Source organism: Protopterus annectens, chromosome 6.part0 (assembly GCF_019279795.1).
Source record: "Protopterus annectens isolate FY-2018-M chromosome 6.part0, PAN1.0, whole genome shotgun sequence".
Lineage (NCBI taxonomy): Eukaryota > Metazoa > Chordata > Ceratodontiformes > Protopteridae > Protopterus > Protopterus annectens.
This window is the reverse complement of record NC_056737.1, coordinates 1,238,613,062-1,238,685,150: the sequence shown is the minus strand read 5'-3', so window position 1 is coordinate 1,238,685,150 and position 72,089 is coordinate 1,238,613,062.

Below are 72,089 nucleotides of genomic sequence, written 5' to 3'. Positions count from 1 at the left end.
TTTATCTATCAATGCATATGTATATGTGTATCTATATCTATATTCTATATCATGTATCTATCTATCTTTTATATATATATATATATATATATATATATATATATATATATATATATATATATATATATAAATGCAGACAGATATCTATCTATCTATCTATCTATCTATCTATCTATCTATCTATCTATCTATCTATCTATCTATCTATATATTTCAACTCTGGATGTCCAAGCTTTTTTAAAATCAGTTTGGTGCTATCATATTTTAGCTGTCTCATGCATGCAGTCCTTCTCACACCTAGGGAGCAACAGCCACAGATAAGCTTTTCTTCAGTTATAAAATTTCTCATATAACTTTCAGCATAAAGCAGCAAACATGGATTAATGCAAGTTCCTCTACATTATAAAATATGTTTCTCCTCATCATTTTATGCTAAATGGGATTTGTCAACAGAAGCTAGTCTCGTTCTTTTTTATCGTAACATGTAAACATCAAGGCTGCTAACCTAGTCAGAAAGGGACAAGATGACATATTATATGTCAATATCTGCCAGCTTATATGAAAAAAGGTACTAGTGTTTCATCTTTGTGGCTCCAGAATTCTCATGACTTTTTACTTTTTGAAATCTTTACGGGTACTTTCAGACCAATAAACCAAGTCCGTACAGCTTCTTGCAACTATGAGTATAGTTTGACAAACAACGGGTAAACCATGGCATACAAATTCATTATAAATTTTACATTGTCACAAAAGGTTAATAAAAAAATAATAAAGAACAATTTGTTTTCTTGCAAATAATTTTTGATAATCAAAACTGGGAAACCTATCGGCAGTAGGCTGTTGTTCAACTGCAGTGTGGTAACTTGACAACTAAACACTCCGGATCTGTTAATAAATACATTTTCTTCACACAAGGGGTAACAGATTACCAAGCATCAAACAGATCAATTCAGCTGAATGACTACAAGTGAGCTAGCAAAGGAAATACATGTGCTCATAGTGATGTATGCTTATTAAATACGTTCCTATGCAATTAAGGGTTTCTTATGAAATAGTTTTATTACATGTACTGCACATCAGTATTAAAAATAAATTAAGTATAAAATGGAAGCAATTAATCTGGGGAAGGAAGAAGCACAAAAGTTTGATGCACACTTTTAAAAAGTCTGGCTATTTCATAGCTGTAGAGGAATAAAGGTGGCGCCAGCCTAGAAGCTGGTATATACATCTGAAAAGCATGGCTATACCTCAACCTGCAACCGACACAAATGTATTCATTAATAACTCCAAAGTGCTTAGTTGTCATGATATCACACTGTAGTTGAACAATAGCCTGTTGCTATTAGCTTTCCCAGTTTTGATTATCAGAAATTAATTACATCAAAACAAAATGGTCTTTATTATTTTTTTATTAAATTTTTATGACAATATGTAATGGAATCTATGAGGAAATCTTCCCTTTGACTGAGAAGGGCAAATCCTATGCCTCAGGTCATCATTTCTCCTGATATAGCAGAAGAATTATAAAACTCCATAGTCCAGCATTTATTTCAGAACACTCCAACTAGTCATTTCTACTTCTGAGAAGAGAATACATTTTTTACAAACACAGTGAGAAGAATATTTCAAAAAATAATGTATACCGTCTTTTAAAATATTTTATTACTTACTTTTTAAAATGATATTATTGGATAACATTTAACAAATGCAACAGCTAATTCACCAGATTATGTTAGTATACAATTTAATGATGTGTAAAACATAGCTGTAGAAAGATACAAAAGAGGTTTCTTAATAAGAGAGTGAAATTAAACTTTTTTACAAGACTGCATTGTTTAACGTTTAAAGTACAATTGTTCATAATATAAGCCATGGAATAACTACCTGAATAGCTTGGATTCTAACATTATAAATTATGATATCAAGAAATCTATTAGACTATACCACAAACAGTTTGACTTTGTGAAGGGTAGATACTGTTTATTGAATCTGGTAAACTTAAGAGTTACGGAGGTTGTAGACAGTGGCCAAATAGTACATGTAGCATATCTTGATCTGGCCAAGTCTTTCAACAACATTCTCCATGCTGAGATAATACGGAAGTGAAACAGTACAAACGTCAACCCATGTCATGCAAAATAGAAAACAAACTGGCCAAAGACAGAACCCATTCTGTGTGAATTGCAGGCCCCTCACCAGAAAATATAAAAGTGAACAGTGACGTCCCTCAGGGTTTGCTACTGGAACCTCTCTTTTTTGGCATTTACTTCATAGATCTCTAAGTAGAGAGCTGAGACCTCTAGCTAACAAAGATTCCAGATCACTGCAAACGGATGATTGTTGTTAAGTCATCCTCTTATACCTAAACCCTCCTGAATGAATTATCCCGAGTAATGTGTGTATTAAAAACGGGATCATACTAAATGCTGAAAAGTGCAGGGTTATCACTTTTGGTAAACAACCATTCTCCTCATACTGCATAAAAATACACCACTACTAAAAGAAAAATAGTCACAGACCTTAGAAACTGGGTTGATACATTTATATGGATTCTATTGGACGATGCAGTGGTGCAGTGATAGCATTGTCACCTAAAAGCAAGATGATTTCTGGTTTGATTCTTGGCTGGATTGCCTTCTGTGCAGAGTCTGCATATCCTCCCTGCGTTCATGTGGGTTTCCTCCTGGTGCTCCAGTTACCTCCCATGTTCAAAGGCTTGTGTCTGAAGCATTTCTCCCTGGGCCTCTGATGAAAATTGGCTATATTCCAAGTCGGACTTTCTCAGTTAAACAAAAATATATATATCTTTTGAGCATCATGTGACAACTTTGTCAGGAAATCCTTTTATTTAGCACAGCTGTTTGCCAAAGGGATATCATCACAGTCTAAACAGGTACTCACTCCCTTATATTCAGCATTAATCAGACCAGTTATGAAGTACATACTCCTTTTGTAGGTATTTCACTAAATATACAAAACAATTATAAAGACCACAAAAGTTTCTAATGAAAAAACACAGTCACAGGCCTAAAGATCCTGAGCTACCAAGAAAGGCTGGAAGGTCAGTCCCTTTATGCAGTGTCTTATAGACTACAGAGAGTAGATATATATCTCACGTACAATGTCATCAGAGATCCAGTTGTTCTGGACCTTCTTTATACACATTGAGTCCAATATTTTCACCAGTACTAGAACCACGGATGAAAATCATTACCAACTGATAAATAACACATGGTGGAGGGGCAGTTTTGTAACCAAACACCTTCCAAATCTCTTGGCTAAAGTTCCCTTTCATGTAAAAGTGGGAATGATTAGTATGGCCAAAGAGGTGCAGCATAAAGAAGGAAACTGACAATTTGTGAATGGTCATCAGAACTAGTAGTCTTGTAATATCTATGAAATCTATAAAATCACTGCATATACCTATGCAGTTAAAAATCCTGCAGGGGGATTAGTTGTGAGCCAAGATGCAGTTCTCTCAGCCGTTTACAATGCACTTCATCCTAGAAACACATGCACCCCCTTTATTTCTGCTTGAGACAGTGCTACTTTGGTAATTTAAACAGTCTGCAAGCACCCACTATTTTCTTGGAGATAGAGTAGCTAGTTATGGTGTTGTACAGTAGGACACATAAAACATGGCGTAGATAGCTCAAGTTTGGGAAACAAAACATGACTAGTTATCTGCAATAATCAACCAAATGTTGGAAGATGCCATGGAGATTAAGCAGCTCACCACCAAAAACTTGGAAGATATCCAGGCATTAGCAGATAAAGCTGAATTCCTTCACTCAGCTACAACCCTTAACTCTACTGAAACCAGGCATTACAAAACAGATCTGACATACATGAAAAGTAGTTACAGTTACTGCACGATGGTATAAATGACTTGGAAAATCCACCATCTCAGAAATAATGTGTGCTTGTTGGGTCTCAAAAAAAAGAACAAAATGCAAAAATCCTATGGAGTTTTTAGAAAAGGCATCTTTTTAAGGCACTGGGGATCCAGGAACCTATTTCAATTGAAAGGGACAATCTGTTGGTTAAAAATAAACCTGCAGCTGTTTCAGTTGCTGAATTACACAGAAAAAGAAATACTACTTAAAATGGCAAAAGATGGGAAAACTTTCCTACTTTTGTGACTAAAGGTTCATCTAGTGCAGGACTTATCAAAATGATTGCTGGAAAAAAGGAGGATCTTCACTCAAGCTACTTCTTTGCTCAATAGCACAGGTTGGGAGGATGGCCTAATGGTTAAGGTGCTTGCTTTGCAAACACAAGGTGCAGGTTTTAAGTTGCACAAGGGATAGTTGGCTAGGCTTAAAATGGCTTGCAATGGCAGTTAGCCTAGTACTAATCTATGAACCTATATTGTTAAGTTCTTTAACTGTCCAGCAACCGTGATTACCAAAGTACGGCATAATAAAGCTTCTTTTGAGTTACCAGATAAGGTACTGCTTTTTCTGTAAAAGCAATTTCCAACCGATTATAATGGTATTGCAATCCTTTCATGAAGCTAAGCTGGATAAAAGGGTAAAGGACTAGATTATTCCATCCAAGGCACTTCTGCAGCATACAAAGAAGACCAAATTCCCTGGGAAGTTCACTGCCATCCCAGCAAGCAGCGGTCAGCTGAATAACAGTCCATCTAGTGGAGACTATTTCCCTAAAGAAGTTTGTACCCCTGAATACATAGCGTGTAAAGGTGGGGGCATGCCTTGTGTTTTCAGTTCAGTAAGCAACAAATTTGTACCTCTTCAGGCAGATTTTGAGGATGACTGATCTCGGCAAATCCTCACCCATCTCTCTGGAATCTAATATGGCACAGTAGCAGACTAATAAACAGGTAGGTGAGGATGTGAACAAGTCTTTGCATCACTTCTTCACCTCTTTGTCACAGGGGCACTACATTCTTCTGGTATAGTTATGGGCCCTTTTGGGGGTGAGAGAGAGGTGAGGTTTGCACTGAACCTGTCTGCCAGGATGTTGGCTATATTGGTCGGTTCAGTGTATTTTGTGCCATTCTGCACTAACTCCGAACAGATCTGAGAATTGCCACTTAGATTCTTGACATAGCTAAAGAATGTCTTGTGATTATCTTTGGAGTCCATGGCAATTTTTCTTTCGAAGCTAGCCTTGGATGATTTTATGAGGGAATGTAGTTTCTTACTGATACTGATCAGGGAAGTCTTCCCTTCTTGGGATTTTACTCTTTTCTGTACTAGTTTCCTCCTCCTATTGTATAGCTTGTTTATGGCCGGGGTCAACTAGACTGGTTTCCTTTTCTTGGAGGAGTGAGTCTTGGTTTTGTTTGGAATAGCATGATTCATGCATTCTTGTAGGTGCCCATAGAGTGCATTATTAAAGGATTTTGCAGCTTGGACAGTATTATCCTTTAGCATGGGGGCTTTGAAACTTCCCACTTCAGTCTTAAGTAATGTGAAGTTTGCTTTTGAAAAGTTTTTCATGGTGGTTTCTTTGACCGGGGGTGGTGGCAGAATGTGAATATCTAGAGTGATTAGTTTATCATCAGATCTAACCAGCAAGGGGTTGACCTCCGGTGTGGAACACCGGTCGCCCATGTTAGTGATGACCAGGTCCAATATGTTGTCACCTCTGGTGAGGGTGTTGATCAGTTGATCCAGGGTGTTTGAGTTTATAAATTCTAGGAAATGTTGGGCAAGGGAGTTTGTACTTGAGTAGTTCTCCCAGTTAATGTTTGGGTAATTGAAATCACCCAACAGGGTGTTGGGTAGGACCTTTATGTTTCACAGTGTTTCCAGGAATGCGGAGTGGGGGTCCTGGGACATGGTCGGTGATCTGTAGCAAGCTATAATTTGAATAGCAGTTTTGCCCATTGTTAGTTGCACATGGATGATCTCTGAAGCATCGTGCTGTGACACTAACCTGGAGGTGTGGGTATCCTTGATGAATATGGATACTTCCTCGCCTTTTGTATTTTGGTCGGGGTTTTGTGGCCGAAATGTATGGTATGAGTTGTAGCCTGGTAGTGCTAGGGTGCTCTATGGAGCCTTAAACCAGGTTTCTGTTACTGAACATATATCGATTTTCTCCATACTGAGGAGTGCCTCAAGTGCGAGAATTTTGAGGTTTAGACTTCTGGCATTGCGTTGCATTACCCTCAGTTTTTTGTTACTTGTGCTATTTATGGTGGTAGCTTTGTCTTTTGAGCCTTGCCTAAAAAAGGCACTATGCGGGTGGCAAGTGCCTTGGCCAGTATTTGAAAGCCTAAGGGTGACAGGTGCAAGCCGTCTCTAGTGAAGCAGCATGGCTTGTCGAGCATGTCATCCCAGGCTGACAGACACTGGATCCCTTTTGAATGATACCAGAAGCTTAGCCAGTTGTTGAAATTGATAATTTTTTTCTCTATACCGTGGTATCATTCTTGGTGAGAGCAGGATGCTACTTAGGGTCAAATCGGCCTGGGCTATGTGATCAGAGAGCTCCTACACATCTCTTTTCATGTAGTCCAGGGAGGTACAGCTCAGGTCATTCACACCAACATGGACAATGACAGAGTCATATTTGTACTTGCTCTGGAATGACCTGAGTGCTTGCATTATGTGGCGGATCCTGGCATCTGACAGGCAGCTAACAGTAACCTTCTCCTTGTTCAGCCTAGTGAGTGGGATGTCAGTGTGCCTGACTATGGAGACCTATTACTAGTGTGTTGGGTATGTTATTTTGCCTTAAGGGCTGTGATTGTGTGGCACACTGGTTTTGTGAAGTATGTGTTTCATGGTTTGCATTGGGGGATGGAGGTTGCTTGGATGTCTGCTTTGGAGGTCTCTGTTGCTTCTGCAGATTTTTATTTAGAGCCTCTGAGTATGTTTTCATGTATTGATGTGTGTTTTTTGCCGATGTTGGTTTCATAGGTCTATGTGAGACTGGTGGTGTGATGCAAGTAATTCCCTTCTCCTCTTGACTGCCTGATCCTGGCTTGAACTGAGAGAGCTTAGCCTCCAGTTTGGCTGCATAATTGCATCTCTTGCATGTATTAGTGTTTTGTGGAAGGAGGAGAGGGTTGTCTGTGTACATGAGGCAACTGTAACATTGCCTCAAAATACACAGATTAACCATTTGGACCGGAGAGTACACCTGAAACTGCCCTTTGGACATGCCTGGATAGGTACAGTGAACTGTTTTACTGACTGGCTGGTAAGGTCGAATAGAAAGCCTTGTCCTTCTCTACAGTATGGGGGGGGGTCTAGTGCTAAGGTTTATTAGTGCTTGCTATGAGTTTTGAGCAAGTGCCGGTATGAGAAGTGAATCGTTTGAGTGCTTAAGTTGAAAGTTTGTCTAGTTCTAAGAGAAAAATTGAAGAGTATACTATGTGGAGCCGGGAATAGTTATACCCTAGCTAATCGGCGCTGCCCAGTGCGCAAAACTGCGCAAATGCGGGTTTTATAGCAGGGAAATGAAAGAGATAGAAATTAGCCCAAAATGGCCAATAAACTACTAATTTCTGGGCTGAAACCACCCCTCCAGGGACAGATAAGCTGCTCAAAGCTCCCTCTCTCACAGTGAACAGAGAAACTTTCTTCTATTCAAGTAAGGTATGGGCAACAGAAAATTGTAACACAGCCCTGAATTCAGCAATAACCTAATAATTGGACAATACTAGCTTAGAAATGCGGGAAAACAAGTATAATTTTTTTGTTTGTTTTTTTTTTCCAGAAAATAAAGCAGATACAATCAAAAAACACTTTAAATGCACAGAAATGGCTATTACACTTGAGTGTGTAGCCTACAACAGTTAAACAGCTAATTTAAACACAGGCAGTAAAATAAGTACAATATGTAGCTGAAACAAGTTTTTTAAATCACAGAAACTCTATAAAATCAGCGTTTTAGGTGGAATTAGCTAAAGGCAGCAAGAAAATGCAGAAAAATGATACTTAATTACTCCAAAGTCTCTCTTTTGTCTCTCTGCTGCTGTAGAACTCTGCAGCAGGGATGTCGGGAGGCATACGCACTGTACTGATTTCAGTACAACTTCTTTAGAAGAGGGGGTAGTTTTATTTAAAAAAAAGTACATTTTTTTTTCTTTTTTAAACAGTGTTGACTCCTTTAAGGAACATAGCAGCCAGTCAGAATTGAGCTAACATCATGTCCGGCTGGCTGCAAGTGGGAAATGTGCAGTAGTGAGTGAGTGGAAGACAATCACAAATGGATTATCACTGCGAATGGGAAATGTGAAGTTGTAGTGAGTGGAAAGCAAGCACAAATGGATTATCATTGTGGTGATCACAAACAGATTATCAGATAAGGTGTGTGTGTGTGCAAATGCCCCCCAAATAATACATCTGCTGCTTATAGGTGTGCAGGTTCAAACCCTGTACCTTTGCTTTAGAGTAAGAAGAGCCTAAAGTCCCTAACCACCACCATTTCTGAACTTTGTTCAGATTTATTTTTTCTAACAGTTGTGAGCTATGGTGAGAAGTGAGAACTGAAGTTGTATTTCCCCCATTATTGTTTTTGCTTTTGTTGTTTGTCCAGGTTTTTTGTGCTAAGGTGTGAAGTGAGAACTGAATTTGTATTCCCTCATTATTGGCTTTTTTTGTCTAGGTTTTTTGTGCTAAGAGGTTGAGAGCTATCTAAATGACAACCATTAAGTTTCAGTCTTCCTGTCTTTCAAACTGCTGACTTAGCATAGTGGTATGTTTCACTGACCCTAGTGCATAGGGTGCTGTGTTCAAGACATACATGGTGATAACACAGCAGTTTATTCTAGCAACTTTCCAAAATTATACAAGCAATGTTTAAAATGTGTCCCTTTTTTTTGGGCTTTTGTCCCCCCCCCCCCAATAAATGTTGGGTTTTTCCATATTTCTTGTGCTGCAACGTTCAGAGATACAGCTGAGTGTCGACATTTTACTAGGAGCTGAGATCTGCAGGGAAACTAAAGTTTAGTGCTGCTTATGCTAGGTCAACTTGTCCTGTTAATAGCACAACAGGTAGTGTACTTGCTTTTGATGCAGAAGGCTGTGGGTTCTTCTTCCACAGTAGGTAGATGCATTGTTGATACTGTACTGTGCTGTAAAGTGGGGTGGGTGCTATAGTCCGTTTTGGTGAAGATATCTAGTAGTAACTATGAACCTGTTATCAGTTTGCCATCCATTCCCTATTGCAATATTACTAGCGTATCATTGGTTTTAATGCAACATAGGCAATTTATTCCTCAAGGGTAACAGGCACTTTATTTGTAGATGAAGCCATAAAATATAAAGTTGTTTGCTAGCAGCAGCCTCTTCATTAGTTACAGATTTCTTTAATGTGGAATTATGTAGATCGCTTTTACTAGTTCAGAGATTGTACATATTTACTGATACTGGTGGACTGTAGAAGTTTGAGTAGACTTTTATGATGGAAATGTTATGAATTGGGCTGTTTTGTTATTATTGGTGCATGCATTTTGTTTCATTGTATACTAGAAAAATGTTCAAAACAATACATTTAAAATGCTCTCTAACAACTATACTGTATTGTACAAGGAATATAATTTAATACAATCAGGAAGGTGTATCAAAGAACACGTGTATGTTTCATGTGCAAGGGGCCTATGATTTGAAAACAGCCCAAAGTTAATCTTTATCTGCCACTGGCAAAATGTATTTTCTTTGAATGTGGGTTTCAATGCTGTTTCAATGAATGTGAGTTTCAAGGGCAGAGAAGTTTTAATGCTAAGTCTAGTTTCATTGTGAAACTGCATTGCTTTGTTTAGCAGATTTTTATTGGTGTTCGTGCTGTAAAATGCAAAATAAAACTTTTCTGGCAAATCATTTAGGAATGAAGTCACTAAATAATGACCAACATTAAGTTTCACACGTCATAATCTTCAGAAAAATGCATGCTAAAGCAAGACCTGATATTCTATCTACTGTTTTAAGTTTATACAAGATCAATTTTTAGTACTGTTTGTATGTTCCCCCAATATATTTGGCCTTGTCCAGATTTCCTGCATTAAGAGGTTGAGAGGTATGTGCAAATAAATTGCTTTATAGAATTAGGAATATTCAAACCTCTCAACTGTCCCCAATTTTGGCTCAAAATGTTGCTCTCCCCCTAATAATCTCTCCGCAAAATAGCAATTTTGGAAGAAAACGTGGAGGGTTTACTATTATAAATAACTGTAATGATCAGAGTTATACATTACTTTTATTTCAGAAATGCATGTAGATTCTCTAATTTTGTCAGCTGCTCAAGTTAACAGTGCTCATATTAAAATGGTATCCCTTCTTTGACAGGTTCCCAGCTGTATTGTCTGGCAATTGTATATTTTTGCATCACATTTTTGGTCCGTTTTTCATAAAATTGTGGTTTTCTGGCAAATTAGTGGTAAATCATTAAAGACTGAAGTTAGAAAATAATGGCAGACATTTGAGTTTCAGATTTCATACCTTTCAGAAAATTTGTACTAATGCAAGACCTACTACTATTCTATTATCTTTCTAAGTTTATAAGAGCAATATTTAAAAAAATGTCCTTATTTTTGGGCCTTTGCCTCAATTTTATTTATGAGTTTGTTGCTCTAAGAGGTTGAGAGGTATTTGTGTGTGTGTGTGTGTGTGTGTGTGTGTGTGTGTGTGTGTGTGTGTGTGTGTGTGTGAGGTAGGTAAGTAGCATACCTCTCAACTGTCCAAATTTTGCAGAATGTCCAGATTTTTGCCCCATATTTTTTGTCTGTTCCTCATAAATTTTGTGATTTTCTAGAAAATCATTGAAGGCTGAAGTTGCTAAATAATGACAGACATTTGAGTTTCAGACTTCATGTCCTTTAGAAAAATTCATACTAGCAGAAATCCTGTTATTCTAGCAACTTTCTCATACTAGCACAAATCCTGTTATTCTAGCAACTTTCTAAGTTCACAAGAGCATTATTTAATATCTGTCCCTGTTTAATTTAGGCCTTGTCCATATTTCTTGCATTAAGAGGTAGGTAGGCATGTGTGTGTGAATGAAACACCCTAGTTAGGGGTAGCAGGTGGTTAGTAAATTACACAAGCTCAAAACCTGTACCTTAGTTACAGAAAGCAAAAGCATGAATCTTCTACCCCAACTACCATGTTGCATTTTTCAAAGAACTGACTTTCAGGTTCATTTTCAATTCAAGGAACTGAGTTTGAGTGAATCTATATTATATTACTGAAGAGGCATTACAGCGAATGCCTCGTCATCGACACTAAAAGAGCGAACTGTGAATTATGAGAATGACCGTAGCTTGGCTGGGGAGGGGGGTAGCAGTTTGAGAGCTGTGAGCACAAATTTGAAAATCCTAGCTACACCCCTGCTCTGCAGGGCACCAGGCAGGAGCTTGCTGAGCTGTATACTAGCACAAAAACCTTGCAAATGCAGGTTTTATAGCAGGGAAATGAAAGAGAAAGAAATTTGCTCAAAATGGCCAATAAACTACTTATTTTTGGACTGAAACCACTCCTCCAGGGATACATAGGCTGCTCAAAGCTCCATCCCTCACAGTGAACAGAGAAACTTCCTTCTATCAAAGTAAAGTATGGGAAAACACAGAAACTTGTAACACAGCCCTGAATTCAGCACTAACCTGAAAACTGGACTATAGTAGCTTAGAAAGGCGGGAAAACAAGTATATTTTTGCCAGAAAAGGAGCAGAGTTATCAGTATTTGAAAGTACATCAACGTGGATTGAGTCGGAGCCGCAACAAATGGAACTTAGAAGGTACTGTGAACTCACAAAATACAATAAAGAAGGTGTTTATGAACGCCAAGAAGGACTAGTTATGAATCTATCCAATGTAATTTTAACGGAACATGAGCTGAATGCTTTAAGGAGAGGCTTGTCATTTATTCCAACCAGTAAATCCAATTTCACTGATGTTATTTTTGATGTAAAACTGTTCACCAGAAATTTGTCTCTGAAGGTTATGTTTAATGATTCAATGGGCACATCTATCGGTGCAGATAACATGTTTTCTAAACCTAGTTCATTTATACCTAAGACTAATCTGCTAATTGCTGTTTTTGAAAAACTTTGCATACAAGACATCTATGACATGAATGTAAAAAATGTTAATAACCATCAATGGTATAAAAGATGTCAGAATTTGTCTAAAGAAGAGTTTGATGCCTTGAGACGGTTAGAAAATACTACCAGGATCACGATTAGGCCTGCAGACAAGGGTGGACCTATAGTCATACTGGATAGAGTATGGTATGATCAAAAAATTATAGTAATGTTGAATGATACTTCCTTTTATGAGAAACTGTCTCGTACACAGGCGGATACTATTATTTTTGATGTGCAAGTATTAATCAAATGTTTATTTGAGATGAATTTATTTGACAGCAGTCTATTTGAGTATTTTTATAACTGTAAGCCAACTATTCCCATCATACAGGTTCTCCCCAAAATACATAAGAGCAGGTTAGATCCACCATTAAGACCCATTGTGTCTGGTAGGAACTGGTGCACGGAGTCATTATCAGTTTATATAGAGAAACATTTGAGACCAGGTCTTGATAAGTTGACACATGTGCTCAGAGACACTGAACATTTTCTTTGAGACCTACATGAATATACTACAACCAATAATAATGAGAACTTAATAGTTGTTACTATGGACGTAGTTTCTTTATTTACAGTTATTCCAAATTCAGATGGCATCAATAGTACGATGCAATTCTTAAAGGCGCACATGGATTACAGTCCCAGTAAAATTCAACTATTGGAGAAACTTCTTGAAATAGTACTTGAGCATAACATTTTTGTTTTTGGAGAACAGGTATATAAACAGTGCAATGGTGTGGCTATGGGCACTTCGTGTGCCAATAGCTACGCCAATGCGGTAATGGCCATATGGGAATTTGAACATATTCTATGGGGGCCATTTAGTGAACATATTCTGTTCTTCCGTAGGTTTGTGGATGATCTTTTTATCTTATGGAATGGGGAACAGCATGTTCTTGGTGCATTCATGGATTATGTGAACACTACTACACATTATTTACGATTTACTTTTCATCATTCACAGACTTCAGTGGATTTTCTGGATGTATCAGTAATAAAGGATGAGAATGGAGTTATATATGCTAAATTACACAGAAAGGACTATTATGTCAATCATGTGCTGCACAGAGGCAGTCTTCATCCATCTTATATATTCAGAAATGATGCCTCTAACCAGTTGTATAGGGCTTCTAGATTAAATGCAAGGGATACTGATTTTTCAGCTGAGGTTGATACTGCCATTAGGAACTTGAGGGAGAGAGGCTATGAGGATCATATAATTCAAAGTAGTGTGGTTAATGTCACTAATAAAAGACAAAATGAAGCCAGACCATATTTTTCATCTGGTAGTAGTGAGTATACTAGGAGACAGAAGAGATCCAATGGCACAAATCTGAAGTTTAAGGTGACATATACTACTGATATTAATAACTATATTGAGCTCATTAAAAGACACTGGAAAGTTCTTACTACAGACAGAGAAATTTCTAGATATATAGATTTTGAACCCAGACTTTTGTTTAAGAACAATAAGTCATTGAAATGTAGGTTGTGGTATCCTAAATATAGACAATGTACTTACTGTTCACATGATACTAGACCATGTGGACATTGTAAGTGGTGCACATACATTGACACTAGCTCTAGTTTTGAACTTCCTGATTATGGTACATTATATACTTTTAAAATAAATGCTACATGTGATACTTCACACATAGTATATTTGGCTCACTGTATGAAATGTAGAATGTTCTACATTGGTAAAACTGATCGTCCTTTTAGAGAACGTATCAGGGAGCATATTTACCATATTAATAAGGGCAATAGTATTAATGTACTTGCCAAACATGTACTGAACATTGACAGTACTCATAATTTTCAGTTTTTAATAGTTGCTGGAGTTTATGAGAATGTGAGACAAGGGGATATACATAATAGAACTGAAGATCTGGAATCCACTTGGATTGTAAGGTTGAGGGGGGATGCAGGGCATGGACTAAATGAGTATGTTCCCTTAAAACCTAAATTAAAGCTGAGACCCTTGAAGAGATAGTTTTAACAATATAATATTATAAGTAAGATATATAGTTTGTTTTATTAGTTTCTATAAATATATATTTTGTGCTTTAAAATGTTCATTATGTGTTTTTAAATGTGCTATATCTCTTAGTTTAAATATGTCATGTGATTTTCAGTCTATATAAAGGGTGTGTATTTGTTAGCGCTTTTTGATACACCAGATAATGCCTATTTGGTGAAAGCACTTGTGTTACTGTTTGTGCAGTGAAGTAAAAGTTTTTAAACTGGATATAGCAGCCATTTCTGTGTCTTCTTCTACTTATTGTTCAAAGTATATATATTTTTTTTGTTTTTTTTTTCTTCAGAAAATAAAGCAGATACAATCAAAAAACACTTTAAATGCACAGAAATGGCTGTCACACTTGAGTGTGTAGCCTACAACAGTTAAACAGGTAATTTAAACACAAAAACAACTTTGTTAAAGTGCAGGCAGTAAAATAAGCACAAAATGTAGCTGAAACAAGCTTTTTAAATCACAGAAACTCTAGAAAATCTACGTTTTAGGCGGAATTAGCTAAAGGCAGCAAGAAAATGCAGAAAAGTGACACTTAATCACTCCAAAGTCTCTCTTTTGTCTCTCTGCTGCTGTAGAACTCTGCAGGGCACCAGGAAGGAGCTTGCTAAACTGTATACTAGCAAAAAAAACTTGCAAATGCTGGTGTTATAGCAGGGAAATGAAAGGCAATGAAATTAGCCCAAAATGGCCAATAAACTACTAATTTCTGGGCTGAAGCCACTCCTCCAGGGACAGAGAGGCTGCTCAAAGCTCCCTCTCTCACAGTGAACAGAGAAACTTCCTTCTATTCAAGTAAGGTATGGGCAAACACAAAAATTTGTAACACAGCCCTGAATTCAGCACAAATCTGAAAACTGGGCTATACTAGCTTAGAAAGGTGGGAAAACAAGTTTTTTTTGTTTGTTTTTTTTTTCAGAAAATAAAACAGATACAATCAAAAAACACTTTAAATGCACAGAAATGGCTATCACACTTGAGTGTGTAGCCTACAACAGTTAAACAGGTAATTTAAACACAAAAATGACTTTGTTAAAGTGCAGGCAGTAAAATAAGTACAATATGTAGCTGAAACAAGGTTTTTAAATCATAGAAACTCTAGAAATATGGCATTTTATGTGGAATTAGCTAAAGGCAACAAGAAAATGCAGAAAAATGATACCTAATCACTCAAAAGTCTCTCTTTTGTCTCTCTGCTGCTGTAGAACTCTGCAGGGCACCAGGCAGGAGCTTGCTAAACTGTATACTAGCACAAAAACCTTGCAGATGCTGGTTTTATAGCAGGGAAATGAAAGACAATGAAATTAGCCCAAAATGGCCAATAAACTACTAATTTCTGGGCTGAAACCACTCCTCCAGGGACAGAGAGGCTGCTCAAAGCTCCCTCTCTCACAGTGAACAGAGAAACTTCCTTCTATTCAAGTAAGGTATGGGCAAACACAGAAACTTGTAACACAGCACTAACCTGAAAACTGGACTATACTATCTTAGAAAGGCAGGAAAACAAGTATATATATATATATATATATATATATATATATATATATTTTTTTTTTTTTCAGAAAATAAAGCAGATGCAATCAATAGCCAATGATTTGCCATTTTAACAGTTTTGTTTTATAAAATTAAAAGAAATTGGAGAGTTAATGCTTTCTATGTGGGAATCTTTTATACTGGTGATCCCTAAACCAGGGAAGGACCCTGCACAAGTTGACAACTACAGGTCAGTTTCTTTAATTAATGTGAAGTCTAAATGCCTGGCTAATAGAATTAATAGAATCCTGTCCTCTATAATACATCAAGAACAGGCTGGAATTATGAAGTAGCATTCTAGCACAGACCACGTTCATACTTTGTTGCTTTGTATGCATGTAGGTAAAAGCTATAGAAAGCCCACATTAGCAGTAACAGTAGGCTTTGAGAAAGCCTTTTTCTCAGTTTTCTGGGAATATCTTTAGTTGATCTTATATATGATGGCTTCCCCTCCTACATTTATTAGTGCTGTGAAAGCCCTAAATAAGGCTCTTTTTGCAAAGATCCTTGCAGAACAATCTTTATTCTCCTTTCTTGTCAGGAAAGGGTACCAGATGAAGTAACCCCTTATCCCCAGCCCTGTTCTTACTAATAATTGGGCCATTAGCGACTATGATTAAGGAAGACCTCGATATTCAGGGATGAAAATTAATGGAAATAATGGCATTATTCCCAGCAAATAAAGCAGCCAAGAACCAAAAAGATAGCAAGCAGCCCTTACTCTTAATTGGTACCTTTAACCCCCCAAATACCTAGGGATACTGCTGGCTTATTTGTGGCTTTCGGCTTTTCCCGGTTAGGGGTCGCCACAGCAGAACTCCGGTCTGCTAATGATTGACAGTTGATTTTTACATACCGGCTTGTCAGGCCTGATGCACAACCTTCAACGAAGGTACGACCATTCACGCATGTCTCCACGCAGAAGATGCTCTAGCTGAGAATCGAACCAGACAGCGTCTTACTGTGAGGTGACAATGCTACCGCAGCACCACCACCTGGTTTATTATTATGGGGAAATGGTGAACCTGAACTTGACCTTACGACACCAATGGGAAAAGCTGCTTATGGCTGCACATATCTGGAGGAAACTCTACCTGTATTGGTGGGGAAGTTTTCAGCATTGTAAATGAGGTTCTTTCCTAAACATTTATATGTATTAAGATATGTGTCCATTTCTTCTAACAGTAAATGGCTCCAGAAAATAATGAGGTTGATGATACAATTTATATGGCATAGAAAAAAGAAGAAGTTTCCTGTTTGCACCCTATTTCTTCATGTAACCTAGTAGTTGCTGGCCTAGTAAATGTCTGCCATTTGATAGACGTCACAGTATGTTTTCCTTATATAGAAAATTCAAAAGCAAATGGTACCCTCTAGTCCTTATTGTGGGTGAGAATTCTCCAGCTCTCTACGCATAGAGCATTACTATGTCATACAAAAACTCTCCTGAGAAATATCAAGTGGAAGTATAACATAGACATATTCTATAAAGGTTACCCAAGATTACTTATCTGGAAGGAGAAATTTCCCTTCTGAGACAACTCACATTTGAAAGTAGAGAAAACTGACACATTGGAGAAGCTGGGAAACAAGAGACTAGGGCCACCAAGAACAATTAGTTGGATGTAACAATAACCTTCCCTTCACCTTTGTACCTTACTTTACTCTCCAAAAGGACTATAACCTTCCTAAATCAGATTTCTGGAAGTACCTGCAAATAAGATATGATTTTTTTTGTTCTTTCTCTATAAAGAAACAATGGAGGAAACATTTTATCATTTTTCAAACTCTGTATGAAGTAACAGGCACATTATATCTCCGTATCTGACTGTCACCGAGCTGTAGTTTTGTTTTACAGTTTTATATATTATTTTCTAAGGCAAACAGTGAAAAGATTAAAGGCTTCATCTCTGAGCATTTTCTAAGGTTCAGGGTAATGCAGGTCAAGTTTCTTTTTGCATCCTTTATGAGCATTTTCATTCTCTATGTAGCTCTCCTTGGCTTTTACAGCATCAGCGATGACTGATTTATAAGGGGTATTGGAATCCTGCCAAGCTCTTGGGAAAAGGTACACTAAGCACCAATACTGTTCTCTTGCCCAAATCCATTAAATGATGAGTTTCATGTTTTGGAAATGTAACTTTGTGCAACCCCTGTGGGATTATATGTCACTGACTGCATCAAAGCTGCTACGTACTAGGTTAGGATATTCAACCCATTCTTGGATTTTAGGGAATTACCGTGCTGTAGCTCAGCTTAACAAAGGCCAAAAAGTTTGGCTTTCTCAGCTTTTAGTGATCACAAGACTATACATAGTATCCCAATGGAAAAAGCCTGAAATACTCTCAACCCAGGGATTGAGTCAATTTATTAGGAGCTCACCCACCTTTTAATTAAAGAGAGTGATAGCAGAGATTTTTGTTTTCCTGTACGGGATAAGAATAGTAATAATACACTAATATGACAATTCTTGTGTTCATGAGAAATTGATAAGACACTTTATGTTTTCGCAGCCTAATTAAACATTTATTATTTATCTGTTCTGTTACACAATGCTTGGGATACCTAGTGTCTCACACTTACAGTATTGTGATATAGCTTTATATATGAAAAGTTTGACAGGTAATATTCTGATCACTTCATCAGCTGCTGTTAAACTTCCTGTATTAATATTTACTTTCTTTTACAGTTTCTGTTATGGCTGCTGTATTAGGAGTTGTTTTCTTTTCTTGCAATAAAAATAAAAAATGTAACAGATGCTGCCATTGCAAGGAAAGTAAAGAGCAGCCTTTTATTTCCAACTGACAGTTTCAGTATTGTTTTAATAGAAACTACATATCTTGATATGTTCCACGGTAGTGGTGCTGCGGTAGTGTTGTCACATTCGATTCTCAGCTAGAGTGTCTTCTGTGTGGAGGCATGCGTGAATGGGCATGCCTTCGTTGAAGGTTGTGCGCCAGGGCTGGTAATTTGGCACGTAAAAATCCACTACCAAACATTAGCGGACTGGAGTTCCGCTCTGGCGACCCCTAACCGGGATAAGCAGAAAGACACAACAACAACAAGATACTAAGGTTAACAAGTTGGTTGGCTGTCCTGAATACTTAATATATGAGCAGAATGCAAAGTGTTTCCAAGGCTCTATGATAGTGCAATCACTTTTAAAAGCAGGGCATTTCAAAAATCACTGAAATGCTACTAAAGTTTTTTTGTTGTTGTTGTTAATGTAAACTAAGGAGGCACAGCTGCTCCTTACATATATTAATTCCAACATTGCTGTACTTCGGAGTAAGCAACAGTAAGCAACATAATCCAAGGCAGAATAGTCTTGACCTTGGTCTGCCTATAAGCAATTAAATCCCTTTAATGGTCAAAGTAAGTGGAGTGGCATATATTTTCAGCCATTCTGTCTAGCTGGTTTGTTATTATTAAACATTCTTTTGTTCTCAACTATGAGTTTTTTCCTCTATGAGCAAAATTGGGTTTGTGAACTTCAGTGCTGAGGTAAGGCACTGATGGCTGTTTATACAACAATTTTGAGTATCCCAGACAGGTGGACAGCAAACAGTGCAAATACTATAAGATGTATGGGGAATGCAAAGGATGTCTGGCCTGTAAACTACCAATGATATTATTTATACAGCTCAGAAAAGGAGTCAGAAGTGCGAATTAATATACTGTGCAATTTAGTATGAACGACACCTAGGCCTTCAGTGAAAACTGGTTGCATTGGCTTTATGGATACCATTACATTAATGGTTGTTCAACTGAAGAGAAAAATGAAAGACTCAAATTAAAATGATCGGTGTGTATCTTTAGCATGGACATGGGATTGCACTGTGTGCTTGAGTGACATGTTCATTGTCACACAGATTATTAGTTAAAAACTGAAGGAAGCAGATCCATGGTAACATTGTATGTTGTGGTAACTCCAAGACTGCCACCCCAACAGGAGACTGATAACTAGTATAATGCATTATCAAGGCAGTAACAACATCTTTCTGTTGACTTGTATTTTAACATTCTGTGCCTCAATTAATTTTATCTGTGTATAATTTAGGCTGACTCTGAAATTTCTAGATTGCATGAATTATAGAGAAGGGGTGATAATTTATCATGCAATGCACTGAGACAGTTATTGTGAATTCCTTGGGCAGAAAAAATGGTAACGTGTTTCAAAGAAGAGATTTTACATTTGTAACTGCAAATGGTAATAACTTCTTACTGCATGAAATAATTTCTGTCTGCTGAATGAAATTTTGAAACTGCTATGTCATCTACCTACATAATTGTCAGCTTAAATATATGTTAAAGAGCTCTTAGTTCATATTCAGTGAACAGATTATTCAAAGTATATTGCAGTAAGGACGCCAAAGTCATTAATGCATATATAACTAAGGAATAATGCCATAATAACATAACATTAACCATGCAAATTTCAAGAAACATGATTGACTGCAGATGCCTTGCTCCTGTTTTTATTAGTTATTCATTTTGTGCCTGCAATAAGGCACATGTTATGGATCAAACTGATACTGCAGCCTCAGGTCCTGAAATTAACTTTGGTAAGCAAGAGTCTGTTTTTCAGATTTTTAAATAACCACTCTAGTTCAGCTTTGTTTCCTCCTGAAGACAGATCTTCTCAGTCATATATAGTTTAATGATCATTGACGATAATGTATGGACTGAATAAGAGCTTTGTTACCATCAGACTATATCAGAAAATTGAGCACTGCAGATACTTTACTACACTCAAACTATTTAAAGTCTTGAAACTATATAAACCACCATTTATTTACTCATGGGGCCTATGGCAGTTCAACTAAAGTGATTTATTATTACATCATACTCTCCTCTCTGAATAGCTGCTGTATAGAGAATAAAATACTATGACATCATATACATTTTGCTGTTGCAGGGGTCAGCCAAAGACACACATTTTGAAGTTTACCATATGTTTTGAGTATATTTGCTCTTTAAAGGTAGAAATTAAACAATATGCTGACATAATATCCATTTCACTTTCCCAAATTAAAAAAAGATGTGTTGTGATTGTGCTTGCTATCCAGGCTTGTGAGAAGTGTGGGTTTAATATGACAAAACTGACAAAATGGTTAAGTATGAAGTGAAAATGTCTAATACCCCAAACACAACACAAGTAAGGAAACAACTGTGATTTAGAACTATGATGATTACACACATTGAATTATGCCAAGCAGCTAATAGTTTTCAGTACCAGAAAATGGATTCATTTTTTTTTGTAAATTATTTAATAAGATTTAATAACATCCATGTAGGAGTAGTGCAGAACCTACACTGATGTTGCCGTATCCGTGTATGTGGATCCCCCTCTGTAGCGCACCATGCATATTAATGAAGGCACGTTACTGAGGGAGAGCTGGGGAAGGCAGTATTGAATCAGTGTGGGAGTGTGTCACTAACTGTGGTGATAGATGAGTAACACATCCCCTGTAAAGTCCAAGTGCATGATAGCAATAAATTCAGTCTTATAATTTTTTATTTTTATTTTAAATTTTTGCAGCTATGTACAACGTGCAGCAAATGACATTAGCCAGAAATCTAAAAATAGAATCTGTATGCATTCAATTTATAATTCAAAGGTCAAGTTTAAGCATAGCTGAGTTTTTCTAAATATTGCAATAAGCAAATAACACTGACAGAAATCCTTAGCCTCATATGAAAGCTCTCAGCTAGATGAATAAAATGTTGCTGGCTAAATCTCAATAACTTAAGTAGTTGATGAGCTATTGTAAGTTGTTTACAAAATATTACGAATGTAAATGTTACTGGGGAAATTCAATAAAGCCTACATGGAATGATTTTCTGTGTAGGCATAGTGGCGCGGAGCTTGCAAGGAAGTAAGCAGCCATGCGATCCAGTAAACAAAGCAGATAGGTGTGCACGAAAGTGCAGATATGAAAGTGTCAGTGGCATGCAAATCACCTCATAAGTAGGTGAACTGCATGCAAATTAGGGTACTGGAGAGATCCAGCAAGCATATAGGCAGCCCTGCAGACCCCGTGTTGGTGTCCGAAGTGTAAATGGAAAATTTCCATGTACAAGAAAATAAAAATTGAACAAGGACTGTAAAAGCTCAGTTAGAAGGTCAGAAACTGCAGAGTAGGCACATATACATACAAAACTATACCCTGTGTGTCCACAAAATAATGCAAAATAATGTAATATAATTTTTTTTAATACCCATATTACATTTGTGCAGTGCACAGCAGTGTGCAAACATGCTGTTATGCAAAAAAGATATACACATACACACACACACATGCACACACGCACACACACACACACACACACACACACACACATATATATATATATATATATATATATATATATAGATAGCTATATTATATATTATATATCTATATAAGTTTAAAAATGAAAAATAAGAAATTTGTGAGAATAATGCATTATAGGGCCCTGCATTGAGTATGTACAATGGTAGATTTCAGTGTTTGCTAAGAATGCAGGCCCTGGAGTAGTGTAGCATACAGGTTGTATGCAAGAATCTGTATGCAAATGAACTGGGGTTACTGAATAGCAAAAATGAGCTACTGTGTTCGCAGATAAAATTTGTGTAGCCCAAGAACTGAGTTGGTGTCCACAGAAGAGCTAGCTGACATCAAAAGGTGGTTTGTCACTATATGTTTAAGTGGTTTGGAGCTCAGCAGTACATGTTTGCTCAGATCGCATCTCAGCTAAGCGAACGGGGGGTGTCCAGTGTTGCTAAGCTTAGTTTAGCTGCGGGCCATGTGTTTTAGGTGGTTTCAGCTGTGTTCAGTGTGCCTGTCCATGAGGGTGTGTCTACTGACTGCTGAGCATTGTTTATACAAGTGATATGTGTTTGGCTGCTGTGCCACAGTGCTTAGCAGGGAAGGCAGTTAAAAAAAAGGAAATTGCCAGTTAAAGCCAATCATGTATAAATTACTGATAACCCCTGTTCCACTTACACTGGGCCTTTCAAACTCCTCATTGGTGGATCTGGCAGGTGGAATGCATCATAGTTAGCCAATTACAAATACTGCATCTGTAGCAGACCACTATAAGTTATGCATGCACTCTACAATCTGATTTCTTCCCCATAATCTGCACCATTGAGGTACAGACCTGGGAATTTTAACTGATAGAATACTAGAGACTGTTGCTGCTCTACTACATCTGTATGTGCTAGATGCTGAGGCCACTGCTGCTGCTGCTGACAGTAGGCCTAGACTGAGAAGGAAAAGCATGTTCAGAACCTGGGTAACCTTCCAGGAACTAATGAGCTGGAGATTGTAGAACACTACATGGTGGGCAGGGACATACTACAAGAACTCACCGAGCTCTGCCACCCTCAACTTAGACCCAGAGTCAACAGAGGGGAACCCATCCCAGTAGAAACAAAGATATGTGTAGCCATTAGAATACTAGCTACAGGTACTTTTCAAAGACCTACTAGGGACACAATGGGGGTCTCACAGACATCAGCATCCAGGGTACTCCACCAGTTCCTGGCTGCCAGTCAAACACAGGCCAGTGAGCACATTTATTTACCCTGCACCTCTGAGGAGAGGGCTGGTAGTGTGCATCTCTTCTACTGTGTAGCACACTACCCTGAGCCCTGAGGTACTGATTGCCATAGACTGAAATCATGTCCACATCAAATCACCACCCAGTGAGGAGAGTAGAGTCTATGTCAACTGCAAAGGGTTTCACTCCATCAACTGCCAGGCCATGTGCAATGCCTGGGGTATTATCATGAATGTGTGTGCTGTCAGACATGTCAGTTATCATGACTCCCATATCTGGCATGCATCACAGCTGTATCAGATGTTTGCCAGGGGGGACATCCCATACAGCCATCTACTGGGGGATGCTGGCTACGCACTGGAACCATGGATGATGACACCCATACACACACCTACTGAATAATTCAATAATGAGGCACACACACAAACTAGGAACATCACAGAGTGTGTGTGTTTGGGCTACTCAAGTCATGGTTCCAGTGCCTCGATATATCTGGTGGAAACCTGCAATATTCTCCAGTCACATGTGCACAGATGTCCACAGTATGTGCTATGCTACACAATATGATCTTTCAGAAACAGTTGCGGCAAGATCAGCACAGGGAAGTGACACAAAGCCCTCCACACTGCCAAGGTCCCCACAGCCACACCCACAGGGGGACTTGGAGGAGGAAACCCCTGAAGCTGTCCCTCTAGGCAAACATAGGCATGCACTGGCCTTGGCAAAGAGGCAATGCATAACTCATACACTGACAACATAGGTTCCTAGGGACTGACACCTTACTCTGACTCAAATACATATTAAAAAGGATGCCAGCCACACAACACAACCTCTACCTCACCATCTATTGGCTGTGTTTACTGCGTGCATCAGAGAGTCAGTCCTGCAACACATGTATCTCAATTGCGGCATTTATAAGATACATCACTCTCCTTTACAACAAATGTACATGGTATTACACTATGGTAGCATATGTCTGGACCTGCTGCATGTATGCAAGGGAATAGAGTGGGCTACTGGGTTTCTTGCAGAGAAACTAACAGCTATGTGGGACAACAGGTACTCTGTCCAATACTGACTGCTCCATAATATGCAGTAGGCCAGAAGGCAGCAGAACCAACTGCAGTATGCATGGGAAATGCCAAACAGTGGGGTCATAGGACATATGCATGGCTGTCAATACTAGAGTGCTATACCCCCAACACATCAGTGTTCCCATACAACTGCATTAACAGTAAGTTTGCATGGATATATCAGCAGACCACACAATCCCAGGGCTGTCCTAAACAACCTGGCTACATATTCTAATTTCCACAATATTATATGCAGGGGTCAAATTGTTATTTCTGTCTGTTGTTGATAGTGTGAAGAAGTACATCTCATGTTCTGGTGGCTGGTGTGGCTTAGTGGGCTAAGTATAGTAGCATGGTTGGTGGTGTTCATGCTTCAAAGCCAGCTGCACATGCAACTTTTGCATGTGAGGTATCCCCATGATAAGAGTCCCACAAACTGTCAATATGCACCAACTTGTTACTGCAAGACAGCAGGACAAAGATATAGACCATGAAGGGACAGAGGGCCAAGCCTACAGACATTATACATGCACTGAGTAACCTAGAAGGTGTCTAGTATAACAGCAGGTTGCAACAGGTCAGAGTAGCATCAGGATGTAAAAGCCATCACTTAAATGTGTCAGTACTTAGAACAATTCAGTTGGCTCCATTTAGTAGTATAGTACCGGAAAGCACAACTATATGAGGAACAGCACAGACATATCTGGCAGAATGCTGGACATCCTGCTAAAACATGTACAGTGAGAAGTATGAAGACTGTCACTCTGTGTGTGGTGTGACATCATGTACCCCAGTCACATCATAGCTACAACCACATACAGCAGGAAATATGAACAAAGCCATGAACAGTAGCTGGACAAAGGCCCAAATATAAGAAGAAGGATTAACTACTGGCCAGAAAATGTAGAAAGTAAAGAGAATAACAGGTAATGCAGTAGCAAGGGTGTCCTGGTGTGTGTGGACTCACTAACTGAAATGTTTAGCATCATTTCCTAACATCAATCTATAATGATTTGCAACTGCTGTACCAGAAAAATCACTATGCTATGTAAAATGCACCATACATATGATGCAACACTCTGTACAGTCTGTTACAAGCTGTATAGTTGATAGGTATGAGTCATATAATACGTTCAGCACACAATCAGGGAATCCCTTGGTCAAAATATCAGGGATGTGCTGGAATGCTGAATCAGGTGCAGCAGTCAATTGGCTGCAGCACAAAAAATCCCGGACAGGTAGCTCTGACCTGGAGTCATCTTGTAAGTACTGATAGTCACACTGGACATGACATGCTCGTACACTTAGCTAACACACAGCTACACCTATCTATCTATATATATATATATATATATATATATATACATATATATATATATATATATATATATATACATATATATATGCATATATATATATATATATATATATATATATACATATATATATATATATATATATATATATATATATATATATATATATATATATATATAAATATATAGATAGATATGTATATATATATATATATATATATATATATATATGTGTGTATATATATATATATATATATATATATATATATACACGTGTAATAGTTTGTGGGACTCACTGGACATGCTCCTACACTTAGCTAACACACAGCTACACCTATATATATATATATATATATATATATATCTATATATATATATATATATATATATATATATATATATATATATCTATATATATATATATACACACATAGATATATACACGTGTGTAATAGTATGTGGGACTCACCCACACACAGAATGCTGGGGTTGTCTGCATCTACACACACAACAGTTGTCTGATGGAAATGTACCAAGGCCACATAATGAAATAATCCACCCAAGCACAGAATCCTCTGCCTGTGGAATGTCACCCTGTAGACAGACAATGGTGAGCTGGTGATGTAATGTGCAAAGACTTCAATGCAGGACTTGGACATGTCATATTGTCAGCGGCCAGTTATCCACCTAGCAAACTGCAGCTGTCCAGAAATAGTGATACTGTTAGCTGTGCACAAATAGCACGGGTTTTATCAGGTACCCCACTGCTAGGACAGTAGATGCAATAACAGCATGAAGCAGGTTCACTCTGCAGGTCACTTTGTGTAGCCCTCAAGTACTATTGCTACAACCGCATGCACACCAGATGTAACTGGTGATGTGTGCAATAAGTACAGCAAGCTATAGTGTGCAATAATATGTAGGTAGGGGTTCTAATCTCATGTCAGCCAACTTGTGAGTGTGTGTGTCTGTAGATACGTCCCTTACAGCAGCACAAATATGCCCATCTGGCCTATGTCTGTGCAATGGTCAGTCATTTTATGGCCATGTGACTAGTGTCCTCCTCAACATCAGCCTCCCTGTGAACACTTGCTGATGTCATCTACCTTAACATCACTGGCTGACAATATCAAAATAGGTAAGTTCTGGGGAGCATGCAATAAATACGCAGTGCTCTAGTGTGTACTAATAGGTATGGATTCTAATCTCAATAAAGGCAACTCTGTTTGAGTGTACAAATATATTCACAAGCAGCAGTACACATATGGGTGTGCAATTTTCATGCATTTGCTGCCTTGTCAGTAGCTGCTGGCCCTAAATAGCCCACATCTGCCTAGGCATAAATGTTATCAGCCACCATCTATATTTGCATTTACAGAACACCCAGGTGACACATATCAAGGGTAGGAGGCCTTGTCATAGGGCATGCATGCATGATAACGCTGACTTTCCCAATTGTCCTGGCACACTGTTCTACAGATATGCACCTAGGTAAACTTGCACATATACAGCTGATGTCATATGTCTGCTGTGCTGCCATGCCATCCTATGCCTCTGTATTGACACCAAATCTCCATAGCTTAGACACTCAGACCCCTGGAATAGAAACATACACAGTTCAGTGAGATGCCTGTCATTCTGCAACATTACCACCAATCTAACATCATGCAACAAAGGTACACAAAGTTTGATGTGTACACATGACACATGCCAGCATACAGCACCTGTCATGGCATAACACTACGTCACTGCACAAAACTACATGTAATGTAATATAGCCACCCTCTGCATCAGTGACATATGTGCATGTCCCTGCATTGATGGTATGGATGGCAGGGATGTGGCACAGGTCTCATCATATGCACAGTGTGTAGTGTGGGGGTGCCAGAGGCCTAGGCTGTGCCAAAGAGTTGATAGCATATGTGTGAGTTAGAAGGGGTGCTGGCTAGCTGGGACATGGAGAGGTGCCATGTGTGTCTGTTGGTGACCTACATGTGACAATGATGTTTGAGTGTGTGGTGCACACAGTCAAGCCCAGTGATAGCCCTACATGTGTGTATGTTGGACAGCTGTGGACCGTATATGGGAGAGTGGACAGTTCACCGCCTCCGACCATGAACATGGGAAATGGCTCTGCCAGAAGTGGCACTGTTACCACCATGCCCAGGGTCAGATGCAGTGCTAAGAGCTGATGGTGACTGGGGTCTGCTGGACTCCTGTCCCCCATGGGGCCACCCAGGATCATGTGCCCATGGCCTGCAACATTGTGGTGTGGACAACACATTCACTTCTGTAGTGCTGGAGATACTGCCACTATGGCAGCGTGACTGTGCATGGCAACATGGACTATCAGCAGATGGTGTTGCTGACCTACATCCACATGCCCAATGCCCAACTCCAACCAGATGTTCCAGCACAGACAACGTGTGGTCAAGGACTGACAGTGTCTCACCCCACCATCTGTCCACAACATCAGTGAAATGATCCATGGCATCACAAATGTGGTGAGGGGAGACATGGATGTCAGAATGTCCTGCATCCATAATCCTGAGCATCCATCTGGTGTTGCATTCCGAATGTGCATGTGCCTCCATGACAGACCAAAACATGCATTGAGTGACCCATGATGTGACACCTGTGACAGGTGGTGGATGGGCAGCAGTCCTCCTTCAAGGACCCCTGTCAATCTGCCTGTGTGGGACCTCACCAGCTGTCTGGCTATGTCCACTGTCTACACTCACTGATGTCATAGTTGTCACACTTTCCTGTTCAATGTCAACACACTCTGGCTGTCCTATATCTGTGGCCTCAGAGGACTGGATATATGTGGGCAGACTGACTGTGTGGGGGAACAATGGGGGAGGAAATGGTATGTCAAACCATGGGACAGATTCAGCCCCCAACAATGCCACCTGTGCCTCAGTATGGCCATCATCATCATCAGAGTCTGATGAGATACTAACATCAGGTTGTGGGGGGGACGAACTCCAACCCCCACATTCACCTGTGAGGAGGAAGACAAAATAAGTACATTACTACCTGCACTATTATGTATGATAAGCCACACTGTTACTGCTCCTGCAAATGGCTGACACAATAACTGATACAGTATTACAGTGATGAACAACACAGAAAGCTTACCCAGATGCTCCTCCAACTTGCATGGTGTGTCACCCTCCTCCATGATATATGGGGTGATGGATGGTTGGGAACCAGTGGATGAATTCAGGTTTGCCAGGAATTGCTCTGTGGCCAAGAGTGGCCATTCGGCTGCAGGCCCTCCACTTGTATCAGCATGGTCCCTGGTCACAGTGGCAGTCCTTTACCATGCAGCATTGATCATATTTGTTGTCCGGTGTTGGACCTGATCGTAGGTTCTGTCCTGTAGCCCTATTTGGTTGACTGCTGTGACAAGTTCAGCCCATAGTGCTGCACATTGTTCATGATGCTGGCAACTCTTGAACAACAGAATGTTATGATGCAGTCTGAGGCCATCCTGGATAACAGTGTTTTCAGTGCTTGAAAATGGTGGGTGCCTCCCTCGATACATCCGTCCTGAAAGAGATCAAGAAGAGAACACATTACATGACCAGATACATAAATATCCACTATGTACAGACCCTGCACATCCAAAATGGCCTGCACTATCCACTGCTACCTCCCACGTTATACCCCGCAGTCTATCAACACACAATGTATGTGGCTATCACCAACATAGTAGCAATACAAGTATGTCCCTGTATGCTGTGACAGAGTGTGGTGTATGTCTCCACACTTATCAATGCCATCTACTGCAGTGTGTCCCCTATGTTCATAGTCCCACTACTATGTTATACAGCCACTGTCAGACACATAGGTGTGTGTTATTACATGTATATGAGGACAATCCAGTGACACCAGCATGCACCATTGACAGAGAGCAATGCAAACCTGCTGTAGTATATCTTACTTGTAGGCATCATACCTGTTTAGTACACAGATGTTTGGGGCATGTGTACATGTGCCTGATATATATGTGATCCTGTTGGCAAACAGCTGGCCAATAATTGCTGGTTGTTTTCAGTATATAGAGAATCTGGCTGTCACATGCCAGAACTCCCAGAAAAAGCTTATTCTACAGTAATATTTGTTACTCTATTCATACTCTTGCTTTGTAGGACCAATATGTACGCTTTGTCTCTGAGTATGGGCCTGTATCCCCCCACTAATAATGGCTATGACCAGAATTCCTGCCGTAGGGAGTTGCCAGGTATGTTAGTCATACCTGCCATGTGGTGAGATAGGAATGTTGAGAAAACAGTGACCTAGCCAGAATATAACAGGGACAGTCAGGGACACCTTTACAATGTCTGAACTATTCCTGTGTGACAGTCACAGACTGAGAGGAGCTGAATACATCATGTGATATGACAGGTGTGTCCACCCTTACATACTAACAATATGTGTAACTCACAATTCAGTAGCTTTCGTACAGGAGCCAGCCATTGTAGGAGGGAGTGAGAGGGCCAGAGCTGTGCTGGCACATAATTGAGAGGCATGCCTACTGTTGTAATCCCTATTCCCCATAACTCCATTCTCCCATATGCATCCCATTATATGTGGACATGTATGACATACCTGGTAGAGTGACGTAATCTGTTTGTGAACAGATCATTTTGAAAACAGCTTGCTAACTCGTACTCTGTCTTGGTAAAGCAACTTAGAGAGCTGTTTCCCATAGGCAGTTGCTTGACTTTTGTAGGTCATGCTCATTAACAGGCAATTGCCTGTGCACCAATCCATGGCTCACATTTGCTAATTGCACTTTCATTAGCCAATGATATGGCACCACAGTGCAATATTTAAGTCCATCATGTAGTCCTTGGCCCCTTTCTTAGAGTGTAGGTACAGATACTATCCACTGTTGAGTTTTATGAGCTATGTCAACAGTTTTGCATGCTATGTCTGGCTATTGTCAAATGACATTTTGATTATCTAGCAGTTCAGTGTTAAACATTGTAGGTTGAGGTCAATAAGGGGGAAGAGATATCTGAGTGTCAGATGTCATACCCATTAGAATATGCATGCTGCTGCAGCAGCTGCTAGTCTATCAGCTCACTATACTTGTAGGGGCAAACTGTGAAATATGTCCCTGTCACTAGACCTTTGACCCCCTTTTTGTATGGGTGTTGTCTGGATCCCTTGTTCTAGGGGGTTGTGAGGTATGGTAGGTTTGTAGTAGGTAGCTTAACATACAACTGCATATGTTGCAGGCTGCAGCTGCTGCTGCAGCTTAGAACAGCTAGTGGGGAGTATGAACACTTTGGAGGACAGCAATGTGTCTGTCTAACTGAGGTAGCAGTGTCAGCTCATCATTATAGCAGAGCATGGGTGAGGGTACTTATAACAGTCCAGTCGAGGCATCTGCTTAAGGTTCATCTGTTATGTAACAGTGCCAATCACAGAGTAGTAGATGACATATAGGTAGGCTATGTGAATATGTGCAGTGTGTCCCTACCTACAAGCCTTTGACTTGTAATCATGGGTAGCAGTTAATTCAGTAACATCAACCTGTTTTTGGTTAAAATTGTATGACTCAAAAATCATTTACTGTATTCACAAGAATGTAATTGAAGTGCAACACACTGGATTCAAACCCAGGACTGTGGGTGAAAAAGTGTACTGCGTGCAAGGCATTTAACAGACTGAGCTGCTGAACTGATACTGCAGCAGGTGTATTTGCAAGAGATATGTGCATGCATACAGTCTGTGACACAGGATTTGCATTAGCATGTGTTTTGTGAAGGGTATGAAGTGTGACACTCAAATGTCTGTCATGATTTTCTAACCTCAATCTTTCATGACTTGCCAGTACTTTACCAGACACATATGTTTTAGTAAAAACTAGGGTGCAAAACTGTGGACATTCTGCAACGGTCTGTATAGTTGACAGATATACCTGTTATCCCAGGCCTCATGTGCATCCATTATTATTTATGTGGCTGTGTACTGGTATAGTGTCTGCATCACAGTCACAAGTACACTCCCATTTTCCCATTATATGTACTTGCAGTGTGTCAGTGGCAATCAGTATATGTCGCTGGAAATACATGCTTTAATTCAGAGCTGAGTGGTCTAGTGGGCTAATGCACTGTGCTGTAGTTGACAGGGGCCTGGGTTTGTTACATGGCAGTGGAGATTATTCTGCAGGTGTGCCTAACATTGTAAAAAATATGTAAGATGATAAAGGCAGGTTTGTGTGGGGTTGAGCAGCTTAGCTCCACTTAAACCCATGCTAAAAATAAAAAAGGGAATTATAGGAAAGGTGTGAAATGGGGGAAAATATACTGAAAGGCAGGTAAGGTTGTGTAGGAAAGGACCATAGCTTCCCATTACTTGTACAGCAACAGCTGTGCAGGTTTTACAGAATTTGGAATTTGGAGCCTCACACCCCAGAGAGAGGGGTGAGGGCAACATAAATGTGTTCATTAATTAATGTAATAATTAGTTGTGTCCAGTGGACATGTGTGCAAAATGGAGAGCTATGTATGGGGCAATTTTTTTTTTTTTTTTGTGGTACAGGAGTCCTTTTTTTTTTTTTTTAAGGAGAGAGTGGAATTTTGGGGATGGGATATAGATACATGTTGGGAGGTAGGTTGGGTAGGAGAGGTTGCATTTGTGGATAGACAAGACAGCATACAGGGGTGGTGTGTGACACATGGGAGGGTAAACACCTTGGACGGGAAGGGTGTTGTGGAATCAGAGGTGCATGTGCCATAGACGGCAGCAGTGTGACTGAGCTATCCACCCATGGGCAGTCAACAATGCTCCTTCACTTCCACAAAGGTGGCTGTGCTGGAGGCTGGGTGTCGGGGCCATCAGGACCTTCCAGCTTGGCAAGTCTGCCCTCAATCTAGCACAGGTTTTGATCATACCTACAATGAACTATCCTACATATCATCACTGGTAGCTGATCTTGGGTGACAACCCCCCCCCCTCCACCACTGCTACCAGGGGGTGATGAGCCCTGTCCCCTGAGGCAGTTCCACCCATAGGTGGTGCAGGTCCAGCAGAGGCGGCACTACCAGCTTGGGTCCTAGACATGCTGGGACCAGGTACCATGGCTGGCTGATGTAGGGCAGGTGGATCACCAGGAACCGGCCTACCCAGTCGAGCTGTGGTGTTGAAGAATTTCAATGTGTATAGGTTAGCAATGAACAAAACATTTAGTTAGTTATAACAGCAGGCCAGAACATTGCAAATAACTCAGTAACATATCACTGTATAGTATATGGAACACAACAATAAGTAAGATAACAGTCAGTATAGTAACAGCATGCCAGTAACCGTTACTGCATAAGGCCAACAACATGGGTAATTCAACAAGATATGTTAGTATGTAACCATTGTAATACATAACAATATTACACAAGGCCCAACATAACATTTAAAGAACAACATATGTTAATAGCAAACCATAACCAATGTGTAACAATAATTATGATGAAGAGAAGGATTGGGTGAGAGAGAAATACAGTCCATTAATACCGGCGTAGGCTATATATTTTGCAACAGTACTGTAATATACTCTGCAGGTCTGTCCTTCCTTTATGTATAACACTAGCCTATAGCTGCTGTAGCACATACATACCTCTCAAGCTATCTGCATAGGACAGTATGGGCCAAGCAGTAACACCTAGAGGTACACAACTACAGAGGAATATTACATGTTAGATGGACCTATATAACTACCAAGGTGTACTGTGGACTGATGCAATGTGACTGTGCTTTTGACATAATCATGTCAATGTTAGATTTGTGACAGAGGGATTAGACAACAGTGATTACAGTCCATGACAGTGCAACATTTGAGAGACATGTATCATATACAGTACAGAGAGTAAACAACTCTCATGCCGTACTTGGCAGGCATGAGGTTAGACTGTCAGCAAATGTACACAGGCACACCAGGCATATAGCCATACCAAGATTACACATTTTATTTAATGTATTAACTTTTATTAGTATTGTACTTGTTGCCTTTATTTTATGATGTTTTATCACATTCCTGAACAATGCTTTTAACACTCTGTTACTTCTGTACCCACAAATTATTAACCCATACTAAGGGCTACTGCACTCATTTACCTGTAATTCCTTTGGGGAGAACATTTGTTAACAATACATAACTGATTCAGTTATATTTATTAGTACTTGTCACTGGATTCGAACCCTGGTCTGTGTGTGACAAAGTGTACATTAGACACAGCATTTAACAAACTGAGCTACTGAGCCACTGCTGCCTATTGACTGACTGATTTGCCTAGAGCTCTCCTAGAAACAAAATATGATCTGGTAATACTAGTACAGTTTTATACAAGACTGCAGTGACAGTTGAACACACATGCATGAGATTCATACATGACAGAGATAATAGGTAAACTGTACATTAATTCATAGAATTCAGGTGTACATAATAAACTCTTACTGTGTGGAAATATCTGTGATGTTTACAAACCATATTGGAGTATTTGGTTGGCTATTTGACCCATATAGTGTTGCAGATAGTGTATTGGCAATCTACAGCTATTACAGTTTCATACTTGCCTGCAGCACCATACCTTGGAGCAGGAATGCATATAGCTAAAATGCAATGGTTAACACAAGACAATCCAGATATACACAAAATACCTTAGGTGTTCATGGTGTTGCTTCAGATGTTAGTACAGAACAAATGTTATAATGCATATAGCTTGTAGTACAACTCTAAATCTACAGTTTAGCATAACACTCTTTTTAGCTATACCTTTAGTCAGTTAGTGGTATTCTTTGCTTTTTTTTGTATTTCAGAGCAGATGTCATACTTGATTTCATGAACAACAGCCACCTTACACACACATTGCATAACACAGCTTTATTAGGGCTACCTGCATGCAGTTATTCATATATTTTTTGAGTCTTTATTGCACAACAGTTGATATAATGTAGGTGTTTCACTACAGCTGTAATTCCACAATTATTGCAGTAGAAACTTTATTTCATTAACATTATCAGGTTTAATGCTTTAATATTCCCTGTTTATTGCACTGTAGTTGGCACTAGTCAGTTATTGTAGTACAGGCCTATGCTCACATTCACTGCAATAAACACATTTTACTATATGCACCTAGTGGCAGTGAATGAGTTACTCTATCTTGCGTATTTGACTATAGATTGCAAATTAATCTGTACTCACCACACTCATGGTGCAACCTGGCCAGGTGGCCTGCATGGGCCTCTAGGTTGCAGCTGTAGGGAGAAAAGCACACCATTATGTGTACCTGTCTATCACGCATTCATATTAGCTATTGGTAAAACAATGCTAACAGTACTTACAAACTTGTGGGGCATTCCTATCCCAAGCATCCTGGACCCAGGTATCCAGAAATTCCCCCTTCCGATGCTTCAGATCATCATAGTAGTGACAGATCTGCTCACCTGTGTGGGGAATACCTGTAGCACTAGTGAGATCGTTTGCCAACTGGTCCCTGGCCTCCGCCTTGTACTCTGATCCCTGGAACTGGCCCTGCAGCAGCCGGTGTTCATGGTCTCTCACTAGGAGTCCAACCATGACCCTGGACTCCATAATGCCCCACCACTGTGCCCGGAAATACACACCCTCTCCAACACCTGCCATTGATCCTGCACAGTTCAAACTCCAACTGGTTATGCTGTATTCCTGCCTGCTACACTTAATACAACCTGTTTTCCCGCTCTTACACACCATTGGATCACTTTTAAAAATGCATTGCATTACTTTGCACCACGCAAACCAGCTTAGCTGACCTGAGCAGTGCTTAAACTGGCAATGCTTAGCAATGCTTAGCAGTGCACAAACCAGCTAAGTGCAGCCATGCAGTACTTAAACAGAGAATGTTTAAGTAGTGCTTATCATGGCTTAGCAAGGCTTAGCAGAACTTAGCTGTGCACAGCAGATCATGATTTAAAAATAATTGTCACAACTTATCTTACAAAAATAATTGCTTAATTTCCTTTCCATGTATTCAAAACCCACACCTACTGCAGAAGAGGCCGTAACCCTATCCACTTGGCTACATGGATATGTAGAATGCAGCTATACTTTTACATATACCTCTCAGCTATGTTTGAACACTGCTAAGCCCTACACTGCAGTGTACAAACCCACTCAGCTATGCTTAAACTTGACCTTTGAATCATAAATTAAATGTATCTGGTTTCTATTTTTAGATGTCTGGCACATGTCAATCACTGCACGCTGAGCCATGCAAACCATAAAAAAAAAAAAAACAAAAGAAAAAAATGATAATATTTAATTTATTGATATCAGGCACTTGAACAGTGCATGGGTGTGTTACTCATCTATGGACACAGTTAGTGGCACACTCCCTACACTGATTCAATACCACCTTCACCCACTCTCCCACAGTAACACACCTTCATTAATATGCATGGCTTGCTACAAAGGGGGATCCACATTCACGGACATGGTGACATCTGTGTAGGCTCTACACTATTCCTATACAGATATTATTAAATCTGGGGGCTATGTTTAAGACCTAAATCCTAAAAAATACTACCACTATAAAAATAGTTTGTGCTGAGGAGTTTACCATTTATATTACTTTTATAACCCCTATGATTCCAGAGATATGAACATTTGTTTGAAGTGAAGGACATAATTTAATTCTGTCAAAAGGCTTACACTCTACCTATTGCAAGCTACAGTTCAAACTTCCTGAGCTCCTTTGGAGTGAATGAATTAAGATCTAATTATGAATACATTTTTCTAAGATTTTGGATAGGGGGGAATAAGATTGCTATAAGTCTGCAGTTGGAGAACTCAACAGAGTTGCCACCTTTGTGCAGAAGAATTATGTAAGATATTTTCCAGACTACAGGATTATATTGTTCAGTTATACAACAGTTAATGAGAATGGACACAGGATAAAATATGGCATTTGTTTCAAGTTTTAGGAATTCTGAGGGGAGATTATCACCTGCAAGTGCTGTTGGCTTATTTTAGAGAGTAACTTTTTATGGTATACATTTTAACAGGTTTAAATGAAAAGAACTCAGTGGTATCTATGGGTGTAGTTGGGATAGTAGGAGGGTCTCAGTAAGTGAGTGTATAGTATTTGTGAAGAAAGAGTTAAATTGTGCTGTTATGTAGTCATTGTTGTTCATGGATGATGGAGTGGAAGTAGAGGATTGGCCTGGTTGTAGAAGTTTATTTACGGCAGACCAAAATGTTTTAGGATTATTGTGGTGCTTTTTCTGCATATCAGTTATAGCATGTCTTTTTGTCTAGTTTGACATGGGTTTTGATTTTATTTCTAAGTTGTCTATATTGTTCTAAGTTAGCTTGATTTTTGTTAGTGAGCCACAGTGTCCAGGCTTTATCTCATAGTTTGAGTAAATTTTTAGTGTCCTTTGATATCCAATTATGAAAGTTAGATTTTACTCTAGTAGTTTGGCATAGGGCTAATGTGTTTAGTATGTTAAGGAAGATAGTATTGAAGTAATCCACTGCAGTATCTAAGGGTAGTGTTCTGAGTGGGGTCCAGTCACAGCTTTGTAAGGCTGAGTTAAAAGTTTGAGCACTGAAGATTTTTTTTGTTGCGAATTTGACGGTAGATCAAATTTCTGAGGGGATGGAGATGGTATCTGATTAGGTATATAGGGAGATGATCACTAATGCTATCTGGGAGGCAGGCTGATTGGTAGGCTTGAGAAGGTTTGTTGGTTATGATCCAATCTAGAATAGATTGTCTTTTGGTTACCTTGTCTGTTCTAGTTGTAGATTGTATGACCTGGGCGTATCCATGTAGGTCAATGTAGTTATTGGAGTCATCTGAGTACCAGTCAGTATTAAAGTTACACATTATGATGATTTACTGCGGGGATGTTAGTGATATCCACAGCAAAAGATCTTCAATTATATTGGGATTATTGCCAGGAAGAATATATGTACCTATTATGATTAGAGATTTGTTGTGCTTTATTTAAAGGTTGTTAAATAATACTGTAGAAAAGAGTGTGTGATGTGTCTTTAAGAAGCATAGCAAGTAATGAACGTGCATATATAAATAGCAGGAACATGGTGTACCCAGTGCCATTTTGAAAGTGCAGCTAGAGAGTAAGTACGTGAGAATGAATGTAGCTAGTTGGTATATAAGTTACCTATGTCAAAGCTAATAAGCTTCAATCGTAATGTGTTTGCACATAATAAAGCTGTCTGAACAGAACCCACAAAGACTTGTCTATTCCATCCTGACTAGATGAGTGACATGGTGTCAGAAGTGGGATACCAGAGATTGATATTCAGAGCCATGAGGTGCAGAGATAACAGGGAAGGTAAACTAAGAGGAACAAGCATGAAAAAGAGCCAGAAAAGAACCAAAGGTAATGAAACATGCACGAACAGTTTACATTATAAAAAAGATAAAACAGAGCATTAAAAGGGCACAAACTGCATTATTAAACAAGCAAGAGGCACAGAAGTATTATTAATTAAACAAAATGTTTAAGATTAAAATATCTGATAAAACAGCAAGCAGAAAAGGAAAATGAGTATGTTTAAAGCAAAATTAATGTATTTATAGCAAAACTGGCATGTTTAGAGTAAACCGAGCACAAGAAAAGTACAATGGGTGTAAAATGAGATTAAACAAGCAATACAAATATAATAAGGGAAAAAGGGCACATTTAGCATAAATAAAGTAAGGTGACTGCATGTTTTTTGGCAAAGTGCTGTGTTTTGGCATAACTATGACTTCATATTGTATCAAGGGCATAAGCAGAGTTATTTGAAGTATCTAAAAGTGTGTAAAAGTGCTTACAGTGCGTGCGTATTACTGTGCACATATTCTGAAGAGTTTATTTTTGTGCAAAGTGCAACTATTTCATAAGTACAGTCAAACTACAGCCATTTTGAAAGGTTTCTTGTGTTGGGTGTGTCTATTTGCAATGTGCCGCCATTACAGAGTGCTTCTTGAACTGTAAAGAATTATCTAGCAAAGTACCTCCATTTAGGGGAAGTTTCAGTATGCTGTATTCTCTTTATTTGCAAAGTGCAGTTACTTCTAAATGTTTCTTACACCGAGCTTCTTCTACTCAGTTCATTCGCATGGTGCAGTTATTTGAAATGTTTTTAACACTGATTAGAGGTGATTTCTTGCAGTACAACAATTTCAAGAGTGTTACAGTGCCTGAGAGACTTATTTCACAAAGTTCAGTTATTCAGAGGCTTATTGTGCCATTGGGTAAAGTTACAAATACTGGCATAAATTTTTGGCATATGTGTATGTGTGTGTATTCGTGCACATTTGCAAAACCCTTCACTAGTATGTGTTAATATGGCAGATGGATTTTGAAAGCCCTTACCACTTGTGTTTGATCAGAATATTGCAGAGAATTGGAGAATATGTGAGCAAGATTATGATATTTTTATACAAGCAACTTATTCTGACAAAGATGCATGCACTAGGGCATTCATTTTGTTGAACTTAGCTGGGTCAGAGGCCATTAAAAGAGAGCATTAATTAGTGTATGGACCAGCAGTATATGAGGGAGAAGGTGAAAATCATCATATTGTTGTACAGGCTGAATCAAGGGAAGACCCCGTGTGTTTGAAGGGCAAATTCAGGGAAATGTGCAACCCCCAGACAAATATTACATTACTGAGGAATTTGTTTTACATAAGAGATCAACAACCAGGGGAAACTTTTGCAGCTTATATTTACTGATCTGAGAAACAAAGCTAAAATGTGTCAGTCTGGTGACTTAGAAGATGAGTTAATAATGGATAGGCTTGTGTGTGGTGTTAATAGTGCTGCTGTGAGAAAGATTTTGCTTCGTGACAGTCAGTTAATGTTTTGCAAAGCTATTGAGATTTGTCAAATCCGTGAAGTTACAGAAAAGACACACAAGTATGTTTGCAAGTGACAAGAGCCTGATTTCAGCGGGCTCCAGAGCAGATGTAGATAGCACGCGATATGTGGCAAACAGTAGCAGGCCTAAGCACATGGTAGCCACAGCACCTAATAGTTCACCAGGGAAACCACATAGTTTTTAAGCAAGTTCTAAGAAAGGAGCATGCTCAGTACAATACAAGCATGAGTGAGCAAAACCCAAATCCAGCTTTATTGTTAACTGTCACAATTGTGGTGCCAATCATGAATCTAAAAGAGAAAAATGCTTAGCATTTGGTCAGCAATGCCACAAGTGTAAAAAAATTGAACCATTTTCAAAAGTTTGCAAATCAAGTAAGCCTCACATGGTTACAAAGAAGGATCACTCAAAAAAGCAAATTGATCATATAGAGAGCTGCAATTCTACTTTCAATGTAGATGGTGTATCAGTAACTGGTGAAAGGGTTGATTCAGTGAATTTGTTGGCAAAGAATGAAGTGTTTTATGCGGTTCAGATCAATGGTAAATCCACCGAGCTCAAAATAGACACTGGTTCAAAGTGTAATGTTATGTCAGCAGACACATTTGCTAAGGTGAGAACTAACGAACAACTCGATGTGGCTAGTAGTGTGAAACCTGTTGCTTATTGAGGTGAAGAAATTCAAACCGAAGGCTCATTAGTGTTTTCATGTTAGTTGGCTAGGAACTATTAAAACTTGTTATTCTATGTAGTTCAAAGACCTGTGTAGTCATCATTGGGTGTCAGAGACCATTTGAGAATGAATCTGCGTTATTTTACCAACGAGGCTCATCAGATAAACACATCTCCTACTTTCCATTTTTCTGAAGCCATTTTCTCAGAGTATGCTGATGTTTTCGATGACAAGTTGGGCAAACTTCCAGTTGTGTATTCCATGAAGTTAGACCCAGAGGTCACGCCAGTAGTTAGACCAGCAAGAAGAGTTCCGATAGCTATGCAGGACAAAGTTAAAGCTCAGCTGGATAAGATGGCGCAGCAAGGTGTAATTTGTCATTACAGAACCAACTGAATGGGTGTCGTCCATGGTAGCAGCCCACAAGAAAGTCTCAGATGAAATCAGAAGATGTATCGATCCAAGAGATTTGAGCAAAGCATTAAAGAGACAATTTGTACAGTCAAAGAGGTCACAGCCCTAATACTGAATGCCACTGTTTTTTTCTGTCTTGGATGCAAAAAGTTCATTTTGGCAAGTGATGTTTGATCGCAAATCCTCATTACTGACCACTTTTGCTACCCTGTTTGGCAGATATAGATTCCTGAGGATGCCATTTGGTATAAATTCTGCAAGTGAAGTCTTCCAGCATGCAATGGAGCAAATTTTTCAGGTTATCCTTGTGCCATAATAGTAGATGATTTATTGGTTGGAGGCAGTGGTGAAGCAGAGCATGACAGAAACCTTAAGAGAGTTCTAGACAGAGTATGTCAAGTAAACTTAAAGCTCAATCCTCTGAAGTGCAAACTCAGACTACCAGAAGTTACATATGTAGGTCATTTATTTACCACCACTGGCTTAAGACCAGACCCATCTTGGCCAACTCATATTGGTTGTTTTTGGCTACACATTGAACTGTTTCCAATATCAGGTACACTGAGGTGATTTATTTTGTTATACCAGTGTCAGAGAAACCTAGGTGTGGAGAAGGCTAGAGATTGTATTCCCATAATATGACTAGGGGTCAGCAATCAGATACAACTAAACAGTGCCACCTAAGAGAGACAGATGAAGAAAAGGAGGCACACATTTAAGTGACAATATAACTAAACATTTTCCAACAAGTTAAACCAAGCATGATGGAAAAGCAAAGTAAAGATAAAAAACAGGTTACCTAGGAATACATTTAGACAGCGTGACAGAACTGCAATTAAATATCCACTTATTGTGTATACTGATAGCACTTCAATGTAAGCAATATAGAAAAGTCTTCTCAAATAACAATTTACCAATAGATTTAAATATTTAGAGTAATAAAACAATTGAAGTTACACATTCAAGTGCTATGTATACTTTCAGAGTTTGCATCTAAGTACTATCTAAAATTTCTCTCACAGTTTGTCAGAAGATAGTGCCAAGATGCATTTAAGCTACTCAGATTTAAAAAAATACATAACATGCATCTAGATGGTCAGTAACATTTTACACACTTAGCAATGTCTCTTAAATAACTTGATTCTTAACAGTAACAATTATGACTCACACGCTCGCCGTGGATAAGAAGTATGAGATAATTTGGTGTACTGGCAGCATCAAGAAGGAGAGCCATTTACCACTGGGTCAAATAGCTGAAAACATAAACAATCACCAAATAGTCTAGACTATGGGTATTACAAATACCACCAATGTAAATTAATAATGCAGTTAATGAAGTAAGATCATATACATCATACAAATAAGGCTTATCTTTTGTACCTGTGGAATGATTGGGACTGGCTGTGCAGGACATTGGATTGAAAGGGATTTAGGAGTGATTGTCACTTGGAATATACACTTGAGTTCAAACATAACCAGAAAATCAACAGCACTTCCTATATCAGCAGGAGAGTTCAAACATAAGCAAAGAATTAACAGCCCTTCCTGTGTCAACAGGAGTCAACCAGTCTGAGCATGTGCAGAGCTTAAAGAGGTCAGCACTACTGTGAATGAGCAGGTACTACATTATGTGCTTAAAATAAACCGGATCCAACTGCAAATAAATATATGAGAGAGTTTATATTTTGCAGATCTATGTGGTACTGATACAATGCATACAAAATGTATAAACACAAGGAAATCATCATATTAGACATTAGTTAAACAGTAGTGGGGAGCACAACCAGGAACTTTTGGATAATCAAACAGTATAAATTTAATTTAAATGTAAGATGATAACAATCCAGTAATCACAGAAGTAGTGAAGTAGATGGAATACATTAACCAATGAGGAGGGTCTGTCTCATACCAGTGTTATCTAAGTTCTGATATAAAAGCCTACCAGTAAATGGGGTTAGTGGATGTGTTCCAATTAAGTGACTAGATGTTACAACACATTAGGATGTAAGATGTGCTCAAAAGTACCTACTTAATAGCCACTGCATGTAGAGATGGTAAAAAATTATAAAATGCCTCTACCAATATAAACTGATATGTGCAGTACAGACAAGGCATTTAACAAGTATACTGACTGATACCCCAAGGTTTAGAATGGACTTGGAAGTCTGGTAGGGTCATCTGCAAATAAAGCATAGTGCTTACCATTCTATTTTCTTTTTCTGAAGAAAATGTTGGTGGAGCTTGCAAGAACAGCATGTCATACTGAAAGCAAATGTTTGTATGGTTTGCATAACCATGGGTCAGTTACATAGTTAGGTCCACTAGGAAAAGGCATAAGCAGAAATGTGAGTGAACCATAAACAGCTGGAAAGGCATGAAGGAAAAGGATGACTGGAACAAAGAAGAATGTTTTATCCTCATGAAGACCCCCAATGTTTCATCACGACCAAGACCTTGAATACTAAGGACTGATACCACAGCTGCTACAGAGTCACAAACTGACAACACTTCCTCCTGAACAGGGCAAGTTGCAATGAAAATGGGAAAGTCAGTGTACTTTTGGTACAAGGGAGTTGTAGTGGGGGGAAACCTAGAGGTAGTTCATAGGTTCATAGGATTATACTTGGCTATTGGCCTGGAGGCCCTTATAAGTCCAGCCAAGAATTTCGCCCATGTTCCCTCAAAGTCAGCAACTGTTTCCCCTGTCCAGCATAGTCAATAATAAAACATAAAAAGAAAAGTTCTCTATGTATAAACATGAGATATAAAAACAAAAGTACTGTATGTATAAATATGGAAAAATATTTATTGCTATTGTTTGATTGATAGGTTTGTACTACACTAACTGTCCTTGTGGGTTATTTCAAGCCTAGCCAATTACCTGGTATGAGAATCAAACCCTGCACCTTGTATCTGTAAGTCAAATACCTTAACCATTATAACCTCCCACCCCTTCAGGCTTTCCCTTTATTTACATCAAATACTTTCCCTTATTGATCAGCTTATAGGGTTGATCTCTCATCTGTAGTACAGAATTACCTTAATACATTGTATGATTGGGTTTAGGTAACAAATGACAATGATACCTTTTTCAGGCTGATGGCACATCATATTTGATTTTTTCACATAGTCATTTCCAACAAGTGGCTTGTTATGACACTGTGGCAGTACCTAGTATCTTGCACGTATTTCCATTTGACAGCCAGCATATCCATGTATTCGAGTGTAACCTTTGTGCGCATTAAAATTACTTATACTAGTCTGCGTTATTCACTCTTACAAAATTAGCTGACCACTCTTTACTCATCTAAATTTGAGGCAGCTGCCCACATGGGAGCTTGAGCTTAAATGTGGATGGCTACCTATACATCTAATTATTGTACTGCTCTGCCAGCAGAGTGTCCATCAATCACAAGAGCACCTGCTATATAAGTCATTTCTTAGCACTATGGAGACTGTGTTTCTGGTTAGAAGTCACCTACTTCTCAGCTTCCTATCTTTGCGTTAATACCTTTCATAACTTCTCATAAAATAACACTTTCTTTCTTTTACAAAAGCACTCGGATAAAGGAAGTATTGCAAATAAATATAATAAAATAAAGGAAATATGCAAAACAAATATATAAACCGTCAGAAATTACTTTTAAACACACACACACACACACACACACACGCACACACACACACACACACACAGAGACACACACACACACACACACACACACACACACACACACACACACACACACACACACACACACACACACACATGCACATATACACTCTCTTTCTCTGTCTCCATGCTTGTCTCATAATTCTTGCTCCTTGTCTTTAAAGTCTTGTACCTTGTCTTATATTCATGTAGCTACCCATCATTCATTTGCACACATATATATGATAACAAAGCACGTGAGCTGCAGAGTGGTATAATAAATGGTATAACATAATGATTTCTAGTATTCTTTACAGGTTTTACTGTGCATTTTTCTAGCATTATCAGCATATATGTAGAATCCATGGATTGCAAAACTAACATTTTAGATTTCTTATTTTGATAAGGACTCACTATTATTTTTGCAAGGCACATCTGCATGCCATTAGCTAAAACAAATACTATTAATAATAACTCCTAAGTTCATATTGTAAGCATGTGAATGGTGAGTTTCAGTACCGATTCAAGTAGCAGATATAAAGAATAGGGTGTTTTAAGAAAAAAAAAAAACTTTACATAATATCTTTATAGAGTTTGTGGGATTTAATGTTGTTCAAAAGATGCGTGCATAAAGGACAACATTCAGGTGACATTCAAACACAGAAGAATATAGAATACTTTTGAGAATAGACTTCACTATGTTTCATTACTGATTTTGTTTTGACAACACAGTCATGTACAGTACATTACAGTGTTCTTAATATTTTAGGAACTTTTCTTTCTTATGCCTTTACACATCTGAAGCAACTTTAAAATACACCCGCTTTGGCTGCAAGGAAGATTAGATATTTTCCGGTAGTGAGTCACTGTTCTGAAGTAGAAAAATAGAGGCTATCATTACAACAAGAATTCTACTGTTTAAATGCTTTTATTGAATGTGTCATTAGAAATACTTGGTAATTCTTTGTGAAATGTATTCCTTGTAGCCTCAAGCATTAATGCACAGCTCACTATGTAAAGCTGAAGATCTAAAACCCATTTAAGACAACAAAGTGCCATTTGATATCTTGGCTTTCTGTAGAACTGCTCTTCTTCCTGTCTTTGATGTATAAACAGTTTATTTAATCAATTATTGATCAAAGGTGTGGTATTCGTCTTATATTTTTAGTGAAACTAGATGACACTTCTTCTTTGCCTTAATTTAAAAGGGGCAGTTTTATACTAATAGAATGAAATACTTTACAGTTGTGATCCGGATGTGCTGAGACCAGATTTAGTATATAAAGTCCACACTTTATAAAAGATCACTGATTTCAATATGAAAGCAATGCAACTTTGAAAGCAAATTCATGTAAATTTGATTTGTTATGTAATAAAGGCATTCAGCAATTCTATATATCACTGCAGGTCTACACTACAGATAAGGCACTAAAACTCTCCTTAAGGAGAATTTCGTTTAAAGATTTTCTTTGAACTGTTACATGAGACAAAAGTACTACATTGAAGTAATTTGTGGCTTAATACAGCCGGGCAGCTGGACATTAGTTCTTCTCAAAATGTAATGCAGTTAGTATCATTTGGCAGTTATGAACAGTTAAAAAAAGAAAAATTACTTTGATATGTTACAACTGCTGTTAATTAGCAGGAATGAGCTCAGAGTGTAGGCAAGTGGTTGAATGTGAGATGATTTTCGTTTTAGTAACTGCATCAGTAATATACCAGGGATTGTCTTATCCCTCACCCTATTGTTACTCTTTTGAGAGTATTGCAATGGCATTATAAATTACATCCATTTCTTAAACAATTACTTTGACATAATTAGTAATTTTACATTTGATTTCCTGTTGGTGCCAATTTTATTAAACTTAGTATCTATGAAAGCCTTTACTACTGCTAATGCAATATAGAAAATTGTCAGAAAGCAGCTATAAGACAATACAACTTGCAGAGCCAATGAAATGAATTAACAAAGGTTAGATGTTGAACTGAATTTTAATATAACTTTATCTGAAATGGAAATTTCTGCTAGATCCATGTGCATTCTCGATGCATACTATTTTATCACCTGACTCAATCTTTAAATAGCAAGATCAGACAATATTCTATGTGGGTATTTTTATATAAACAAAAATATATTTCAAAAGCTATGTAAAATGATATGGCATTTACTATAGTTTACATATCAGTGCTGAAAAATGTGATTCTTTTTAGGGAGAGTAACTGTTTTGCTCTCTGCAGAATAATAATTAGCCAGTAAAGGTTAACACTAGAACACAGAGTATATTGTATTAGTTAGAAACAACAATACATGTTCCGTGATCAGACCAGAAGACGCTATTTAAGATGTTTCATAACATCTGAGAAAAGGCGCATTCCTTCAATGAATAAAGGAATAAGGTAGAAAATTGAAAAGAATGAATACAACAAAAAACATTGGGAAAAAGAGAGAATTTTATCTCAAGGGAATTCTTCTAAAAGAAATAGCCGGTACCATTTAAATACCTTCTTTTGCGGTTTGTACCAATGTTCCATAAAAAATTTATCCCTGCTTTAACAGATTTTTGCTTCTCTTTCCCCACTATTGTTAGACAAATTGAAGTGAGTACTCTGAAGGAGTGTGGCAGTGAAGTGAGAATTTATTTACCCATTCACTTCTAATATAGAGAGAATCTAGTCTCGCCGTTCAAAGGGTAGAGCAACAATACAAGTGACATTGGGTCATGCAGCACTTTACAGCTACCTGTGAGATAGAATTGTTCTCATTGCAGATAGGATATGAGTGAAGTGTCTTTTGTCATCAGTGTCTCTTATGATTGATAGCTCTATGGTCACATTGACTATGCCCTTTTTAAATAATTTATGATGTCATCACCACAGAACTGGTGCATAACCAGACTGTTATTCTTAACTTTATTTGTTAACTGTCTAGAACTTAATGTATTAAAGAGCATATACAGAGTAAATAAAAAGTGAGATATACTTCTAAAATAATGTTTAACTAAGCAGATAAGTTGTAGTGCTTAGAACTTTTTTTCTACCTTAGTCTGAAGTGCAGTGTTGTCAAAGACATGGCCTGAAGCAAGTTTACATTAATGAAATACCTGTACTGCATTATATTACCTAGTTGTTTAAGTGGCTTGAGAAAACAAAATAAATAGATATCCAAACAGCAAAATAGCAGTACAATTAAACATGTGCAATTCATTGTGAGATTAAATAAACAGACATATTGACTGTAATACAGGTGCTTATGTATCTATAGGCATTGAGTGATGGCTATATATTTATATTTTTTTAGGGGAATATATAGAGAGACAGAACAATAAAATGCTGGATGACTTTTACATTGTGTTGCATATACAATGCATTTCTAGCCATTAGTCTGTCTATATATCTGGAATCACTACATTCTGTTAACATACCATAATACTGGCAGCAAGAATGTCAACCACAAAAGGCTGACAATGTGAATGCAGACACTCAACTGAGCATGCTCGAGTAAAACCCTCATCGCATGCAACCAACAAAAAAACAAAATAACTTTATTTTTGTAAGGTGCAAGCTCTCTACACTGCACATGTGAGGGGCTGCACTTCCCAAACCCCTAATTATATATCTTAACTCCTAGATTGCACAATTGCCAGGGGAAAAGAATATTTCCACACCCCTGGATTGATTGTCGATCTAGCACAACTGTCAACCTGCTGCATATGTCAGCCTTTTGTAGTCAATATTCTTGCTGTTGACATTGTGGTGTGTTGACCTAGTGAGGTAGAACCATCCATCTATCTAGAGAGAGAGAGAGAGAGAGAGAGAGAGAGAGAAAGGGAGAGAGATGCAGAGAAAGCGGGAGAGACTGAAGTACAAGTCTTATAACTACTTGAAACTGCAATATATGAAAGATAGATAAGGAGGTACATATATGTTAGAGTTTAATATTTATTTCCTCACTGTTTACAAGTCCTGTCATATGACAGATTATTGCTCTGAATCATAAAACTTCAGTAGTTTAATAGTTTCAATAGTTTATCATCTGTTTCAAGTTGCATTGCTGCTTATCCATTTAGAAGTGCTCTCACATCTCTCCAATGAATACTTATTAGTAGAAGGAGATTATCCACATGTTACAGAGAAAATATTAATTGCTTCCCTGCACCATATATTCCAGTGTCACTTGATCAAATATCTCAATAAGTGCAGTATAACAGAAACATAGTTCCTACTGTACACGATTTGAGAGCTTAAAAGCGATGTGTCCTATGATGGTTCCTCAGTGCTTCTAGTTGCCTTGTTCATGGTCTTTTCTTTCTTAAAATGACAGCATCATAGTAATGTGAAGAGGGTTAATATTTGTGTTTGTTTAATTTTTCATGTGCATATTATGCTTTGACAACTGTGGATGTTGTCTATAATATGCTCATATATTGTGACATGTAACCTGACCTGCAACTGCTGTGCTGTATTGTTTCACATTACGAAGTATTATTTTTTTATATTATTTATTTATTTACATTTGATAGTGTCTGACTGGGCCAGTAGCCCATTTTCAGTGGAGACCGAGAGAGAAAAGCTACAAAAAGTTACATAATTACAAGCAATGCAAAACAGAACTTTAAAATTTACATATAGTTAAACAGATTAAAAAAATTACATGCAAATAAACAGAAAAAAATCAGGATATAACTGTATTTCAAAAGTAATGAACATCAAATTAGGAATCAGAAAGATTTTTCTTGTATATGAATAAATATTAATATAACATAGGAAGGTAGAACTCAATATTGCCAAGATAACAAGAGGCTAAAAGAGAGAAAGTGTTAGTAGACAGTGAAGGAGGGTAAGTATAACTTACCTGAGGAAATACAGGAGAATAACCAATGATTTGAGAAATATTCTTTTAGGAGCCGTTTGAAGTTATGGGTATCAGGATGGAGAGAATATGCTGGGGAAGAGACATCCAGGATTTAGCTATTGTATGGCTGTATAAGGAGTCACTGTGAAAGTTATGTGTTTTGATTACTTTGAACAATAATTTATCAGCTGACCTGAGTGAACTGAGGTTAGTGTAGGGTTGAACAAGATCTGAGCTGGATAGTTGTCAGTTTTATGGATGACTGAATGGGCAACTATTAGTTGATTGAGAAATAGTAAGTAAGGGAGTTCAATACAGTTTAGATGCCGAAAGTCAGTGTAATGGTGTGATCTTTGAGGCTGGTTTGAGGTGAATTTGGCTATTTTATTATAGCAAGATTTGAGGTTATTCAAATCTTATTTGCAGAGGTTGGTGAATGTTAGGGAACAGTAAAGAAAGGTAGATGAAAGGTGTGTTCTAGCTGCTGTAATTCTGGCATGATTGGTGAGATAGGGTTTAGCCCATAAAAAGCACCAAGTTTTACATGGACTTTTTAAATTTTAATGCTATGTGTTTATCAGACTTCATGCCATTGGCAAGAGTTACAGTTTTGTTTGTTCTACAGGTTCTATTTTTGTGCCACTGGAGGAAAAAATGGAGAGAGGTGATTTGGTTATTTTTATAGATGTATTGGTAAAGACCATAAGCTTGTTTTTGTTGGGGGTTTAATATGAGTTGATGGTCCGATAAGTAGTTTTCAATGTTTTGGAGGGCAACCTGTTTTTTTTCTTGAAGATCTTTCATAGTGAGGATAGAGCAGATGAGGGAGGAATCATCAGCGTATTGAATGATTGAGGCAGATTTGGTGGTGGAACTGAGTTCATTGGTAAAAATAATGAAAAGTATAGGGCCAAGGATGGAGCCTTGTGAGACACCAACAGTGACAGGTAGTTGGGGGGAGAGTTTATTATCCCATAAGGTGGCTTGTTTATAGTTGGAGAAATAGCTATGACACCAGCTTAGAGATTCAGGGTTGAAACTGAAAGAGACAAAGTTTACTGAGAAGTATTTGAGAAGTATTTGATGTGATGCAATGTCAAAGGCTTTTGACATATCAAGGAAGATGGCAGAGACAAGTTGGCTTTTGTTTTTCAGGTGATTTATGGTATTGGTGAAACTTATACGAGCTGTATTAGTAATATGTATGGGTCAAAAGCCATGTTGAATATTAGATAATAGGTTGTTCTTAAGGAAGTAGTCTAGTATTTCTTTGTGTATACACTTTTCTATAATTTTGGCTAGTGGGAGAGAACGGCTATAGGTCTATACTTTGAAACATCATTGGAGGGGCCACCTTTGTGAAGGGCTATGAGATGGGGTATTTTCCAGAGGAGAGGTACATACTGTTCAAAGACAGAACAGTTTATTAGGATAGATATAGGGAAAGAGATTAGTGTAGCAGCTAGTCTTTGATAGTCAACCAGTAGCTGATCTGCAGCTAGATTACATGGTTTTAATTTACCTAGCTAGCTATCTACCTAGTTACCTTGCAACTATTTTAGGTACAATTATGCAGAAATATTATCTGCACCACACCTACTGATTTCATCCCTCACTGTAGTGTAAATAACTGGAGTAGATATTGATATGATATTTTGTGATTTCTTTTGGAGCAGAACAGAAATCCATTTCTCTGCTACTCTCACATTCATTAGGGTACTTTACCTTGACATTCTATGAAAACATTTAACTCACATGTTGTTTTGTTGTAGATACCGGGCTCACATTTGACAGCCTTCGTGTTCATTACAGTTCACCTTCCATCGGATTTTGAGTCTCATGGGTCAATGCAGGTTAACATGCACAGTGTATCCATAATGGTATATACAAAAAATTATTTTAAATAAAGGGATACACAACATTTATCAGTATGACCACCTTATGGCAATTTGCAGTGTACCAGGAAACAGAAATTAATTACACTTAAATATCAGTAGATTGGTAGTTAACACACTCATTTGTGATACCAGGAAATTTAGAAGGCTGTGGTTTTATCACCATAGCATGTGCTAGTTAATATTCATGCTTCACTACAGAAAGTATAGTGCTACATAAAGTTACATTGTAATCCTTGAGATGATACATTAAATCTAGTCCCCAACTGCATGACATGGTAGTAGCACAGACAGATGTAAATGCTCATAACCTCTAAAATAACAATTCACAAAATCAATAAAAGAGGGGGAAAATCACAAATAATCAAATAAGCTTATGATTACTAAAACTAGAAGGAAAAAAAAGGACTGATATTTATACAAGTAAAACAGATTGACCCAATTGCCATTAAAGAAAAATATTATTTCCCACTATCTAAACATAATTGTAGAAACACATCCATTCCCTCCTGAACAACCATGTACAAGTTAGGTTAATAAAAGAAAAACTGCCACTGCTCATCAAAGGACAAAAGAAGAAGTTCTAAAATTCTTTGCAGAGTATGATGGGTTAAGTCATTCCCATGTCTGAAAAGTAAACAGTTTCCATTTCACATTCTGCATAATATAAGAAATAATAAATAATGTGTGCACAAAACAAAATCACACCAAACCTGTAATTGTAACCACTTGATTAAAAAAGAACAACATTGAGATTGCTACAATTAAATCTAGGCCATGCCATAACATTGTCATATTAAAAGGAAGTTACTGTGACTGTAGCAAGAAATTTCCCAGAGATATAATCATCACCATAAACAACTGATTTTTGTTCAAAACACAAACAGAAGTAATTATGGAAGAGAGCAAGTACAGTACACCCACATTTCAGAGTACACACTCACATATCTAAACATGCTCTGAGATTGCTCAGCTTTCAGGGTAAGTGGGACATTTCCTAACCTCAAAGCTCTAGAGTTTCAGATTAGTAATGCCACAATATGTGAATAAAACAGATTTGCCTTGTATGCTGCTATTCCAAACTAAGTCTTTAGATAAGAACCCACACATATCTCTCTATCGTAGCATATAACCCAAAAATTTAACATTGAAATATTAGTAGCTCATGACACACTTTCTTGCTGTCTCGGGCTAGATTTATCACTATCCAATCTCCCATGTCTATATAGGCCTCCAAAAACCTGACCATATAAAACTGTATATCCCTACCAGAATCTAGGCTCTAACCTTAAAGCTCCCACCCAGTTCCCAACCTGAGTCCACACTTCCTTAACCTAAAACACAACTCCCCCAGCCTAGACTTAAAGTTTTTGATTACTCCCTAAACATAAAACTCCAAGCCTCCATCATAAACATAAATTCCACAATCACCCTATAACTATAGAACTCCCCCACTCTATACATTTTAAACTAACTTACTTCCCCCCAATCCCCTTCTACTCCATAAAAGTAAAACTCCCCTTCCCACTCCATAAAGCTAAAGCCTCCTTCCTAGTAACTATCCCTAAAATCCCTTGCCACTCCATTACCCTAAAACTTCTTTCCATTTCCTTCTCCATGAGTGCTTGCCCAAACTCATATTCAAGTTCAAACAACAGCAGCCAACATGAGCTATAAGACACACAATCCCTGGCTTTGATACAGTGATTTTTGAATATTTGTTACCCTCTCTCTCTCTCTTTCTCTCTATCTATCTATCTATCTATATATATATATATATATATATATATATATGTATGGATCTACTTCGAACACTCAAAGTTTCAAAACTTCTAACTTCAAACGGCCAAGACCAGAAGATCAAAGTTTTGAAACATCGAAAATGAAATAAAAAATAAAAATAAAAACATTTTTTTTTACATTTTTGTTTTCACCCCTGCACCACCTGCTAAATATATATAGCAACTCCGAGATCACACTACAGTGAGGAAAATGGTAAATACCCATCCATGCTTTACATCGATCTCCATTCAAAACATTCGAAGTTTCAAAACTTCGATCTTATGGTCTCTGCCATTTGAAGTTCAAAGTTTTGAAACTTCAAGCTTCTGAAAGGGATCTCTCTCTCTCTCTCTCTCTCTCTCTATATATATATATATATATATATATATATATATATATATATATATATATATATATATATATACACACATATATATATATATATATATATATATATAAATATACATGTATAAATATATATAAATATATATTTATAAATATATATATATATAGATGTATATATATATATATATATATACATATATATATATATATATATATATATATATATATATATATATTATATTATGGATAGGTATGACTAAATATTCCTCTTATGTCTTTCACAGTGGCAGATGAGCAGGCTGTGAACCAGGAAGCCCATGTCTGTAGATTGCAGTGGTTGCGACACGAGGCAGGTTAGTAATACTCTTGCATGTACTGTCATAGGAAATGAATCTAAAAGTAGTAGAAAGTTAATCGCCTGTATAAAACCTGTATTGTTTAATGCATGTACTGCATACACCAGAGAATATGGCAAGAAGAGTCTCATATAGGTTGTATGTAAATAAAAGCATAATAGCCTGACAATAAAGGTCTAACTGCTGGACTGCATGTGTTTACTCTAGTATTATACGTTAATGTAAAGTTGCAATCTCTTAATAGTACTGTTGTATTAAGCACTGTTACTGACACTGTGCTACATAAATAAAATGTGTAGGAATGTCTGTATATGACTGTTGTAATCTCAAGAGGTTATATAGTACAACTGAGAGAGACTTAGACAGAAAACAGTGAAAAGACAGACAACAAAATCCAAATAGCACAGGCAACTGAGATGTGAACTATTGTATTTTTACCACACACAGCCATGATTCAAATCCTGGGAATGGTAGTAGGCTGTATGCAGAATCATACCCCACAACTATACAGATATGTCCAGAATGTCCAGTTAATTGGTCCATATCTGCAGCCTGTCACCCTGTCCCCCTGGCAAATCAGTGGGATGATCCCAGACATTTAGACAGCAAATAAGAAATACAACTGATTGTTAGACACCTATAAGAACAAACCTGTCACTCTAGCAACTCCCCAAAATGTTATGAGATTAATAAATCAAGTGTGTCCCATCTCCACCCCCATGTTGTGAAGCTGTGTCCAGAGTGTGTGCAATAACAGAGTGAGATGTATGTGCATAATACTAATGTGGAATCTGGTAATATGTGTGGCAACATTCAGGTAGTGATAAAAAACATTGCCCCCAGAGGTCTGTCAGATATGAAAACTGTGCCTAGAAATAAAAGATTGATATCCTGTACTGCTACTTTTTACTCTGGTATTGTATGGCATCGTTAGTGTTGCAGTTGCTCTGAATAATAAAGTATTATTCATCACTGTCACCCACATTGTGCTACATAATAAAACAGTCTAGGAAATCTTGTATAAGAGTGTTGTAATTACAAGGTTAGATTGTAAAACCACAGGAGACTTATAGACAGAAATCAGAGAAGAGATACACAGCAATAGATATATAGCACACTCAACTGTGATGGACACTGGTTTATTTTAGCAGACACAGCCATGGTCCAAATCCTGGGAGTGGTAGTAAGCTGTATGCAGAATCATACCTAACAAGTGTCCAGAATTGTGCAGAATGTCCAGTTAATCGTCCCATATCTGCCAGCTGTTACCCTGTCCCCCTGGCATATCAGCATGCTAATCTCTGACATGTAGGCAGCATTTCATGTCATATAACTGACTGTCAGGCTGGTACCTGTTTGGAAAATGCCAATGAAAACAAACCTGTCATTTTACAACTCACCAAAGGTTTAAGAGGGCAATAGTCAAAATATGTCCTGGTTCACCTGCATGTGGTCAAGACATCTCCTGAGTTTGTGCAATAAGAGGTGGACAGGTATGTGCATAACATCAACCTGGAATCTGGGAATATGTGTAGAAACAGGTAGTGTTACAAACAATACCTCAAAACAGGTGTATACTGCAGGTAAAACTCAGTTCATGTATACAGTTGCCTACATCAATACCACTGTCCAAACTAAGGTCATAGGGTACTGTACTAATACCTGCAATGTACAGATCACAGCACTGACTAGGAAAGTATTGAGAACTACAGGAATATACTAGTTGTTAATTGACATATTTCTCTCCTCCCACCATATCTGCAACAATAAACTAAATACACAACTCAATTGGTATGTGCTCCATTAAATCTAGTGTTGGGACATATGTCCTATTGTTTGATAAATATTAAAATTTGTTTCTATGCATGTTCCATGTTGAAATACTCCCATGTTGATGGTATACTGCCATCAGTGTACCTGCATCCTGTTGTAATGGCCACTATGGTTCCATATATGCATGTGTTCTGTTTGCTATGCAACTGTTCCATATCTGGTGTTTTCAATTAATGGGAATATCTATGCATGCTGTTATACCTAATACTGGAATGTGTTGACTATTACTAACCCACATATGTTGTAAAACTGAAACACAATAGCACGTTTGGGAAGGCCGGTCAAAGTGGACCCACCTGTCCCACCTCATCTGGCCGTGCACTGGGCACCAGCACATCTGGGGCCCACCCCGGGATCTCCTCATCTGCTGGTCCTGCACCAGCTTCGGATGGAACTGCCTCAGGGGGTGGGGCTCGTTCCCCCACGAGTGGGTGTGGACAGGACACTGTCATCCATCACCAGGTCCGGGGTGTGGTGTGTAGCAAGCGCCGCAGGGAGTTTGGAGATCTGCTGTGCCAACATGAGGGCTGTGTGTCACAACTAGAGGGTTGGCCTGGCCCTCCTACTCAGCCCCCAGCACAGCCACCTTAGGGGCTGTGAAGGTGCAGTGGTGACTGCCCATGAGAGGGGACCTCAGTCCCACTGTATCCACTAGGGGGCTCATAGGCTTCTGATTTCCAAACACCCCTCCCCATCAAGGTGTTTACCCCCCACATGTGTCATATACCACCCTTATATGCTGTCTTGTCTGTCTTGTCTGTTATCCTTCTCAACCTACCTCCCCAAATATATCTACTACCCCCCCAAACATCCCACTGTCACCTGAAAAAAAAAAGGGCAATCTGTTCCCAAAAAAAAAAATCTCGTCTCATACATAGCTGTCCATTTCACACACATGTCCACGGGACACATGTAAACTGGTCTAATTGGCTTAACTACATATTATTGTTGTCCTCACCCCCCTCTCATGGGTTTGAGTGTCTAAATCTATCTCAATTTTCATTGTATATGCACAGCTGTTACTGTAGAAAAAATGGGCAGCTATGGACCTTCCCTACACCCATCCTGCACATCCATAGCTATTTTCCCTACTGTCTTTCCCTCTTTGTGCCCCTTTTTCACCACTTTCCTATCAACCCGTTTTCATTTCTTTTAAAGAAATTAGCACGGGGGTAAGCGGGATTAAGCACTTTTAAGCAGCAGTAAGCAGGTTTAAGCTTGTTTGCATGAGGGTAAGCAATGCCTACACAGGTTAAGCAATTGAGAAGCTAAATCAGTATAAGAAACTGTAACCGGAAGTTAGCAGTACTTACCTCTGTGCAAACCCACACAAACCCACTTACAACTGCTTAAAAGTGCCTTAATCACTCTGTATCGAATGGCCCTTGTTCTGCCCAGCAACAAAATAAACAGCCTCTAAAAGGCTCAAACGCAGGACCTTGCACACCATAGCCAAAGTGATTTACCACTAAGCCATGGCAGACACACATAACCCTGCTGTTTTCACAAACATATCATCCAGCACAGTCATTCAACAGTACAGGAAATTTATTTATACATGTAGATTGTGTGTGCGTGTGTGTGTGTGTGTGTGTGTGTGTGTGTGTGTGTGTGTGTGTGTGTGTGTATATTTATACCTCTCTCTCTCTCTCTATATATATATATATATATATATATATATATATATATATATATATATATATATATATATATATATATATATATATATATATATATATATATATATATATATATATATATATATATATATATATATATATATATATATATATATATATATATATATATATATATATATATATATATATATATATATATATATATATATATATATATATATATATATATATATATATATATATATATATATATATATATATCTTCTTCTTCTTTTCTTTTCCGTTAGGGTCGCCACAGCGGATCACCTGTCTGCTCATGATATATATATATATATACACACATATGCATACATATATAGATATATATGTCTACATATATATGTCTATATAGTCTATATACATATATATATATATATATATATATATATATATATATGTAGATTCACTTCATAATCTCGAAATACTGAAGTATCGAATTTCAGTATCTCGAGACCATGAAACTGAATCCACAAAACACCGAAACAACAAAATCCCGAACCCAAAACCATGAAATTCAGCACACCGAACAAATCGCACACACTACACCATACATACACCACGACACCCACATCTCAACAAAAACAAACAAAACTATACACATACACAACTCATACACACATAAGCAGGGAGGCAAGTTCCCCTGCACCCCCCACCCCCCTACTTATATATAATAACTCCGAGATCGCACAAACAGGAAACAAAAGCAAACTCACACAAGCACATTCTCCAGTCCCTCACACACACATCAAACATATCAGCACACTCACATACACTCTAACTCCCACTCAAAACCCTTACAAAACACTCACTTACCTGACATAACACCTAGATCCAAACACGGCACCATGCACCATCAACACACAATGCCGAACATTACGTAGCTTAAGGCCATAACCGCGAATATGAGATATTTGAATTTGTGATTATGAACTTTCGCTATTGTAAACATTCGGCTTTATAGTCTTGAGATACTGAAATTCGACATTTCAGTATTTCGAGATTATATATATATATATATATATATATATATATATATATATATATATATATATATATATATATATATATATATATATATATATATATATATATATACATATATATATATATATATATATGTATATATCAAAATATATATATATATATATATATATATATATATATCAAAACATATATATATATATGTATATATATATATATATACATATATATGTAAGCATATATATATATATATATGTGTGTGTGTGTGTGTGTGTGTTTATGTATATACAGATGTATATGTATATATATATATATATATATATATATATATATATATATATATATATATGTAGATATACAAGAGAACATAACAAATACATATATGACCAAAGGCACCGTTAATGGGGGTGAGGGGGCCCAAGCTAAATACGTCTTGTAAGTATTGATATCACCCCTCCCCCACAGCAAACAGATTTGCCTTGCAATACAATACCAACTGTTGCAAGTCCCATAACCAGGACCCAAAATAACATGGGCACAAGATGTTAATAGTAATCCATCCCACCTGTACGATGTCAGGATGGTATCAATACCATATCATGCAGTACACACTGGCTACCATAGGGAATGTACAGTGTGGAAGCAATAAACATTCAAGATACATATACACACACATATATGCATATATATATATATATATATATATATATATATATATATATATATATATGTAGATATCTAACTATATATATATATATATATATATATATATATATATATGTGTATATATATATATATATATATAGGAAAATACATCATATTTAGATGATGCAGACCATACTGAACAGCCAGTATTTCTACAGTTGCCACCTTATCTAATGGGCAGTGTATGAGTCACCCATACAAAATACAATTGTTATCTGAAACACATACCCAGAGAGAAGTCAAAGGATATGACATCACACACAGGTTTGCATACATAAGAAAGTTTTATTTGTGTACTATTACAGTTGTATATGCCATGTCATATAGCTGTTTAGACTTTGAAATACATACAAACAGATTCATGCAACTCTCAAGCAGATCATTTAATACAGTTGTCCAAAAGCATAACATATGTTGTTGTCCAGGCCAAGACCTTCAAGTAGTACAACAGTAAAGACAGACTGGGATACACAATAACAATCAATCAACAGTAAGTAATGCAGATGTATAGTCCAGCAGCCTCGAACTACACTCTGTACACAATCCCTAGGGGGAAAAGACCTAATTTGACACAATGGGATGTATCTGTTACATAACAATGTATGACTTAAAACATTACAATCACACTGACAAACAGATCAGTCAGCATGGCAGTAAGCAGTAGGCCAGCAATGTTCCCAAGGTGACATGTATAGTAATGTACAGCCATATACCATAAGGCAGTTTACTACTGATATCCTTCACATGTTGTAACAGCCTAGGGTTTTTATGGTGCATACCCCCCCATAGACTGACTTACTGGACCATATAATACTGTTACATACACTGACCTCTGGCTGCAGAAGAGCACACATGTTTTGTGCAGATGAAGCCTACACACACACACACATATATATATATATATATATATATATATATATATATATATATATATATATATATATATATACATATAGATATAGATATAGATATATGGACCCAACCCCACAATATGTGTGGGGTCACAACAGCACTGGAATGATGGCAGGAATGGAAGCATGACATACTCACAGGCCACTGCATAATGACCTCTTACTGCATGTCATATGGACAAAGCCTGGCATGTAGGTGGAGGCAAGAGGCCAGAACACAGGCCTATATGTGACGTAGTGTTGTTATACACTGAGCAAGTTGATGGTGTTACAGGATAGTCTGCAACATACCCTTAATCAGGAATATGAAGTCAGAAACACAAATGGATGTAGCCATGTACTGATAGCACTCAACACACATACTGCCAGTGATATATCTGACATAAGACCTGTGTGGTGGACAGACAAAACATAACAGGCACACCTCTGGCCATCATGTGGATAGGCCCACAGTTGAGAGCTATGCAGACAGACTGCATTCCATGTTAAACTAGTATGTACACACAAACCCTGTAACACTGGTGCTATACAGTGCATATAACAACACTACTCACACTCTGTAGTTCTGGAACCTTATACAAATATGCAGTTGGCCTGAGTCTGCAAGACCTCTTGTAAGAGGTATTGCTACCTGCTGTCTGTAACACTGCTTCCCACACACAGGAAGGATGTCCACCACATAGTAAAGGTAAAGGGACCACACCCACATGATGTAGGAATTTATAGTAGTGGGTTGGCATGACAGTGGTAATTGGAAGTACTACACAGCATGCTACATGCAGGTAGCAAGTGTGGGACACTGATTGGTGCAGAGGCCATCACCTGATCATGTGCATCACCCACAAAATCCATGCTGCAATCTATTCAAAGCAGCTCAATCCATTTACTGGAGACAGAATGAGACAGAGAGTGAGTGAGAGAAAGAAAGAAAGAAGGAAAGAAAGAAAGAAAGCTAAAGTCCAAGCCAAAAGTAAAAAAAAAAAAAAAAAAAACAACACAAATAAAAAATCCAAGCAAACTATCCGGAACAGACACCATTCCCACAACAGGTATGTGAAGTATATATGCATGTAATTGAATGTAGTACTTGGTCCATAATAATGAGATAGATGATGTGGAATAATTTATATGTGCCATCAGGTTTTCTTGTTGTAATGATGCCTAACTGAACAACTGCTATGGAAAATAGTGTTTGTCCCTGGGGGTAGTGGGCCATACCCGTCAACTGTGCATTGCAGCACTGACTGACAAGATGTAGCCCATCATAGTGTGTGTTGTATAATGAAAGACGTATATTACTATAGCCAATAGCTGCTGGTGGAGGTAATGCCATAATGATGAACATGTGGGTTCCAGAGCCCACCACTTGCAGGACTCTCAAGTAAATGTGTAATGTAGCATGCTGAAATGACTTAGGTTTGTAATAGACTTACCTGCAATCTGTCCCTATATATACCTCCTAATGTTAGGCTGTGTCCATATGTGGCACCTGTCTGTGTTGTAGCAAAGCAGAACACTGCAGCTGTGCAGGAAAGAGAGTTAGAGATTGTGTACCTGATGTCTGAATGTACCCCATATATATATATATATATATATATATATATATATATATATATATATATATATATATATACAGGTATGTATATTTGTGTATATATATATATATATATATATATGTGTGTGTGTGTGTGTGTGTGTGTGTGTGTGTGTGTGTGTGTGTTCATAGTTTCATAGGTAGGTACAAGGCTATCTGCCTGAGGGAATTTGTAAGCCTAGCCAGAATGTGTCGGCTTTTGCCGCCCAATGATTAATTAACTGATCCTCTGTCAATGAGAGCCAATAAAGTGATCCCAGGGGTGTATTTTCTGTTACCCATCCACTCGTCAAGGTTTCTCTTGAAGAGTGTTAGTGAGGGGCTCTGCCTAATGTAGTTTGGAATTTTGTTCCAAAGCATGGGGAGTCTCAATGACAGGAATCTATCCCTCCAGCATGTTCTATTTATTGTTATGGCGAGGTTTAGCTCACTAGACCGCATGGCTCGCAGTGACTTGAATTTCTTTAGGTGGAGCATGTCCATCAATTCTGAGTTGGACATGGCTTTGTAAGTCAGGCAGAGATCACCCCTGAGTAAGCGATATGCCACTGAGTACAGCCGAAGTGTTTTCAGTCGGGCTGCATAGGACATATGTTTGAGGCCAGTAATCCACTTGGCAAGGTACTTTTGTGGTATCTCCAGCTGTTGGAAGTGTCTTGTGAGGTACATCCCAAATGGGGCAATGTACTCTATGAAGGGTCTGATGAGTGACGGGTAGAGGAGCACTATAACCTCTTTATTTTTAGATGCGAACCCTTTAGTAATTAGATGGGCCACATAGAAGGATCTCCTAACTACTTTGACAACATGATTGTCAAAAGAGAGATTACTATCTACCTTGGTCCCCAGATCTCTTATTACCTCTTCTGTATTAAGGGGCCTGCCACTTATGTGGCAGTTTGTGGGTGTTTTGTTTTTCCCCAAACGGGATGACTATGCATTTTTTGGCAATTAGCTTGAAGCCATGACTTTGACACCAGGTGTCCATCTCAGTAAGACCTTTTTGGAGGATGTCCGTTTCAGCTGGAGAGTCAGTTATGGCTCCCAGTTTGCAGTCATCTGCGAACTGGGTTAGCCATAGTCCTCCTGTGTTTGCCTGTACTTCTGAGAAGTATATGCCAAACAGTAGGGGTCCCAGAACCAAGCCTTGCGGGACACCACTTCTGACTGGTTTAGAGTTGGACCTGGAGCCCGCTATTCTTACCGTGTGAGTTCTGTCTGTAAGCCAGTTGGCAACCCATCTCATGATGTAGGGGTTTATGTTCAGGCTGGTGAGTTTTTCTGTAATACCCGAGTGGGGACTGGTGTCGAAAGCCTTGGTAAGGTCAAGGTAGGCTGTGTGTACAACCTTTCCCTCATCTATGGCCTTGGTGACTGTCTTGAAGAAGTCAACCAGGTTTAGTAGGTGTGATCTGCACTTAACAAAGCTGAACTGGGTCAAGTCAGATGTTTGGAGGTTCCCAGTGTCTTTGTTAATGAGTTCCATGATGATGAGCTCCATAGCCTTGAAGACCAGGCTAGTCAGGCTTATGAGGCGATAGTTACCAGGATCAGTTATGGCTCCTCCTTTGTGGAGTGAAATAACCATTGCTGTGTGCCATTCTATGGGCACGTAGCCTGTGGAGAGGATGAGGTTGAACAGCTTGTTTAGGTGGGGGGTTAGTTCGTTCTGTAGTTCGTGCAAGATGCAGCCTGGGACACCATCTGGCCCCATTTATGCTGTGTTTTTGGCTTTTGAAAGGGCTATTTTCACCTGTTTGTCTGTTATTTCCAGGGCACTACACTTTACTGGTATTGTTGTGGACCATTTTGGGGGTGAGTGTGGGGGTGAAGTTTGCACTGAATCTATGCCAGGATATTGTCAATATCAGTAGGTTTAGTATATTTTGTGTTATTTTGCACTAGTTCAGTGCATATCTGCGAGTTGCACTTAGATTCTTAACATAGCTAAAGAAGGCATTGCGGTTATCTTTTGAATCCTTGGATATTTTTCTTTCGAAGTTAGCCTTGGATGATTTTATGAGGTACCTTAGCTTCTTACTGGTACTGATCAGGGATGTCTTTCCTTCTTGGGATTTGCTTCTTTTTCTGAACTAGTTTCCTCCTTCTATTGTATATCCTGTTTATGGCAGGGGTCCACCAGACTGGTTTCCTTCTCTTGAAGGAGTGAGTCTTGGTTTTGCTAGGGATGGCATGATCCAAGCATCCTTGTAGGTGCTCATAGAGTGCATTTGTAAAGGTTTCTGCATCTTGGGCAGCATTATCCTTTAGCGTGGGGGCTGTGAAACTTACCGCCTTTGTCTTAAGTAAGGTGAAGTTTTCTTTAAAAAAGTTTTTTACTGTGGTTTCCTTAGTTGGAGTGGTGGTGGGGTGTGGACATTCAGAGTGATTAGTACACCTGTCGCCCATGTTTGTGATGACCAGGTCCAATATGTTTTCACCTCTGGTAGGGGAGTTTACCAGCTGATCCAGGGCATTTGAGTTGATGAATTCCAGGATGACATACATGCGTACACACATATATATATATATATATATATATATATATATATATATATATATATATATATATATATGGGTCTACTGCTTTTCATCGAATACCACATATTCAAAAAAGAGCAGTAGACCTCTCAGTTATGCGAAAGTGCACTTATTGGAAAAGTGCACTTTCATGAACTCAGCTTCTACGAATGGATCACACCACAGTGGAGGACAGCAGGAAAACGTGCTATGCCCTCCACTGTGGTGCAGTAGTCACAGACCTTAGGGTTAGGGCGCGGGTCATGGTAAGGGGATTGCCCTACTAGCTATGCCCTTACCATGACCCTGCGCCCTAACCCTAAGGTCCATAACAACTGCACTAAACATTACTAGTACCCCCTTCGCTGAAGCGGGTTTCGCGAAAGTGGACTTTCGATTAAGTGCACTTTTGCGTAACCCAGGGTCTACTGTGTGAGTTCGAAGAAGAGTATTTTCAAACTTATACAGTAGACCCATATATATATATATAGGTTCATAGGTTCATAGGTAGGTACTAGGATATCGGCCCAAGGGCCTACGTAAGCCTGGACAACAAGGTTCCCTGGCTTACGCCACCCAGGAAAGTTATTTTCCTGTGCCACTGTCGAGCAGAGGCACAGAAGTGATCCCCGGGGTGTATTTCCTATTTCCCATCCACTAATCAAGATTTTTCTTGAAGAGTGCTAATGAAGAACTTTGCTTGACATAGATGGGTAGCCTGTTCCAGAGTATGGGAAGTCTCTGGGACAGGAAACTATCTCTAAAGCATGTCCTGTTTATTGTGGTGACAAGGTTTAGGTCCCTAGAGTGTGTAGCTCGGAGGGATTGGGATTTCGTTAGGTGTAGCATGTCCAACAGCTCTGGGTATGTTAGGCAGAGATCACCTCGGAGTAGGCGAAATGCTACGGAATAAAGCTGGAGTTTTTTGAGGTGGTCAGTGTAGGGCATTTGTTTGAGGCCAGTAATCCTCTTTGTGAGGTACTTCTGTGGCCTTTCCAGTTGCTGCAGATGCCTTGTGAGGTACATTCCAAGAGGGGCATTGTACTCTATAATGGGTCTAATGAGTGTCGAGTAGAGGGGAACAATGACCTCTTTATTCCTGGATGAGAACCCTTTTATGATGAGGTGTGCCATGTAGAAGGACTTCCTGACTACTGTGGCAATGTGACTATCAAAGGAGACACTACTGTCCACCTGGGTGTCAAGGTCTCTTATGATGCATTCGGTGTTAAGTAGATTGCTGCGTATGTGGTAGTTCATGGGTACAGAGTTTTTACCAAAGGGGATGACACTGCACTTTTTGGCATTGAGCTTGAGGTCATGGCTCTGACACCAGGCATCTGTCTCAGCAAGGCACTTCTGTAGGATGTCCACATCATTTGGGGACTTGGCTATGGCTCGTAGTTTGCAGTCATCTGTGAACTTTGTTAGCCAGAGGCCTTCTGTATTAGCCTTTACTTCATAGAAGTAGATACCAAACAGGAGAGGTCCCAGGAAGGACCCCTGTGGTACTCCACTTGTCACTGCTTTGAGGTCAGACTTGGAGTCTGCAACTTTTAGAGTGTGGGTTGTGTCAGTGAGCCAGTTGGCAACCCATCTTGTGATTTAGGGATTTATACCTAGTATAGTGAGTTTAGCAATAATTCCAGAATGAGGGATGGTGTCAAAAGCCTCGGCGAGCTCAAGATAGGCTGTGTGAACCACCTTACCCTCATCTACGGTTTTACTGTTTTGAACATTGTAGGTTCATAGGTTAGTACTAGGCTAACTGCCCCTGCGAGTCATTGTAAGCCTAGCCAATTATCCCTTATGAGACTCAAACCCTGAACCTTGTGTTTGTAAGATGAACACCTTAACCATTAGGCCACCCTCCCAACCCAATATATATATATAGATATATATATAGATATATATATATATATATATATATATATATATATATATATATATATGTATATGTATATATACACACATGTATGTCTACAGATATACAGACACCTATATGTATATATATATATATATATATATATATATATATATATATATATATATGTGTGTGTGTGTGTGTGTGTGTGTGTGTGTGTGTGTGTATGTCTACATATATACAAACACACACACACATATGTATATAAATACATGTCCCCTATTTTTGCTTCACAGTGCTGCATGCTATGTGTGAGGGAACATCACACATATCAATACACACACATTATCTATAGATATATATATATATATATATATATATATATATATATATATATATATATATATATATATATATATAAAGCAGTAAGTGTCTGCAAAATGGACGGTTATGTCACGTGTGTACTCCTTGTTGGGACCACATTGCCCTTGTCTGTGAAGGTGGGATTGGGAATTTGGGGAAGGATAGCAGGTATATTTGTGAGGTGGGTTGGGTTGGTAAATAGAGAAGATAGCCTACAGAGGTGGTATATGACACGTACGGTGGGTAAACCCCATGGATGGTGAGTTTCACCTGCGATGTGGAAGCCCCATGAGCCCCCATATGGAAACAATGGGAACAAGGCTCCCACCTATTGCCAGTCACAACAGCAGCTTCATGGCCCTGAAGGTGCCTGGGCTGGAGGCTGAGCAGGAGGAACATGTGGACCCTGTGATTGTGTACTGGGTGCCTCAAGGTGCTGTAGTACATCCCCCAAGTCTCTGTGGAGTTCCCTATGCACCGGACCCTGGACCTGACCTCATGTGACAGGATCATGTCTGTGTGGGACCCCAGGGAGGGGAACACCATCCCCTGAGGTGGTTCCACTTGATGGTAGTGTAGGACCAGTAAATGAGGAGGTCCCAGGGTGGGTCCAACTTGTGATGTGGCCTGGTAACATGACCAGATGAGGTGGGAGAGGTGGTTCTGCTGGCAGCTGTTCCCTAAACATTCTATAGTGTCACTTATAGAACATATGTGGGTAGTAATAGTCCACATATTCCCAAATCATGTCCAACAGCATGCATAGATATCCCCAATAACACATAACAACAGATATGCAACAATCACATAGCAAACAGACCACATGCATATATGGAACCATAGTGGCCCTTACAATGGCATGCAGGTGACATTGTCTGTAACAGGCCAGCAATTATAGTGTCCCTACAGGGAACATGGCTACAAACACATAGCACAAAGTCTGGTACAATACGATACATGTCCCAATGGTAGGTAAGCTGTAGCCATACCTATTGAGTTGTGTGAACAGTTCATTGTCACAGATATGGTATGGAGGAGACAGAGATGTGTATTAAGAACTATGGTATCCTTGCTGTATGAGTTGCTCAGACCTGTTTTCATCTTTATGTCTTTCAGGCAAGATGTCACATGGCAGACTACCTGTCTATTCAGCGGACGAAAATGAGGTCATCATCACACACCGGATACAGCACTACCAGGTGCTGTTTGGCAGAACAGCCCATGGGCAGCAGGAGTGGACTGCCCTATGGAACGATCTAGTCCACAGTGTCAATGATGTTGGCCTGCTTTACCGCAGTTATGAGCAGGTCCGGCATCATTGCAACGACCTGCTTCCCAATACCCATCGGCATGCTGCTGCAGTCCAGGGGGATCACCTTGCAACAAGGGGAGGAGGTCATGCCATCCATCCTCCCCTGACATGTGTTGAAGAGCTCCTCGCCATTCTCGTGGCACCTGCCCACCCGCAAACACAACAACTGGCGGAGAGTATAGTGGAGGTGGGTGCTACCCACACACCGGCAGAGGATCATGCAACACACATAGTGTCAAATGTATGGCCCATCCTCGGTCTCTGGCAAACCAACAACACACTCTGTGCATATGATAATACCTGTGCAATATCCCTGTCATCTATAACATTGATGCAGGGACAGGCTAATATGGTTCTGATGTACACGGTGACTGTACTACAGTGTAACAATGTACTGCTGTGTAACATGTTGTCAGCAGTAACGTTTAATGCTTACAGGTCAGGTAGTGTCGCTGTCCAGCCATGATGCATTATAGCTGTTAATAACACTGAGTGATTGTGGTCTCCATAATGTTATCCATTTGTGTTGTAGATGTACATGTGTCAGCACGAAGATGGTCTGCTGTCATATCTCACAAGGGGTATGGCACTGTGGTGACACCATGGCTGTGCCATAACCTGGGTACAGCTGAACACATGACACAGGTCTGTATAACAGTTACTGCTTGTGCCACATGGACAGGTGACCCCCTGGGACACGTATATTCAGCAACTTGAAGTAGATCCCTCCACATACACGCACACTCTTACTTGGCAACAGTGGGACTAGAACCCTACCTAGGTATGTAGTGCTACTGATGTGTGTGGCTTTAATTGCACACACCAGACAGCATTTAAGATGAGGTGTGTTCAAGGTTACATGTTACATGCAGAACATCCACAGGCATGTACAGTGTGGTAATGGGGGATGTAATGGTTGTATATGGACAATACATAGTGTGACATACCATCATATACACATTAACAGAGACACAACAGACAGACACACATCCAAGAGACCTGGGCCTATCAGTGCTAACTTGTCAGTGTGTCCAATGTGGCAGGCTGCACACAGCACATGCATAGCTGGGCTGGATTGTGTTATCAGTTACCTATATGGTTGATGATGACAGTGGTCACCATACAGTGGTACATGGGACATGCACCGATGGTACCATGGTGTAATGACAGTGTACACAGCACCCACACCCCACTGTGGATATTGTATACACTGGAATCCATGATGACACTCTGACATACCCACCGTCACACATTGACCAGGACTGCAATACAACCCACTGTTCATCCCAAGAGTGGTACTACAGGGATATGCATTTAATGCACATGCTACAGGCATAGTAGGGTGATGCATTGTCATGCCTCTCCTTTGGGCAGCAACATCACTGTCCATACTACTGTGTGACAATGTGTATTCTAATAGGAGTATGTGACCTCGGAATACTGTACCCTACAGATATACACACATGCACACATACACACACTTGCCAAAACACAGTGGGTATCCCATGCCTATCAACCCATTTGTACAACAGTGTTGTGCTGGTACTGCAAGGCTCAGTTAGCCTTTAGGGAGAGGAGCATAACAGGGTACATGTAACATCCGGTACAGCAGCAGCCCCATCTAACTATGGCAATGGGCATTGCCGTGAGTGTGAAGGGCTTCATAGTATACCAACTACAGGTGTACTACCACACAGACACTGATATCCTCAGTAATGCACACGTACACATTTGTCAGTACTGAGGAGCATCACTGCAGGTGGTCATAGGTGTGTACCTGGCTATTGTCCATGAAGAGATGGGAAGTGTGGTGGATGTGTGCACAGTGGTATCATGCCACCTGCCATGTGCCAGCAGACAATCTATCTACAGACACCACTGTGGTGACCCTCACGGTGAGAGTGACATGCATCAGCCAATCCTCTGGGTGCCTCCTGCAAATGGACGGTGAGGTGATCCAGTTGACATGTATGCAACATGTATTACAAAACAAGGTTAGTGTCTGTGTTGGAGACATGTATCCAAGCATTTTCTGTTGATTGTGGTAGTGTAGTGGAGGTACCCATGGCATGTGGTGCGTACAGGTTGTTCTGTCCTATCTGTGCCAGTTATAACACAGCTGGGCAGACATGTCAGTGTCAGTCAAGCATAGGTTGCCTGTACATATCCAAGCTGGATACTTGACATCTGCACATCTGTACAGGGACTGGCAGACATCAGCTTGCCAACTAGCTATGCAGTAGGATAAATGTGTTGACAGATAGACATCTGACACCAATATGTATGCCATTACTACATGTTGGCAGCCCTCACTGACATGTGCTATAAAGATAGTAGACTACAGTTAATTTCCACATGTCAGATCATTATCCAGTAGGAAATATATACTGTGACACAGCTCACATACCAGGAATATGACAATGAGGACTCAAAGTCCATCTATGCATGCAGGGGTCTTGTTGCCAGTACTACAATTTGCAACCTACTCTTGCTTGGAAAAGCACTGTCAGCAGTAGTAATGTCATGATACACTACATGACAGTGTGACTGCACATAACCTGGGATGCTACCCTTGTATGTAACACATTCACACTAATAATAGTGTTGTACAGGTCATATATACTCAAGTGTCCCAAACATGACACTCACAGCTCTTGCCACTGTACTGTCAGCTCATAGACAGATGTTATGTACATAGCATCACATACAACTATTACAGATGTCATTACCCTGCTATGTTATCAGAATGGGATGTGAGCACAGGTTACCAGGGCTGAGCCATGCTTAGCAGGTGTCAGCATTGCTGCAATATAATAGCTAAGCAGATTTGCACACTGGTAAGTGAAGCCTACATGGTGTAAGCACCCGTACATTTAACCGTACGTTAGCACCGCTTAGCTTCTCGCAAACACGTGCAAACCTGCTTAAAGCTGCTCAATACTGCCTTAGCCATAGACAGCCCTTACAGGTCTTGAACTCAGTACACTATACACTATAGTCACAACAGTTAACCACTACACCATGACAGCTGTGAAGACAGCTGTTGTTTTTCCAATATATCTGTCAGCAGACATATTGAATAATCGCTGTGACTTCTACAAATGTATAGTACATGTTAGTGATATTAATGTTGCATCACATAAGTTGTTATATCTAAATATACACATATCAGATACATAAGGTGTGATATATCTGGGAAGGTATACACAACAGTAATGTTTGCACATGACAAGGATATGGATAAATACATATACATATGTAGACATATGTCTACATGTACATACACATATATAATCATATATATGTATCTATACACATCTGTATAGTGCATCATATATATATGGCCATTTATATCTCTTATAGATATATATATATATATATATATATATATATATATATATATATATATATATTAGGATGTACCATATATGTACAGATATATCTATTTATGTGAATATATATGTATATATCTGTAACTATATGTGCATATATATCTATATATCTATATATGTGCAGACATATATAGGTGTGTATATGTATATATATGTGTTTGTATATAGATATATATATATATATATATATATATATATATATATATATATATATATATATATGTACAAAAAAATTCTTTAATCCAGATAGCTTCCTAAACGAACTGCAAGCATGTGACTGGTCACCACTGACCCATCTTGAACTTGATGAGGCTGTGACCTACTTTAACACTAACTTTCTTCAAATCCTAGATTGCCATGCTATCGCTCTACTAGAATAAGAACCAAATCTGCCCCATGGCTCACAAAACAAACTAGGCAAAAGATGCTCCTCAGAAATAAAATATGGGCTAAATGGAGAGCTACCAAATGTCCATCAGATCACCTCCACTTTAAACAGTTAAGAAATGCCACCAAAAACGATATTCTTAGCGACAAAAAAAACTTCTACCTCACCTCCAACAAACCAGTCAACAAACTCCACAAAAATTTTCGTCAGGGATAAACAAACTTCTTCAGCCAGGTCACTCTACTACTCCTGCCCCAGCAGGTTTCAACCATAATAACTCCAACCAGATCCCTGATGCCTTTAATAACTACTTTAGAGAAGCCATTGAAACCTTAGCCAATTTTTTATCTCCTTTTACTACTTCCCCACTAGATACCTCCATGAATTGTATCTCCTACATTTCATATACAACCTGTACCTACATCTCTCATCTGTAAGCTACTTCAAAAACAAAAACTTGCATCCTTTCTGCTGACCGTCTCCAATCTGAATACCTACAAATTGCCACAAAAGCTATAGACTATCCCATCTCTATCCTTATTAACAGAACTATCTCAGAAGGCAAAATCCTTACCATATGGAAAGTATCCCACATCATCCCTCTACATAAAGGTGGATCTTCTATTGAGCTTTCTAACTTTCAACCTATTGCCTTACTCTCCCCATTAGCTAAGATAATGGAAATAACCACCTACTACAAAATAACCTACTGGCAAACTGCCAACATGGCTTCAGACCATTCCATAGCACAACGACTGCCCTACTATCCTTCACCGACTCTATAAATAAAAATCGCAACAATAACTCTTTTTCCTCTGCACTACTTATTGACCTGTCAAAAGCCTTTGATATGGTTAACCATAACTTACTTCTAGACAAACTAAAGGCCCATTCTCTCAACCCACAAGCATTACAATGGTTTAGGTCTTATCTGGAAAATAGACAGCAAGCAGTACTTTGGGATAACAATCTGTCTTCATTACTTCCAGTAAATATTGGAGTACTCCAAGGCTCTATCTTAGGTCCCCTTCTTTTTTCCTTATTTATTAACGATCTACACATGAACATACCTCAAGCCACCTGCATTCAATATGCAGATGACTCCACCTTAATCTGTACAGC